General features: G+C 40.3%; 1 protein-coding gene and 2 long non-coding RNA genes across 3 annotated transcripts; all 3 read left to right on the top strand.

Moving 5' to 3' along the window:
• Positions 1 to 17,846: 17,846 nt before the first annotated feature.
• Positions 17,847 to 37,723, top strand: LOC103179190. Its single transcript, XR_487951.1, has 3 exons — positions 17,847 to 17,936; positions 31,125 to 31,190; positions 37,663 to 37,723. It is a non-coding gene; the product is annotated as an uncharacterized LOC103179190 (long non-coding RNA).
• Position 37,724: 1 nt separating this feature from the next.
• LOC121848589 lies at positions 37,725 to 44,884 on the top strand. The gene is made up of 3 exons (XR_006084974.1): positions 37,725 to 37,772; positions 42,818 to 42,875; positions 44,783 to 44,884. It is a non-coding gene; the product is annotated as an uncharacterized LOC121848589 (long non-coding RNA).
• A 10,409-nt stretch (positions 44,885 to 55,293) lies between these two features.
• tbxtb (T-box transcription factor Tb) lies at positions 55,294 to 63,437 on the top strand. The gene is made up of 8 exons (XM_007894322.1): positions 55,294 to 55,559; positions 55,990 to 56,254; positions 57,250 to 57,384; positions 57,740 to 57,801; positions 57,912 to 57,973; positions 58,081 to 58,257; positions 59,311 to 59,443; positions 62,423 to 63,437. The coding sequence occupies exons 1-8, from the start codon at positions 55,357 to 55,359 to the stop codon at positions 62,688 to 62,690; spliced, it is 1,305 nt and encodes a 434-aa protein (XP_007892513.1). The 5' UTR covers positions 55,294 to 55,356; the 3' UTR covers positions 62,691 to 63,437.
• The last annotated feature ends 8,652 nt before the right edge of the window (positions 63,438 to 72,089 follow it).

The raw sequence follows: 72,089 nt of genomic DNA, 5'->3' as shown, positions 1-72,089 counted from the left end.
AAGTCATGCTAACAGTAGATACAGGGACTTTAACCCTGCGTGGCTTCAACTCAGTGTCTGACCAACATTCTGCTGCCACTGGAGGGCAGCACGTCTCCTACTTCTCTACTTATTGTGATGCAGCTTTTTGCCAGGGAAGTTGATGTATCCTGTTATTGCCTAAATGCGCATTGAACGCAGACGTAGTCTGGATGTAATACACAACTTCAGAATCAAAGGGACAGCCTTAACACCTTCCACAAACTTAATGCTGATGTTTTGCTGAATGGAAGAGGGAATCAAAGGAATGAAAAGAAAAAGGGAATATTCTTTCATGAAAAGGTTCTGGCACATATCTTTTGTCATGTTCACCTTGCAACATGAGATAATTAGAGGATTTAAATGAAATTTGCTACATTATATGTTGTTTTTCAAAATGAGCCCCAGACAGTTAAAAAAACAAACTGCACCAGAAGTTGCAGGTATAGATCCCGGTCTATGCTGAGTTGGCTGATTTCAGTCGGGGCAGCATTTTATTGATCCAAACTTTACTTCAGCGCCCACGGATTAGGGAGGAGAACATCAGTCAGGGTGCCTGCTCCTAATCATGATCCAGAGACACCTCTACCCCAGAAGGTACACGTATGTATAGGTTGGGTGAGGACAGGATTAGATTTGGCTATGATTCTCTCTCTCTTCCCCCCACACCTCACAGTGGAATAGCCAATGGACACTCACTATTAAGACACATTCATGTAAATGACCACTATGGCTGAAATATAAGGAAGATGCCCATTGAACAATAATCTAACTGAAGGAAAAAGGAATCGAGTGTCGTTAGGAGATGAAGAGGTAAAACTAAGGTGTATACCTGCAGTTGTTTCAAAGTTATGTTCACAACTTTGGTTTCTGGCTGTCGACCTTTCCAGTATCTGGGCAAAGTCTGGGCAGGCAGGTGGTTGGAGAAGCACACAGTCCATTTGCACACAGTAAAGTGTAGTCTTCTGTGTATCCCAAAGGTTATTCAGATCATTGTCTCCAGCACTGAGATACCTCGCGTGTTCGGGTGGCTCTTCACCCTCTGGATCTCACCTCACAAGCAGCACGAGCACTGACACCCTAGCTACCATTGATGCTCTGAGCTAACAAGACATTCATATGAAAGTGAAGACTTTAGTGAACTGCCAACTATTCTTTGAATGAACCTCCGTCCTTCGGGTGAGACGTTATACCAAGTATCAAGGTGAAGATTAAATATTCCATGCACTATTTGAAAAGAGAAGGGAATTTCTTTGGGTTTCCTGGCCAACAATGCCCGAGATATAATTGTTCATTCACTTCATGGCTTCACTGCAAGTAGGGCCTTGCTGTGAGCAAATTGGCTGCCAATTGGCATTTGCCTACAAATACTTAGTCACTACACTTGACACCGAATGGCCCATTAAGTACTTTAAGGCGTTTTGACCTTAGAAGTGCTGTATAATAATAATCCTTGCATTTGATATAGTACCTTATCACATCCTTGAAATGTCTCAAAGCACTTCACAGGATATACTGTAAAGTGTATTTTGTGGAACAGCCAAGGAAGCAAATGCAAGGATTATTATTACATTGTTATACAGTATTATTGAAAGGTCAACACTCAATAAAGTAAACACAGAGAGCAAAAATAAAAGTTAAATTTAACATAATAACCATAAAAGTAGCACAATTCTCTCAGTTTCTTTGTCATCAAACTTCAGAAATTATCTTCGTCATAAAATGCTGCATAATACTATGAGGGGAGAAACGTATCCTTTTTTCTCTGAAAACAGAGGGGACTTGCGCTTTGCATAAATGACTTCAGTGAAGTTTCAGAACATCACAGAATCTTCATTTCCCTTTCCTTGTGAAAAAAAAGCAGAGTTGTTTTGCAACCAGTAATTGCTACTTATTATGGAACACAATGAGAAGAATGCCGAAAAGAAGTACAAACAGTTTTATTGTCCTGTCAGCAGGGATCTTTTGGTACAAATTGGTGGATAAATGAAATAGCCTGTTGCTTCCTTAGTTAAAGTGGCGAGTTATGTCAAAGAAGGGGAGGTGGGGCAGCATCAGTAGGCAGTGTTAAGGATACCTGCTGGGTCCTAATTGGTGGCCAGTGTTGTTAATGGCTTCCTGTGGCTGAGTGTTTACATGTCATTTGTTTGGTGCTTTGTATCTCAGCCACTAGTACTGCTGACAACGTCTTCTATCTGTCCTTTATTTGTAGACTACCGCACGGCGATCTAATGGTCAGCAATCAACATACTCCCAGCTCTGTCACGATATCAAGTATCTCAAGTCCATTCCAAAGTCACGCTATTACATGGTATTGTTCATGAATCTTACTTTGTTAACCTGCTCTTGTGGCCTTGTCCTTCAAAAACTTGAATTAAAGTATTAGTTGATGATTTGAATTCCAAATGTGAATATTGAGATTGAATGTCCAGGCCAAAAATCCCTTAGATAAAGCTGGTAACTAAAATGATTTACTCGTTCACTAAATGCATATTTAATAAAATTATTCACTTCATGGCTGTCTCTGGGATGTTATTTTGTGCAAATTGCCTACGGCGTTTGCCTACAAAATTACACAGTCACTATACCTGACAGCAGAACTCCGTGATTCGCTTTGAAACATTTTGACGATGGCTTAAGGATCATCATTATTATATTTCATGATATTCACAAAAGGGTTTGTAAATAGTGGACCCTACTGGTAACTTGATGTATCTCAGGCAGTCACTGAGTGTACCTTTGTACCTTTGGGGGCTGCCCGATCACCAATTAACACTGAACCCCTCCCGGCACCTTCTTTCAACACAATCTGGCTTCACGGAATGCAAACTGAGATCAGCATCCAAGTGGAGCTCCAGAGCTCATACACATCCAGGTAATTGCAAGATCTGCTATTTACAAAACCTTCTGGAAATATTGCAAATTAAGTTCCAATGTGCAGTTGAAGTGCCACAGAAAATACAGCATTTTATTTTACTTACTGTCAATAACAATTCCTTTCCTCATAGATTGCTTCCAAAATAATGTGAGAGTTTACTTCACAGCAAAGCTGTTGAAAATGTTCATTTATTTCAATGTTGGCCAGCCTTTTTGATCGGTCAACAAAATAAATGTTCCTGATTGAATATTTTTTGTTTGAAAATTTCTTGATTTATGCTATAAATCAAGAAATATTCAATCAAAAAAAAGTTGGAAACAAAACATTGATTTAAAATAGACTAGTGCGAATTTTCGGTGGGCCACTTCCTAATGGCACCACTGAAATTATTTCCTTAATAATTCAGAAGTATCTAAATCTCCTCAGCTTCCTCCTCCCTTCCCAATCCTGCTCAAGCCTATTTCCCCACCCAGTCCAGCAGGAATCCTGTTTTGCAGTTCTAAACTGTCATTGCTTAATGAAAGTGCAAACTACTCCTCTGTTATGTTATGTGAAAGTGAACATTGTCAAGGGAAAGGGGGCCTAGCTGTTAGTGCTGGTTTTATAAACATGGAGGAACAATAAACAGCACCTAAGGGTATTTGATGTAACTGAATGACTCAGGCCCTTCAATTTCCAGTGTTAATTGTCTGCCAAATATCACAAGAGAAGTCAATTTTATTTTAGAATACAACATAACCATTAATAATGGGTTAAGTTTAAAAGCCACTGATACATATAGATTTAGTTTGGATTTGACGTGGTGACAAAGCCTCAAATTCCACCTAGTCTTAGCCACATGGTCTTAAAAATTGAGGATGTGCAGAAAAATTGGTAAAAAAAATTAATTCAAACAATTCTTTAAAAATAGTTTTAATTTGGAAGCAGAGTTCCATAGTTCTTAAAAATGACAAGCTCCAAATTGAGACTGGACTGAAGGCTTTTCCTCACTCAGCTCTACCTCTATCCTCCTCCACCACCTCTCATCTCACCCCAACCTTCATGGTTCTGTCCTTGAATGATTCAGATCGTACCTCTCACACTGCCTCCACTTCATCTCCACAAACGGCTTCTCCACTATCCCCCGCACCATCTCGTGTGACATTCCTCAGGATCTGTTCTTGGTCCCCTTCTCTTCAATATCTATATGCTCCCTCTTGGTGACATCATCAGCAGACATTGGGTCAACTTCCACATGTATGCGGATGACACCCAACTCTACCTCTCTTCCTCCACCCTTGACTCCAGGACCATTGCTGTCCTGCCAGAATGTCTGTCAGACATCAAGTCCTGAATGAGAACCAACTTTCTTCAGTTGAACATCAACAAGACTGAGGCTCTCCTGTTTGGCTCCTGCCAGCGCCTCCACACCACAGGCGCTGACAGCATCACCATCCATGGTTGCACACTCCACCTTGCTAAGCCAGTCCGGAACCTTGGCATCTTGTTTGATCCTCAACTATCCTTTCTATCCCACATCCGTCCCATGACCCGCTCTGCCTTGCCCCACTTCCTCAACATCACCCGGCTCCGACACTGTCTCACACCACAGGCTGCCGAAACCTCATCCATGCATTCATAACATCGAGGCTTGACTATGCAAATTTCTTGCTTGTTGGCCTCCCTATCTGCTCCCTCCATAGGCTGCAGATCATCCAGGCCCTATCACCCCCATCTTTGCCCAACTCCACTGGCTTCCCATCATATAAAGGATACAGTTCAAGATCCTGGTCCTCACCTTCAAAGCCCTCCATGGCCTCACTACCCCTTACCTCTGTGACCTCCTAACCTCCTACCATCCTGCTCGCTCCCTCCACACAGCGGGCTCTGGCCTGCTTCACGTCCCCTGCCTTGTCCGCCTGACCATGAGCGGGTGGGCCTTCTGCCACTCTGCCCCCACCCTCTGGAACTCCATCCCACAGTCCCTCCGCCTCGCCCCCTCCCTTGCCTCCTTCAAGACCCATCTCAAAACCATCCTCTTCGACCTTGCTTTCGATTACTCTCCTTCCCCCCTGCCCTTCACCCTCCCTAATCCCAAACCCCAGCTCAGGTCCAAAACACTGACTGTCCAACATCTTGGGACGTCCTCCCGATGTGAAAGGTACTATACAAATGTAATTTTGTTGTTGTTCTAAAATTAAAATTTAAGACAAAATGGTCCTTACAGGCTAAGATGAGGTGGGATTTTTAGGCCTGTGTTTACTAACATTACCAAACATGTCAGTCCACATGTACAATGTTTTTTCCCCATGCCAGACTAAACCAAACATTCCCTCACCCACTGGGGATGCCTCAGTGATAATGTTAATGCTTTTGTTTTAGATTGTAGAGCTGCAAAACCAACTGGACAAGAATGGGATTCTGAAAACCCGGAGAGATTATGAAGACTTTTGGCACTTGATAAATCAACCGTCGTTTGCTTCTCAATTTAAAACAAAACTGGAGGATGTAAAGTTAAAAAGTTCAGTAATATACTTTTGTTTTAATGTAGGCGGCCACACAATGTTTTAAATTTAAGGTCAAAGCCAAATTGCAAATTAAATAATCTAGCATTTAGTGTCAGGAGGGCTCCAAAACAAGGGGCAATGGCTTTACACTCTTTACATAGAGGGTTTAAGCCATCCTGCCTCTGCTCTATGGAAATCTATGCTGGAGTCACTCTGATTCGTCCCCACCATCCCCACTTTCAAAGTCCAAGTTAAGATTTAACTTTTTGTTCATCTTCCCCCCATCCCCAGCCCCACATCCCCAACCCCAACTTTGAGATGCCCTCTAAAGGTGAAAGGCGCTGTGTAATGTAAAATGATTGTACAACACTTCAGCCAGGAAGATGTTGCGGATAGGAATTGATCAAGAGAGAACTGGATTGCTTTTTGTCGTCAAAAGGGATTGAAGAGAGGGGAGGTATGTGAGATAGTGAGTGGAAACATTTTTAAAAAATGGCTAATGGATTATCTGGACTTTTCTGGCCTTGCATGTTCTATGGGATCAAAATTCCAAAATTTAATTCCATTTGGCACGGAAATTGCAGTTAAAAATGTGTCCATTTTAAACCAGTCATATTGACAACACTCCCTGACTTTGGGAGAATTGTTTCTCCCTCAGGGGTCTCACAGCCAACTTGGCCACCATGTATTTTTTGTAATTGTAATTGTAATTTTTGTAAAAAGAGATTTTTTTGAGATGAGATGAACAACTCTCCCACAGATGTCACAAGGCTACAGACTGGCAGCAGGATTCTCCGAGCAGACTGGGGAGTTTTATAAAAGCTGTGAAAGATTAACTGAGGAGAGGATACTATATGTTGGATATATTCCCCCCCTCCTATCCCTTTCCACCAATTTGTCTCAAAGCATCTGTTTGCTGCGTGAATGAAGCCTTCAATCCCAGTGACAGGATACTTTATTCTGGTCACAAACTCATAATAATCCATGCATAATCATGTATTTGATATAGCTCCTTGTATCTCTGAAGGACATCTCAAAGCATTTCACATTATTCACTATAAAGTATAGTGACTGTATTTTGTAGGGAAACTATACAGTTATCGAATAATTCTTACTATAGTGGCAACCCAAATATACCCAATGATATAGTTATAAGCATCCGTTCTGCAGTTTGGCATTTAAATGATTGGAAAATGCATTTTTTTCTGGTTTTGTTTTGCGTTCCTGTATCCAGCTCTACGTCCTGTGGTACTAACATATCATGACTGAGCAATAATATTATAATACTATTATAATATTCCTTGCATTTGATACAGTGCTTTTCACGTCTTCTAAACATCTCAAAGCGCTTCACAGAATACACTGTAAAGTGAATTGACTGTATATTTGTGGGCAAAACTTGGCAGCCAATGGCGCACAGCAATGTCTCACAAACAGTCGTGGATTGAATGATCAATTTTATTACTGTTAATAATAATAATAATCCTTGCATTTGATATAGCGCTTTTCACATCTTCTGGACGTCTCAAAGGGCTTCACAGAATATGCTGTAAAGTGAATTGACTGTATATTTGTGGGCCAAACGCGGCAGCCAATTGCGCACAGCAGTGTCCCACAAACAGTCATGGATTGAGTGACCAAATTATTATTGTTTTTTTTCTTGAGGGATTATTATCAGGTGTGTGGAGTAAGGAAACTTGCCCAAGGTTTCATCCTGCTGGGAATCAAACCCAGGTGTCTCGCTTGCAAGGCGAGCGCTCCAACCACTGACTTCTATTAACCTATTATGAACCAATTACAATCATTACAATTATTATTGTTACATGTGGCTTTTAATTAATAATTGTGTTTAATTCTGTTCGCCTTGCAGTGACATCTTATAGGTCTTTACCTTCTTTCAACGTGCCTCTCATGCAAGATCCTGCAAAAACCCTTGTTTAACCAAGGCTGAAAACAGGCATCTTACAACCGTAAGTAACTGACCTCCAGTTTTCAAACAACTTTCTGTGAAATAAGCTTGTGATTATCAAATGACAAAAACAGCAGGATTTTCATGAAGAAGAGTAACTTATTTTGACTTCAGTTATCTTGTCAATAAAATTTTGAGCAGAAACATAGATACATATACACTTTCCAGCAGGGGTCAGTGGATAGCAGTCAGCTGGAGCTGGAATGCTGGCACTGTTTTCTACTCTCTTACTCAGGATCTGTGAGGTCAATTTGTAGGTCTCCTGTTGCCATTCGGCAAAGGTTGGCTAACTCAACAAACACCATTGAGGGATCAAACTAGTCTATATAGTAGATTCAGACAACAACAAAAAGTTACATTTGTATCGTGCATTTCACGTTAAGAGGACATCCCAAGGCGCTGGACAGTCAGGGATTTTGACCCGAGCTGGGAGTTGGGATCAGGAGGGGTGGAGGGCAGTGATGGTAGGGATAGGAGGGTGATCGAAGGCACAGTCGAAGAGGAGGGTCTTTCGACAGGCCTTGAAGTAGGCGAGGGAGGGAGCGAGGCGATGGAATTCCAAAGGGTGGTGGCAGAGAGGCTGAAGACTAGTCCATTCTTTATTATCTGAGCCATCAGGGAGAGCGAAACAGTCATTCTTTACATTGTCGTTGATTCACTGAAATCTGCTGTCTGAGATATTTTAAGTGGAATAATTTAAGGGAGTATGGGGGAGAGGAGGTGAAGGCAGATAACTGAACACATTGCTCTTTCAAAGAGCCAGCACAGACACAATGCCCAGAATGAACTTTTTCTATGCTCTACCTTTCTATGGTTCTGCGAGTGAGATATGCACTTAAATATTGACAATTTTTTATAACTGATATTCAAATGCTGTCAGTCATCACGGACTTTACAGTGTTATGGTCATGTGTCAGATTTATTTTACGTTCATGTGACAATTCGTTCCCCAGTAATGTGATGGGGAAAAGGGGCGGGGGAGGTGTGCTAAGAGGAGGAGGAATGATAGAAGTTAAGCTTGACTCCAGGTTTACCTTAGCCTTGCCGTTCTTGTGTACAGACTTGCAGCTGTGCCCTGGATGTTGAATTGAGAGGGTTGGGCACTTCACACAGCAGTGCAATTTGCACGTCAGCCTTCCAATCCGCGAGACGTGGCAATATTTCCTACCCAATTTGTCAAGGGATTGCTGAAGGCAGTAAAAGGTTTAATTTGCAGGGCACATTCTTTCTTTGGGTACTGCATGTTCTGGAAAAAAATCAGCAGGCATCTTGTGATATTAGACTCATCTCTAATGCATTTTCATACTTGTTTGCTCGCAAACGATTCTCAGACACAGGAATTTAATATCTTATTAAAACACTTTTTTAACTCTCGCCAACTATGAACATAATCTTATAAACCCTGATTATCAAATGGCCAAGACGGCAGGCTTATCATGAGGAACAGTCATTTATTTTGACTTCAGTCTATGTAGAAAACTAAATGATTTAAGGATTAATATTGAATTGAACTTAATTGATTTCCATAATAAATCTTAAACCATTTAACGGCCAATGGAATCTTCACTGGTGTTGGAGTTTCCAGTGGAGACCTGCAGCATAGAAGTTAGAGTACTCGCCTCGCAAACAAGAGCACCCAAGTTTGCTTCCCAGGCAGTGTGAAACCTTGTCCGCATGCCTCTTTTTATCTAGCAGTAAGTAGGAACCCGGTTGTTAGTCGATTGGCGGATTGCTTTCCAGCGGTAATAATCCCTTCAAAAAAATGTGGTCACTCAATCCACAACTGTTTGTGGGATACTGCTTTGCGTAATTGGTTGCCGTGTTTCACCCACAAAATACAGTCAATTCATTTTACAGTATATTCAGTGAAACTCTAATTATCCTGATTTTATTAATTGTACATTCCTACGTTTGTGATTTTTTTGCAAATGAGTCAACACAAATAACTTTTCAGTTGCTTTCACAAAGGCAAAAAACATTTAAGTCCAATTAGATTTGAAATGTCTGACTCTCATGCTCAAATAATTTAACCTGTTCTTTGGTTTATCTTTTGCATCTTTTCTGTATAAAATTCATCAGAGGGGATAACCTTTTCTCACACTAGGCTACTTTTGCTGCAAAAGATTGTCTTGAAGGAGCATTATCAATAGGGGTAGTCGTGTTCAATCTGTGTGGAGATTTACTTAGGATATGACAGAAAGGCATTGGGTTTTATCCAGCGCCTTGGGACATCCTCCTTACGTGAAAGGCGCTATACAAATGTAATTTGTTGTTGTTTTGGTAGACAGGTTATATTAATACAATAGTTAAAGCAAACATAACATTGGGATGTATAGGTGAGGGGGAGCTTATATATTGAGAGAGGTTATTTTGAAATTGTATGGTTAAGACCCTGCCTAGCATGGGCATTCAGAAACCAATGTATTTAATTTACTGGTTCAATTTACAAGGTGAATGATCAATATGAAATAACTGTTCTAAACACATAGTTTAACAGGTGAGCAGACATTTCACCTAGGTGTAGATTGACTTTGTTTTCTTGCCTCAATTTTCGAGCTGGTTCTTTTAAGTTCTACAAGTTCTTTTAAGAATGACAGAAAACTGACTTCAAAGGTAAGACTTTATGGAGCACTATAGCGTATTGTTAGCATATTGGTTTTGCCGTGTCCAGGAATCGAACCAGGTCCTCTCATAAGCGACAGGAGCTGGGTTTGATTCCTGGACAGGGCAAATCTTAGGCAAGTTTCCTTACTCCACATGCATCTGTTAACCTGTTAGTAAGCAGGAACCCAGTTGTTAGTCGATTGGCGGATTGCTTTTTCAGGGGTAATAATCCCTTCAAAAAAATATACAATAATTAAAAAAATAAAAAATAAAAATGTGGTCGCTCAATCCACGACTGTTATACCAAATCAACCAGAAAAATGACACACTAAAATAACCAGTAATCCATTAAGTAGCACATCAACTATCAAGAATATCACAGACCCTCAACTTGACAGTTAAGTTCTTTGACACATTCCAACATTCTAAGTTGTATATCAAATGCAAGGATTGTTGTTATTATTAACAATAATAAGAGTTTATTTAAAATCGATACCAAATTGCTCAATTAGCAATAGATCTAGATTTTACACAATAAAAGATGCTGTTGCGATTATAAACAACTACAACTTGCATTTATATAGCGCCCCTCACGCAGGGTAGCGTCCCAGAGTGCTTATGAATTTAGCAGCAAGAATACATTTTCCGAAAAGCTTCCCCTCATTCTGCGTAACCCACGTCAAAGTCATAACAAGCAGAGGGTGTAGCTGTTTATTTGATATGTATCATGAGCTTTGAGATCAGTCCATATATACATCCTGTCTTAAACCCTATGATCCAACGCATTCTTTAGAAGTTTAGTTCTACACAATTTGACCATTAAACTTTGTATGAGTACTTTCAGCTGACTCTTGTAATTGCTTCCAAATGCTGTAAGGATTACTGGGGATGTCACCAAACCGTGAGGAGGCAAGCAAGCCTTTCATCCTAATTCCTGCCTAAGGTGGGCCACATGGGCCGCTGTTTACCTTGCCTGGCCCAGGACAAACAGATCTCAACTCTTTCCTTGTCACCGTCAGACTGACTTCAGCAAAAGAGATTATTCACAGAAGCGTGATAGAAAAAAGAAAAAAGAGAGAATGACGGCTACTGTTTTAAGAGAAAGAGAGAAAGTACATCATATCCAAAATGCTTCAAAACCGATCTAGAAAAGGGTTATTTTTCTAACCAAAGTGGTCAGTATTTAGTAATATCTCACAATGATATTTTCATATTCAGTATACAGTACTACCCCATATATTGTGCTTTCATAGTCAGTATAATAATCCTTGCATTTGAATACTGTCCTTATCATATTGTCAAAGTATTTCAAAACATTTTTACAGAATTTACAGTAAAGTGTAGTCACTATGTATTTGTAATAAGACATGGCAGCCGATTTGCATCCACCAATGTCCAGAAACAGCCAAGAAGTGAATGACTGATTTTATCAGAGAGATTGTTGGCTAGGACATCAGGAGAAACTCTCTTCACTTTTCCAATAATGCAGTGGATCTGAATAGGCAGACAGGACTTTAGTTTAACATCTCACCTGAACGTCAGCACCTCCAACAATTCAGTGCTCCCCCAACATTGCATTGGGGTGTCAGCCTAGTCTGTGAGTTCAAAGTTCCGACGTGGGGCTTGAAACCAAACCTTCTGACTCAGAGATGATAATGCTATCAACTGAGCCAGGCTGCCACCTTAAAATACAGTACTAATTATACAATACTACCTTATATAGGGTGATAAAAGTCATGATAACTACAATATTATCTAAATATATGTATTTCATAATTTCTTTAAGACTTATTAGACATTGTAAGGGTATCACAATGTTTTGGTCACCCTGTATATGCAACCTTTATTGGCAACACATTGTATTGGGAATGATCATTTCAGACATTAAACAGACCTGTTTCTGGGATGTGCCTCTATAATGTATCTTGCAGCTCACTTCAGTTAAAAATCTGGTAAACTGATGGCTATTGGCAAGATTAACAATATTGGGTGAATGTTTCAATAGGTATGAAGACACACAAGCTGGTAGAGTGCATAAATGGGTCAACATTGAGTGGTTTGCAACAGGATTCAAAAAGGATTTGCAAATAATCCTAATAATCCTTGCATTTGTTAACTCAGTATTCACATTGGGAGGACATCTCAAAGCGCTACATAGGATTTATGGTAAAGTGTACTTTGTAGGCAAATCTCAAACCTTGCAGCCAACTGAAGGTGCATCAGGTTGATTCAGGGGAATCATGCTCCAATGTGCCTGGAAGGAGGTTCCAGGAGCCATGTCAACAACTCCAAAAACAATAACAACAGTAATTTACTTTTATACAGCGTCCTTCCCATAGGATAACTTCTTGGATTGCTCAGACCCTGTGAGCCATGAGCGCACAAGTTTGATCAGAATATAAGAACTACAAAACAAAACCTTTGTGTTGCAGGTAGCTGGTCCTAAAGTACAATATAATCCTACACTGTATCTCTTAGGTGCCTGAATTGATTTTGTTTTGCGGAATAGCTGCCTAATTCCCTCTTAGATTTGCTATAACAATCTGCCTCCACTTGCTCCCTGGGACAGTCTATATTCACCTCTCTCCATGTCAAATAGTTGAATCTAGATTGACTGTTAGTCTTCTGTCTTTTGATCTTGAATATATTGGCTAAAAGCCTTGCTACTTCATAATTTCCTTTTAAACTTTCCAAGAAATCTTTATACCAATAACGTATCCCAGTTTCTATAAAGTTATTGGGGTTTATTCAGTTCACCTTCCCTCTTCTCATCTTGCGTCCAACTCCTAAGCTTTCAAGCTTGTTCGCTGCCTTTTAAATGTTCCCAGAAATCTTTATATCAATAAAGTATGCCAGTTACTTTAAATTTCATGGAATTGTAATAATTGTGTACCTGTGGCAAACACCAATTTGCTCCATATTGTTGAGGTTTCATGCCATCACACTGAAAAATGTATATATCTGACACGATATCACTTACAAATGTGAGAAATAATTAGAGTAGTTCACAAGGAAATTCTGGAGCTAACTCCCAGCCACTGCAATGCTTGACACGAGGGTTGAGCAGCCCAACCAGTCTTGGTGCTTGTGGCTCTTGTCAATGAGTATCTAACTCTGTTTAGTAGGAGTATGTATGATGTTAGTAAGAGTGTGTAACTCCTGCAGGTATCTGTCCAGTTGAAATTAGGAAGAGGGTAAGAAGAGTAACAATGACTTGTGCTGACAAGTATTTTATCGGTGTGAACTCTCACTCCTTGAATGACAAACATGTCTGCGTGGCAACTAAACAGTCAGCTTCATCTCTGCCAAGGATTGCTCTTGTTGATTACTGGGGTAAAATAAAGGTGAAATGGGCATTAGGCTAGTTATCATTTTCTTGTGTTACTTAGATTTACATAGAAAGAGGCCAGTTAGCCCAATTAGTGTGTGCTGGCATTTCTCCTTTCCAAGCCTTCTAAAAGGCTTCTCTCAATTGACCTTCTCTTGTAGGCAGCAACTCCTGCTGTGATACAATTGTGATACAAGCGCAACATCAGCTCTCAGCCTGGCTCAGTTGGTAACAATCTGACCCCTAATTTAGAAGGTTGCAGAAGGATGTAGAACAAGGCCCATGTCAGGACTTTGAGCTCCAATGCCATACTGGGGGAGCCCTGCATTGCTGGCATCTTATCAAGTTATCTGAAAGCACCTACACAGGATTTTACTTTGAGGGATAGTGACTGGGCATTTGTAGGCAAGTGCAGGAGCCAATTTATGCCAGCCACATCTTCAAGATATCTCAAAGTGCTTCACAGAATATACTGTAAAGTGAAATGACTGTATGTTTTGTGGGCGAAAAGCGGCAGCCAATTGCCCACAGCACTGTCCCACAAACAGTCATGGATTGAGTGAACACATTCTTGAGTGACCAATTTTTTTTTATTATTACCCACAGAAAAGCGATGCGCCAATCAACTAACAAACAGGTTCCTACTTACTGCTAGGTAAATAGAGGCATATGGAGTAAGGAAACTTGCCCAACATTTCTCCCTGCCCGGGAATCAAACCCAGTTTCTTTCGCTTGTGAGGCGAGTGCTCTAACCACTGAGCTACAGGACTCCAAGATTTCTTTCATTTCAGCAAGTTAAGTCACATTCATGTAATACATGTGCATCCTAGTCTTACTTTCTATATGCAGCAATTCAACGATTCACAGCAGTCCAGCTCTTTATATCGTGTTCACAATCCAGCAACCTTTTGGAGTGAAGGTGATGCCAGAACATTAGTTGCTGCAAACAAGACTGAGAAGAGAAAAAGTGTATCCCTATTTTTTTTCCCATTTGCCTGTTTAAGACTACTGAGCCCCTTATCCAATTTAATCTGTTTTGAATTTGACCTAAGAACTGGACTTATAGTTCTGAGGAGCTTGCTAATGATGTGCTACTTTTCAGAGGAGCCTTTGAGCCATGCAGCTAACACCCGATAACACTGCTCACTCCAGTGCTGGCACACTTTGGCTGGTGGGTGCAAAAATGTCTGCTGAAAGGGATCCTAAGTATAAGGTAATAAGCAGTGTTTACTCACAGCTCCATGGTGCAGATAACACAAGAATACAAAGCTGGTTTGTACAGTATATGGGAAACCTAGAATAGAAACAGCAGTAGAAAAAAAGCATGAGCCAGATACAACTCTCAGTGGAGCTAAGTTTAATATTCAAAACATTTATAACATAAAGGTGCAGGAATGCATAATATATATTTTTTTTAAATCCCTCTTTTCTGTTTGCTTGTTGTCTGCTTTAGCATTCTCCCTGCCTGCTTTCTCCTTGTTCCTCTTATGAACTGAATAGGCTGAGTCACTTCCAACGCCACCCTTTACTGTGATGGGAGGATGGTAGGGTGGGTATTCTGGAAGGATGAGATCAGATTAGCCAAAGGGCCTTCTTCGTCCAACTGACTTTGTGATCTTGTGAGGAAGTCAGCTTGTTCCTCCTTGATCTCTCTGTGCTCTCTCCACCATATCTCTTTAAAACTCCTTTAACCCTACCAACCCAGCCTCACCCTTCGCTCAGCCTAGTTCATGTCCCCAGCCCCATTGTCAGGTGGTCTTTCAGTTATTCTGCCCCACTCACTGGAATTCTACCCCGAAGTCCCTCTGGCTCATTCCCTCCCTCCCCTCTTTCAAGGCACTTCTGAAGACCTACCTCTTTCACTGCTCTTTCAGTCACGCTCCCCTCCCACCTCTCCCAACCTCCTCAACTGCCACCTCTAGTTTGAGTGCCCATCCAGCACTATAAATGCTCTTTGGGACATGAAAAGCACTATACAAGAGCTCCGAGACGCTACCTGCCTGAATGGTGTTATATAAATGCAAGTTGTATATAAATATAAACTACTGTATCGTGTTGATATATTGAATCCATCAGTTACCTTTACTTTGTATCTTGTGTTAGTGCATCAGTGCCCTGCAGCTACCTGCAGACTCCTTCTTTGATATTTCATTCATTCATATTGTTTGAAGATGTACAATCTTAAATGACTGGAACCTATGCCTTCATCATTGATTAAAAGGGTTATAAGTGAGGGCCATTGAAATCATTTTCTGAACTGAGTTTCACCAAAATATCTGTTTTTCTCAGTGAAAGTCATTCGGTAATGGGTCTGTGCCAAGAGACAACTATTTAATCTTCGGATTGTGTAGTTGAGAGTAGTTGTATCTTGAAGAGCTCAATCCACTTTGCACAGGTGTCTGTTTGGCCCAGCTGGTAGGACTCTCATCTCTGAGTCAGAAGCTATTGTGTTCAAGCCCTCATCAGAACTTGAGGGCTTAGCCTAGGCTGAAATCAGTGGCTGTGTTTTTAGCCACTGCAGCCCTAATGCTCTGAAACTCCCTGCTGGTTCTCCTCTTTATGTATCTTTAAATCCCACCTTAAGACCTATCTCTTCGACCGCACCTATGGTCAACTTCACCTGACCCTTATCCCTTGCTTAGCATCCAATCTCACCATGCAGAGCTTCAAGACTTCTTGCATGAAGGACACTATATAAATGCAAGTTGTTGTTGTTGAAATTCTTCTGCAATATTGGAAGAGGGCTACATTGTCAGAGGTACATTTCTTTCAGATGAGACATTAAACCGACGTCACATCTGCCTGTTAACGGGAGTGTTAAAGATCCTGTGCCACCAATCTAAAAGAGAAGAGTTTCTTCCAGTGTCCTGGCCAACAATTCTCACTTCCCGACTGTTTCAAAACTGAAGAGTCCTAGCTTGTCTAATCATTGCTCGTAGCTCATTCCTCTTCATGACTGTATTTGTCTACAAAACACTGCCACTTCTAAAGAACTATGAGATTTCTGCAAGTGCAAAGGGACTATAACATGGTTGTTTCTTTCTAGAGCTCACATGGAATCAGATATGAAGCAAAACAAAGTTAGCAGAGGTGGGAGAACAGCATGCCTGAGAAGTGCCTGACTATCAGAAGCTGCTATCAGGCCTCTGCACCAAACAAAGGATTCCATGTGGGCTCCATGTGGGCTCAGTGCTCCAAGATGCTACCCCATGTAAACAGTGCAATATAAATGCAAGTTGTTGTTGTGGTTGATCATGAGGGTGTGCACGCAACATGTGTTTTCAGCACATTGTGTATGCGTTGATACTGCTACAAGCATGTCATTTACTGAATTACTATTTCCAATTGGCTTCTTTTTTCCGTATGCGGGTGAGTGTGAGGCCATTGTATCGCATGTGTTCCCTGTACTGGTGGCTAAAATGTGGTGTACACAGCAGGAATCAAGAAAGAATCTTAAATATCAAATGCATTCAGATAATTGGATATGCATTCACGCCAACCCACAGAATTTGACTGCAAGGGAGTTAAAACGTTACAGTGGTTAGATTTAGCCAAGTCCCATTATGTGCATTGGATATAAAACAGTGCCTACCATTAAATGTTATAATGCCTGTATGCAACTCAATATTTATAGATCCTTATCCAGTATTACGTTTTATACCAATCTCACCCATTAACACTGAAGGGATAATGTTTCACATTTTTGCCCACAAAATACACAGTCAGTCCAGTTTACAATATATTCTGTGAAGTGCTTTGAGATGACTCAATGACCAATTAAGGCTCTATATCAAATGCAAGTATTATTATTATTATTTGATCTCAGCTAGTGTGCACTGAATGTGACCCCTCCCCACTGAGTTAAGGAGAGGATTTGCTTTTCATTTACACCAAAACTGAACTAATCAAGTGGCTGCTAAATCTAGACTAAACTACTTTGTTTTAGGCAACTTTAATGAAGCTCTAACTATGATTAAATTTAGCTCTATGTAAAGTGAGCTTTAACATCAGTCACTATAAAGGTTCTAAAATGTGGTCGCAACTTGCTCTTTTACAATGGAATGTACAGACACCGCATTTATAATTTATCAGCTGTAAACTGTTATGTAACTCCTACTTGAGGTATTATTTTGCTGGACTTAGAATGTGGAGGGGAATATTACACCTGGGTTCCACAACATGCTGTAAGCATTACACTCTTAATGTTTATTTAACTATACTAATAACAATCTAATAATCTGTCTCTGATGCTTCCTGGAGATCACCAAACAGCAGGCCACAGTGTTAATGCTGTTTTTGTTGTATTCTCTTTCAATGTGCTTTCTGTTCAAGTGTATTAGTGATTGCATAAAAAGGGTCTCCATATCAATGATTACAATCTTGTTAAACCGTTGATTAGCAACCATTTGCAAAAACATTACTAAGGTGAATATTCTCAACGTCTGTGATTTTCTAAAAATAATGAATTCTTGAACCAAGCATCATGCTCAGAGTCTTTTCAATCAAATAACTGTTCACTCGAGTTTTTCCTCTCAACCCCATTTCTTAACCTTACAGGGTGGGCTCCCAGGATTACCAGCGTCCCAATGCATAAACCATCTCGAGAGCAAACAAAAGAAAGTGCAAGAAGGAATTGAGCAAATGTTTCCTAAGGTAGGTGCCAAACCTGCAGCCCCATTTAACTGTGTTTCTCAGTGGCAGCTACAATGGCCAGTGTTGGGATTAATACTTCTTTTCCTCTCCAGCTAATTAATTGTTGTCACCTAAAGTGAGTAGGTGCTGAAAATACCGCTTGGATCCATAGGGGGGGGATTCCCTCCTACAAATCCCAGGAGGGAAATTGAAGCTCTTGTGAATGAAGTGTCAGTGAGGGTGGGGGGAATCTAGCATTAGCCATTGCTTCTTGACACTTAGGAGATAAAGAGCAGTAACACATTGCATGTATTGTTGAAGAGATACATTTGCAAAACCTGAAGACAGATTAAAGAAATCTGTAAGAAAATGGGAGGGGAGGGGGCTGATGGGGAACGCCACCATCTCAACTTGTGTGTAGTGGTGCCGAAGTAGAAAGGCATACTGGGTCGGATTGTTATTTGAGAATATTTTTTCACATGTTACTGTCAAAGTCAACTCAGTGCTACAGAAGCAGGGTTACATTAGAGCCTGCTAAAAAGTGGGTAAACAAAAGCCAGCCTGGCGGTCAGAAGAATTGGCAGGGACATTACTCACTAACTGCCTATGCAGCCCTTTGCCCTGGCAGGTGGGATGCTATCCTCTGTGGGGAGAAAAATGGTGATGTGTGATGCAATAATTATCATTGATGATATTAGCACATTGTCAAAAATTCCACCCATGTCAATGCCTCAGTCGATGACTGGCTCCGAGTGACCTCTTGCTACTCCGCCCCCCCCCCCCCCCCCCCCCCCGAGTTTGTCACAATGTTTGGGTGAGAGGTTGACCATTGTAGGCCATCCCCCCACCTCATGCTCCCCATGAGAAGCTCAATCCAGCTTTAAAATACAAGGAACACAGTTAGTATTTTCCTGAAAAATCAAAGAAAACAGAGCTGGACATAATAATCCTTGCATTTGATATAGCACCTTATCATGTCTTCAAGACGTCTCAAAGCTCTTCACAGAATATACTGTAAAGTGAATTGACTGTATATTTTGGGGGTGACACGCGCCGGCCAATCACGCACAGCAGTGTCCCACAAACAGTCATGTTTGTGGTAGTCGTGTTTGTGGCATGTTTAGGCATTTTACTTAATTGAAGTACAGCAACTTGCATTTATATAGAACCTTTCACGTAGGGTAATGTCTAGGAGCATTTAAGACTACCCCCACCCCCACTCCGCCCCCCCAAAGGAAACACTGAAGGAGGCATCTCAAACGTCTTTTAGTGAGGGTAGATGAAATATGTAACCTGTGCAGTATTTGGCATTACAGGTTTATCTTTCGAGGTGTTTATTTGCCCACAAAACACACAGTCACTACACTATTTTGTGCAGGTCAGACTCCTTCGACTGTGTTTTTAATCAGTGTCTGATTAAAAGTCATCAGATGTTGTAACAATAGTTGCTGTTCAACATGGGCATATTCTCCGTGAAGTTTTACCAGAATATTAAGTGTTTAAAGAAATATTTAGAAAAATATGAAGTTTGCAGTCTGATTTCTCATAGGAAAGAGCAGATAGTAACATTGCAGCAACATTAGAAACACTGAGAATCTAACAAGCACTGGAAAATCTTTAACTCTACTGTGTGACAAACCCACAGTTTGTAAAGCCCACAACCATCAGCAGTTTTCTTAGCCACTGTAAAAGTTAACCTTACTGTAGCAAAAAGCTGAAAATGTAGGCAAGTGTAAGGATATAGAAAGGTGATGCATTCTAAACACTTGTGAATTTAGTCAAGCCCCAGATATCCCTTCAACCCCTGTGCTCCTTCGACTGTGTTGCAGGATTTAAATCAAATATCTTTCAGGGAATCCTGCTCAGTTCAACCCTGCAAATACTTTACATTCAAGCCTTCTGTTGAAAGATTCTAGTCAATACTTAAAGAATAAGAGTTCTAACTTCTCTCATGGTAAAAGAATGATTTGAGGTCCAAAATTTCACCTAGTTTAGATTTTGTCTCAAAATTCAAGATCATGCAGTACCATGGAAAGGAAATATTTAAATTCAGTCTTAATTAGAAAGCCAGTTCTTGTCAAGAACTGCAGAAAAACTGACATTTAAATAAGACTGAATTTAAGAATTTTCCACAAACTCTGCGCAATCTTAAATTTTAAGACAAAAAATCTTACAAGCCAAGACAAGGTGACTTTTGATGTTTTAGACAAGCATTAAGCTTTTACGAATAAAGTATTCAAGGTTAGCTGGAATAAAAAATAGGGTTTCCCATGTGCTCTTCACTAGCTCTCACACTTTTTACATCCATTGCTTGGAACAGGAGCATGTTAGATCCTCGTAGATTAAGTCGGGACCTTCATTGTCTGTTAATAATAATCCTTACATTTAAGATAGTGCCTTTCCCACCAGGAAGAAATCTGACAGTGCTTCACAGGATATACGGTAAAGTGTATTTTGTCGGCAAACAAGGCAACCAATTTGAGCACAGCAATCTCCCACAAACAGCCACAAAGTGAATGATCAATTTTATTTATTCACAGCTTTATCCTACTTATTTATCCTCCTTATGAAATTGACATTCTAATCATTTGGATCAGGTTGCTGAAATAAATTGTACGCTGCTATTTCTGAATATTGTACTGAGGTCATTTCAGACAGTGTTGACTGTGTGAGCAAATAATAATTATCCTTGCATTTGGCACAAAGCCTTTCACATCAGGAGGATGCGCCAAAGTACTTCACAGAATTTATTGTGAATTAGAGTAACCTTGTATTTTTTTGTAGGCGAACACAGCAGCCAATTGCACACATCAATATTCCACAAACAGCCATGAAATGAATGACCAATTTTATTTTGGGGGTTATTGGCCAGGGCACCGGGAGAAACTCTCTTCTCTTTTCGAATAGCACAATAGGATCGTTAAAGTCCATCTGAACAAGCAGACGGGACCTTGGTTTAACATCTCATACAAAGGACGGCACCTCAGACAATGCAACAACTCCCCAGCACTGCATTGGAGTGACAACTTAGACTATGTGAGTTCAATTCCTGACGTGGGATTTGTACCCACAACCTTCTGGCTCTGAGGCGAGAGTGCACCATTGAGCCAAACGGAATTTGAAAGGATTTAGACTTATTAGATGATGAGATGGATGTGTCTGAATGGAATTATTTAAGGAATTGGAACAGGTAGGTTAGATGGTTCAATCACCTCCTCCTGCCTGAAACTTTTACTTTTTACTTTTTTAACATATATCTAGGTGTCAGTTTCGCTCAGTTATTAATACTTTCACATCTCAGTCAGAACATTGTGGGTATAAGCCTAAAGTTTGGACTTGAGCTCATAGGCAAGAATTGTGAGTAGGAGTTTCATGTGAATTGACAATAATAATAATAATAACCCTTGCATTTGATATAGCGCTTTATCGCGTCTTGGAGACATCTCAAAATGCTTCAACGGATATACTGTAAAGTGGATTGACTATGCATTTTGTACTGTTTATACCCGTTAAGGCTTGATCTAGGCAGATTGCCACCAAACTGTTCCAGCTCATTACCATCACTTACCCCCAGACTATTTACAGGTCAGTCTCAAATGATTCTGCAAGTGCACAGCCTTCTTTCACGTTGGTGTTTTGTTAAACACTTACAATGGCAATAGTTTCAGTTGGGCTGTGCTCTTTTGTTGACTCTTCTGAATCTGCAGACCTGTTCTTTAATCCATTCATTTTTTAGGCCCTGGCAATAGTGAACAAGGTCATTAAACCAGCTTAAAGTGAAGGGTATGTGTGGTGTCAATGGTCCCTCTCTGAAAAATAAGTGTCTCACCTTCAGACAAGCTACTATTGTCAACATCTCAGTGGGGTGGGGTGGGGGGGGGGAGTGGGTAGGGTAGAGAGGCAGAACAGAAGACTTATATAAAAAAATGCTGACACCTGCCCATGATGATTCACTGTAAGTTTATGGGCTGTGAGGAGGCAAGTTTAACACTGTGATATACAAGTCGAGCTAACAGCTGCAGGATGGCAAGGGTGATGTGGGGGGAGGGAGACAGGAAAGGAATCTGGGGCAGAAGAAAAGGACGTGAAGATTCACTTTTACCTTTGATGTTTACAAGAGGCTGGGCTCACTTCTACTTCCTTTTTCTAATTAGTTGTCTCAGGTACTTTCCGGCGCTCGCTGTCTTATTAAATAAAATCCAAAACATTGACTTCCCAACTGATTCTCCTCACCCCTTCTCTTTTATTTTACAGGAAAATAGTTGAATTTGGATTAGAAGGCTAAAGAAGGCTAATGCTATGCTGAATGTTTTTATACACAGGGGCATAGAGTACAACGGTAGAGAAACTATGCTAAGTTTGTATAAATCATTGCACCTGGAGTTTTGCATCCAGTTCTGGGCACCTCACTTCAGGAAAGATGTTAAGGCCTTGGAGAGGGTGCAGAGGAGATTTAGAAGAATGATTCCAGAGATGAAGGACTAATGTTATTTCATTGGAGCAGACAAGGTTGAGGGCGATCTAATTGAGATCTATAAAATTATGAGGGTTTTTGTTAGAGAGAGCCTATTTCCATTGATGGGAAGTAAGTAACTAGGGGACATAATTGTAAGATAGCCACAAGAAGAACAAAAGAAGAACTTAGGAGGAATTTTTTCATCCAGAGAATAGTTGGGATGTAGAACGTTCTGCTGAGTAGGGTGGACGAGACCTAGTCTATTGTAGCTTTCAAGAGGGAAGTAGATAGGCACCTGAAAGGGAAGTATATAGGCATCTGAGAGTGAGGTGCTTGAATCGCTATGGGGATAAAATGGGACGGTAGGATTGAAGTGATGTCTTTGTTCTGTGAGCCGGTGCAGTCTCGATAGGCCTAATGGCCTCCTTTTGCACTGTAGATTTTTATGTTTCTATCTCTCTTATTTCAGCTTAATTGTTTACATTTCCTAAATTAATTCCAAGACCAAAATATTCTACTTCCATAATGGTATCATCGTCACCAGTATTATGGAAGGTGCTCACTGCAAGATCAACCTATGTCTAGTGCCCAACACTAGCTCATTCTCTCCCTCTTTGTCTCCTGAAAACACTGACTCTTGCTGGAGTAGAATTCTTCACACAATAGCCTACATGGTATTATTGCTATTCAAGCCTGGCCAATTTCTTCTTAACCTACATCTCCATCTAAATAAAATTAGTCACATTCCATGGATGTTTGTGGGGACATTGTTGTGTGCGAATTGCCTGCTGCATTTGACCACAAAATACACAGAATCACACCACATTATAGCATATCCTAATGCCTGACTGTTCAGTGCCTTGAGATGTCTTCCCAATCTGAAAGGTGCCTTACAAATGTAATTTTGTATGGTATTGGATCCTGCTTTCAGTTGTCTTGATGCTATAGGCGTTATATTAAATGCAAGGGTTATTATTTGTTATTATTACACATGGATACTTCCAGAAGTCACTTTGTGAGGATCAGGATTGGAGACCCTGCCTGATTTTCACTTTCTTAGCCCAGGGGTGCAATTTAACACCTCAGCTCCAATCCTGGTGGAGATCATAATGGACAATTTGATGGCCTGTTGACCATAATGGACAATTTTAACAGGAGGGATGGTGGCAAAATCTTAGCTTCCATCAGCTTTCCTCGAAAACCCAAAACACTCTACCCTCAAACAGCTAGTGGAGGGAATTTGCATTATTATAGCACATTATTATGCCTCAAATGCTTCACGGTCAATTTTGGTTAATTTCTGTGTGGACCTCAGAAAGAAAGAAACACATCTGTCAAGCGTCTTGTCAAGTGACTGCCAGGATGGTGGAAGGCGAAATGAATGGACCTTGGTCTTCTAACACTGAGCAAATTCTTATTTTCTTATATAAAAATAATATTCCTTACATTTGATATAGAGCCTTTCATGTGTGGAGGACGTCTCAAAGTGTTTCACAGGATTTACTGTAAAGTATAGTGACTGTATTTTACAATTATCATTGTCAAGTGGATTGACTGTTTTAGTAGATAAATATGCAGCTGTTTTTGCACCACCAAGCTTCCACAAGCAGCTAATGAGGGTCACCTGAAGCACAGGTAGATGGGAACTTGGTTTAACGTCTCATTCAAAGGTCGATACCTCTGCCAATGCAGTGCTCCTCCAGCACTGCATCAAAGTGTCCTGATGTGAGGTCTATGAATCTCTGACCTGGAGTCAAGAGTGCGCCAACTGAGCAAGTTGAGTTAAGCCAGTGTTCCTCACCAGCACTGAAATGTCAGCATCTGTGCAAGATCAAAAGCATCGCCAGCCAGCTCAATAGCCGCAGCCTGCAGCTTTGGGGTGAAAGCATCTTGATGAAGGTGGGGGAGGTGACGGATGTGGGGGAGAGCGCCATGTTTTTCCATGGCAGTTATCACTGGTACATCTCCAGAAGCGGAATGTACCATGTTGTCAATCACATCACACACTGCATCGTTCACACCTTTTTAAAAGATTGTGGAATTGTTATTTTAAATTGACACTGAAGTCTACCGTCCACTTTGTGCCTGATGCCTGCAGACACCTGCCCCTCAGGCTAGGTCTCCCAGATGTTACACCTAACCAATGTTTAAAGTGTAAATGTGTGTTGCTGGATCCAGGACTGATATGCGCCATAATTGGAGTGTTGTGCCTTTTGACACTCCTGGAGCTATCTGCTTCCAGCAATGATGTGATCCAGAGCAGAAATAAAAGGAAAATTGCTAATCCTGGAGATCTAAAGATTTGGAAGATCTGGAAACCAGAAACACTGTAAAGGTGTCAGCCTGGCTTAATGACATCACTCTTGTCTCTTGGTCTGACGGTTTTAGGTTCAAACCCTACGTCAGTACTTTGAGCTGACAGTCTAGACTGACATACCAGTAGAGTTGTTTTACTGGTATGGTTTCAGTATATTGTACAAATTACCGCTGTTTGACCCTTGACAATGAGTGTCAGCAGGCTATGTAGTCATCAAAGGTATCTCAGCTGTACTGTATCTGTCTGATTTGTAGCTTCCTGTTAGACTTTTTAGACAGAAATAAAAAGCAAAAACCTGACTGATACTTCCCATTTTCTAACCCTAGAAGCACGAAACTCCCAACTGCTGCTCCACCTGAGCTCAGATAACTAAGCACATTCCACGATTCAAATCCCCAAGTATTTGGGTTGTATGCAGTCTAATATTGTCTTTATCCAGTAGCTCATCGGAGGAGCTACAGAATTAGATGCCTAATTCTAATATACTTGGAAAGACCTGAAAGGCTAGACGGATATGCAGTGGGGTGGATTCATACCTCTGATGAGTCAGCATTGACTTGCCTGCAGCATTTGATTGAAAAAGATAACAAATGGATCCCACAGCTTTTTGAACAGGCCTAGACTAAGCTGGTTATATCCACTATCACTGTATCCCACTTCAGAGCTATTGGAGCCACAGAACATGGTAGATGGTGGGTGGGTGGGGGGAGTGGAGGGAGAGGCATTACATTACATTTTAGCTCATGGTATTACATTTCAACAACAACAGCAAATTGTCTTTATGTAGCGCATTTCACATCGGTAGGACAGCACCTCTGATAATGACACTATCCCCATCTTCACCCGACTCCACTGGCTTCCCATCACACAGAGGATACAGTTCAAGGTCCTGGTTCTCACCTTCAAACACCTCCATGGTCTTTCTCCCCCCTACCTCTGCAACCTCCTAACTACTTACCATCCTGCTCGCTCCCTCCACACAGTGGGCTCTGGCCTACTTCATGTTCCCTGCCTTGCTCGCCCCACTATTGGCGGGCAGGCTTTCTGCCACTCAGCCCCCACCCACTGGAACTCCATCCTGCAGTCCCCTTTCAAGATCCATCTCAAGAATTTCCTCTTCCGCTGTGCTTTTGATCACCCTGCTTCCCATCCTACCCTCCACCCTCCCTGATCCAATCTCCAGCTCAGGTCCGAAACTCTGACTATCCAGTGCCTTGGGATGTCTTCCCGACCTGAAAGGTGCTTTACGAATGTAATTTTGTTGTTGTACTAATTGTCCTGCCATGTACAGGAACCAGAGATTGGTGGATTAGTAAAAATTGTAAATTAGTAAAGATTGCTGGATTAGTAAAAATTGTTACAGTCAATCTGGCCGTCCCATCTTTTCAGTTGAAGGGCTTCTATTCTTTTAGAAAATAGGTTCTAATCTCTACAGAATTCCTTAAGAAGGGAAGCTAGAAGAATGTCACAGCAACCCAAGGAACTGCTCTGACAAAATTTGCTTTCAGGGCTGAGTTGCCAAGGGTGATTTAAATGGCATATTAGATACAATTACTAGATAAGATAATAAATTGTGGAGTGAGACTGGACCATTGAACCTGCTTTTTTCTACAACCATGCAAAACTTACTCTAGGACAGAGTCCAACCCATTCACTTTATGCCCCCTTGCACTAGTGACCTTTCATTAGTGCTTGACGTTACATTTATGATGACAGATTGAGGAAATAATTTTTTGATTAATTTACTATTGGCAGCACATTAAAATGTTATGCATTGTGATAAGCAATGTTCCTGGCTGAGCAGAAAACTAGAAGATGCAATGAATCATGAACAACAACAACAACTTGCACTCATATAGCGCCCTCCAATGTAGTGTCTCAGAGCGCTTCAAAGTGGAGGAGGGTGAATCCGAGCCAGGTGGGGGGTAGATGACTAAAGCATGGTCGAAAAGGAAGGCTTTCAGGCAGGACTTCAAAAAGGGGAGAGAGGCGACAAGGCAGAGGGATTGAGGAAAAGTGTTTCAGAGCTTCGGGGCGTAGTGGCTCAAAGCGCAACCTCCGATGGTAGAGTGGAGGGTGTAAGGGACAAGCATGAGGTGAGTGCCAGTCGAGCGAAGGCGCCGGGTGGTGGATTGGGGAGTGAGGATGTCGGAGAGCTAGGGAGGTACCATGGAGTGAAGAAGGGAGCAGAAAATTACAAAGCATCATAGATTGAATGGGTTGGTGGAACTATGGCAGTTTAATGTTACAAAGTTTGAGGTACAGTAGTACATTATAGTCAAAAGAATATCAGATTGGGATACTTTCTAAATGGGAAAGTGGTGGTGAGGGGGAAAAGTCCAAGTCATACAAAGTCATTGAATTAAATAATTTACATTTTTATAGCCCATTATTGTGTCCAAAGCTTTCAAAAAGGTTCATTCACATGGCTATTTGTGGGACATTGCTGTGCACAAATTAGTTGCTGAGTAAAATATACCTACACTTACAACAAATCCTGTGAAACGGTTTGAGACATTTTTCCAATGTGAAAGACATTATATCAATGTAAGGATTATTATTATTTCAAATATGTCAAACCTTGGAGGGGAGGTAAGCAATGCCTCCTTGGAGCTGAATTGGCTCCAAGGTGATATGATTGTCAAAATCAAGGCAACTATGACTGTCTCAGTGATCCAGTTCCTGAGCCAGGTGGATCCGCAGATACTCCAGCCTAGCTCATTGGCAGGACTTGAAAAGGCAGACCAGTCACTGGGCTCTTTCCACTCAGCTTCCATTAACCCTGCAAACCAACGCCCTGATGGGTAGTATGGTCCTAGCTGGATAAACAACAGGAAAGCTGGCCAGACAATACTTTCAATGGCAAGCTACGCAGTTTTAGCTGGTTAGACTCCAGCAGTTCCCCAGCACACACTCTGGGGTCCCCAGGTCTTGGCTCTTCTCCACCGGCGCCTGATACTCTCTAGAATTGGGTAAGCAGGATGTTTCCCTCCAGGAAGAGAGTGTACATTCCATTCCACTGAACATCTCTGGAATTCCCATGTATAGGCAGGATACATGGAACTCTCAGTTTGGTTTGGATATTCTTAAAAATGCTGATGGGTTTCCATACATGTCAGACACCTGCTGACTGATAAAAGTACTGTCAAGTGTAGTTTCTGTTTTCATGGGCAAACCCGGTGGCCAGTTGTGTTGAAAGGTACGAACAGTCATGAAGTAAAGCAAATGATCAATTTATCTAGAAGATACCAAGAGAAAGTACCTTCCCTCTTTAAAACAGTGTCATAGCATCTTTAATGTCCACATGAAGAACAGCAGACAAGATCTTGGGTTTATCAGCACCAATACCACTTTTGAATGCATCATAGACCATGAGCTCAAATTCCTACGTGGCTTGAACCAACAATCTGCTAAATCAGAGATGAGACTATTACTAATTGAGCTAAGCTGATACTTAATGTTGTACATGTATCAGCTTCTTTTCACTGCATTGGCCAACCACAATCAATCCACCAGCTTCCTTTCCATCCCCATGCCAAATGGTCAGTTTTCAGCAGGCAGAAATCTACGTAGATTTCAGCATTTTTGCTTCTATTGCAGTCCCAACTAGCTTGAGAAGAATGAATGTGACAATTAAAAATAGAAGAGCAACTTATATCACTAGATTGACAGAAACTCACAAGGACCATTGTTGGGAGTGTATTCTGCAGGTAGTCTACCAGTGAAATATAAAATACAAATTTAGCCTGTGTTCTGATGTCCTGTTCAGCAATTCTTAATATAAATTGGTCATTTAATTCATGGCTCTTTGTTTGAGTTCACTGTGGACAAGTTGACTGCCAACAACAACAACCACTGTGCTTGATGGCAATTAATTGTGAAGCACTTTGAAAAGTTTTGATAATAAACCTTGCATTTGATATTAAAGTTGCTGTGTAATTGCAATGAATATTACATCAGGCCAACATCATTATTTGCTCTATTTTACTGATACCTTCTGAATACAATTCAAGAAACAAGTGTTAATATTAATAATATTATTCCATGTAGTTCATATATCACCTTTCAAATAGGGAAGACATCTCAAAGGGCTTTACAGGATATTCTATAATGTGCAGTAGCTGTGTTTTTGTAGGTCAATCTCATCCACCTAGTGAGTGCTCAAACCCGCACTTGTCAAATGTCGAACGACCCACTAGTGACTATCCTGCTTGGAAGGCAGGTGGGGGGGGAGGTCAGCTGAATTGGCTCCAAGGTGACATGCCTGGGCCAGCCCTCTGCAGCAGTCTCGGTAGTCCAGTTCCTGAGCCAGGCAGGTCCGCAGTATTCCAGGGCACTGCTGGGCCTGGCTCATCAGCAAGACTTGGAAGATCAGACCACAACAACAACAACAACAACAACAACAAAATTACATTCATATAGCCCCTTTCACATTGGGAGGACATCCCAAGGCCAGTCACTGGGAGCAGGGAGTCATGCCACTCAGCTCCTGTTAACCCTGCAAGCCAAAGCCCTAACGATTAGGGACAAGCAGCGGGAAAGCTTGCCGGACAGCAATATCAATGACAAGCTATGCATTTTTAGATGGTTAGACTCCTGCAGTACTCCAACGCACACTCTCGGATCCCCAGGCCTTGGCTCTGGCCAACCTGCGACTAATACTTGCCGGAATTAGGTAAGCGGGATGTGTCCCTCCAGGGAGAGAGTGTGCATTCCTTTCCAACAGTCTATCTCTGGAATTTCCATGTGTTTGGACACTCCTAAGCATGTTGATGGGTTTCCGTATGTGTCAGACACTCGGCTGACCAAAACAAATTGTAGGTGAATGTTGATAAAGAGTGTTTACTTAACTGTGTACCAATGAAAATGTAATCCGTTGATGCATCAGCTTTGTTAAAGTACCATCGTCGCACATTGGGTATTTAAATGCACAATAAATTCCCGGAAAAACCAGGAAAGCATTTCTGCAGAAATTCACCTCAAATTCACTATGTTGTATATTAAAGTACATTAGTTCCGTGACAGAGCTTTATTTGTTGTACCAGAAACAAATGCATAACATTTATTTGCTCTTCCTCATATTTTTAAACTTAAGCTTCCCTTGTGTGTATTTCTCTTGTCCCTCTGTGTAAATCTCCCTATGTCATACACTTACTCCTGATTCAAAGTAGGTGACCTGCTCCTATGCTGCTGACAATTCTATTTCGTAACTAGCTACTATGAGAATCACAAGAGGCACGCACCAGATACACATCAACTCTTAAGCTGTCTGCGGAGAACTGACTCATACCTGCTTAATGCTTATCCCCACCCCACCCCACCACCACCAGAGATCAAGATCAGTATTTAGTATGTGAGGAGTTCTGGATGTGAAATGATGTTTCACCAACAGACCCGCTAATGCCAAGCATTACTCATTAGGTCAAAAGTGGCAGCCATCCTCTTTGTTTCAAAAATGTCCAAATTCCTGACTGTCCAGCGCCTTGGGACGTCTTCCCAATGTGAAAGGTGCTGTAAAAATGTAATTTGTTGTTTTTTTAATGTAAAAGAATTGCTGTGCACAAGTTGGCTGCCGTGTTCACCCATAAGACACACAGTCACTGGACTTTACAATATATCCTGTGACATGCTTTGGGATGGCCCCCATATGAGAGGCGCTATACTAAATGTAAGTATTATTAAAAATAAACACAGGTCCATTGAGATAAAATTCCACTAGCCAATAAAGTTATCAATTCGAACTCCCAATATAACGGGAGAGAAATTCCATCTGGGTCCAGATTTACTCCAGTTTCTCAGCAACTTAGAGCATCTAGAATTCGACAAGTTCTTGTTTATTGTCTTCATATTGAAGCCAGTTTTCTGTAAGTTCTTTTGAGAATCACAGAAAAGCAGTTTCAAAGAAAGACTGAATTCAATAATATGCTAAATTCTACATTCTCCGAATTGCTAAGACAATAAGAATAAATTTGGACCCAGCTGGAATTTCTCCCTTATAAATGACAAATTCCATTATAAGTTTATAGGGAAATCACACTTTTAGCGTACAATCGCAAGGCTGGTAATTTTACCAATTAATGGAATAGCACCCTTTGTATGTTTTAATCAGGTTTTCATATTTGTAATAACAATAATTCTTGCATTTGATATAGCACCTTATCACATCATTCAAACGTCGCAAAGCGCTTCATATGATGTACTATAAAGTGGATTGACTGTATTTTGTGGAGAAATGCAAAATTTTTCTCTGATGTTGTCAGCTCTACTGACCAATCCATATGTTATCATTGTAATATGCAACACCATCAGATTGCCCCATTGTGTTTTTTTAAATAGAAGTAACTATGTAATACTGTATCATTTTTGCACCTGAATATTTATACTACTTGTAAATCAATTATAATGTTGCTCTGCCTGGTGCATTTCTTCTTCACAGCTTGTGGCTCCCCAACCCTTTTCCTTCCAAGTGATTTTAAACAAGCAGATCAAGGCCCAGACTGTGGTAAGTTGCAGACAGAAGGTTAGGATGCCTTCACTCCAGAAGGCCTTGTGTTGTAATGTTTACTTGTGTCCTTTCATGATTCCGTCTGGCGGAGGACAAGGTGTGACTGTAACAATTGGCGAAAGCTTGCAGAAAACAGGCAGAAAAATGAATGAGAAAAAAAGAAAAGCAGACGAATTCTCCTCTTTATCATGGTAATAGCAATTAGTAAGTTGTGGAGAATGGGCCTAAACAATAGAATGGGTTGCATAGGCCACCACAGTATATACTGCTTCCTGCTTCACGGAGTCTCTATACACTTTTACTGAGGTAACACATACACAGAGCTGGAAACTACAAAGCTTTCTCACAGCATCAAAGAAACAGGGCTTCACTTCCTTCAGCTGTGTGAGGCACCTTTAACTCATCAATATGCATACCTTAATATACTGTAAATCCTAAATACTCCAAAATTTTTAAATCATTTACGGACTACAAATGCATACTGATCTGGTAGTCTTAGCACAGGGGTGCCACGAGGAGGGAATTATTTCCCATTTTTCTTTTTCGATGAAATAAATTTGACTATTTATCCGTAAGTAGGTTTAATATGCATATGTTATGCCGTTGATTCAAAAGAGGAAAAACAGCAATTTATAATAGGAGTTACAGTTACAAATTGTATAATGTATTACTTATTATCTGATCAACTTGACTTTGTCATTTGTGTGTTGGTATATATGTTCCTTCCACAGAGAGAGAGAGCGAGAAACAGAGGTAGGTGGGTAGGTAGATAAAGCACAATACTAATGTTGAACTGGTTTCACTTATCGTCCGGACCTCTAGTGATGCCTCTAATGAGTTTCCACATAGGCACTAAGATCTGAATGTCACCTCACAAGTATTGCAATGGTGTTAAAACCTTTGCACATTCGAGAGTTGCCACTTCTTTGGGTGTTCTTGTTACACTAGTGATGGTAGCAGAGACTAGGAGTTGTGCCAGAAAACCAGATGACTTTGCTGGTGTTTTTTCCGTTAGCCACCACTAGTGGGGCAGAGGGGGGTGGACGACATGCCTTGCAGAGTGAAGGAAGTGGCTGGAGATGATTGCAGAGGTAGCATGGGACAAGAGCGTGGAGGGATATGAAGGTCAGAACGAGGATCTTGAAATCAACCCTCTGGGAGCGGAGAACCAATGAGGATAAGATAATAAAAAATAAATAATAAGATTTACATTTGGTGTAGTGCCTTTGATGTTGGGAGGTGTGAAAAGATGTGAATGAGGATGGGGATAATGGTTACATGGAGTCTTGAGATACGGGCTTTATGGATCTGGATGAGCTGGAACCTCTGGGAGTGAAACTAGGGAGACCAGTGAGAAGTGTGCGTCTGGACAGTGAGGATCACAAGGTCACAGAAGTGATTTAGGTGGAGAAGCCGTTCAGTCAATTTCATCTCATCCTTTCAGAATACCCACCACTATACTCCCACTCCAGCATTATGCTGGTTCTTAAAGAGACCAGTGCTGGCCTCATCATCCCTCCTTGGTAACCCATTCCAGACATTAAAATTGCCTGTTGGTGTCTGTCCTGAAGTTGTCCTTTGAAACTTTGAACCTGAGTCCCCTTTCTCTGCTGTCTTAATGTATCCAAAAGATGTGTTCTGGGTTAAGTTTCTTAATCTCATTTAAAATCTTATAAACCTCTATCAGGTCCCTCTGGGACATCTTTTCAAGGCTGCTGTGTCACCACAGGGTGGGTGAATGGGGGAAATCAACTGAGCTCACCCAATCTTGCCCTCACCCAATCTCCACACAAGAACACTTTCCGACAGAAGTTGTTGTGTAGTGATGCAGAGTTGGGATGTGATATAGAGTTGGAGTCCTGCTTGATTTTTCCCTCACCAGCCCAGAGACAGTAAGGCTACCTTGAATGCTTCTACTAATTCTCTCTCCCTCCCGCCCACCCCACAAAATAACCTTAGAAGAGATCCAAAGAATTGATCTTGCCATATACATCATATAAGTTACAACATATTGATACAGCACAGACATGATGGGCTGAATGACCTCTTTCTGTACTGTATAATTCTATGATTCTATGGTACCTTATATTATATGCCCTCATTGCTCAGAAAGTCTGCTCAGTGAGGAGATGAGCCACTTAGGTCCCTGATTCAATCTCTGGGCTATGCTGAGTTAGATGATCTCTGCAGGAATATGGTTTGGGTGGTATAATTGACTCTCAGAACCGTGTATTGTGCAATGAAAATATCAGGCAGGATTCCCACTCCTCACTGTTATCTACTGTCACACACTGTCTACCAGAAACTGCTCATCATGTATGAAAGTCCAATGAGAACATATTTGGGTCATGGCTTCTATGCTCTCCACTGGGGTTAAAAATGCGGTGTCCACCACAGGATTTGAAGAGGATTTGTAAATATCAACTCCTGATGATAATTGGATGTGCATTACAATGACCCACTAAAAATCTGCTTTGACACGTCAGGAAGAGATTATGCTTTGGACTCCACTGGCAAAATCTTTTAATATGACAGTCATATCACAGCCATCTGTACTCATTTGACATCTGCACATGTCAAGAAAACAGAAAAGGTGTCTTGATCCTGTAGTTGGCTGATATTCCCCCCCCCCGAGCCCAGTATCACTAAGTCAAAGTGTAGTGTCCACACTAAGATCAACAAACACAGCAGAGCCTGGGATTTGAACCTGCGGCTTCCAATCTGTGTGGCCTTGCGTTGGAGAAAATGGTGCTTTTGCCAAAGGGATTATTGGGGCAGCAGGCTCAGCTCTAGTAATGTAAACAAATATTCTGCAGTGCTGCAGAATGAGAGGAGTTGGTTCATTTTAATTATTTGTGAAGTCCTGTAGCATATTTTTTAGAGCACTCATCTCTCAAGGGAGAGGACCCGGGTTCGATTCCCAGGCACAACGAAACCTTAGGCAAGTTTCTTTACACACTCACAAAATATACAGTCAATTCACTTTTCAGTATATTGTGAAGGGCTTTGAGACATCTCAAAGATGTGATAAGGCACTATATCAAATGCAAGTATTATTGTATTATTATATTACTGTTGCTCCACATGCCTCTGTACAACAACAACAAGCTATACAAATGTAATCTTGTTGTTGTTGTTGTTTACCTAGCAATAAGTAGAAGCCCGGTTATTTGTAATTGGCGGATCACTTTCCGGGGATAATAATCCCTCCCACCCTCCAAAAAATAATTTTGGTCACTCAATCCACGACTGTTAATGGGACACTGCAGTGCGTAATTGGCTGTTGTGTTTTGCCCACAAAATATACAATCAATCCACTTTACAGTATATTCTGTGAAGTGCTTTGACATGTTTCAACAACATGATAAGGCTCTATATCAAATGCAAGGATTATAATTATTTGTACATGTTGATGTACCCCAACTGCTTCACAGAGCTTCTCCATTAAGGTTTCCACCCATTCCGTCTTGGGCAGTCTTTAGAGACATTCCTTTCCATCTCCGTTATCCTGCTAGGCACCGATTGAGTGCTTCATGGAAAGCTTGAGTTTTTCATGTCCTCAGGGGAGCTGCTGGATGTCTGATGAGTGTCTGCAGAGAGTACCAGACCCCAGAGAAGGAATGTAAGTGTAGGCAGACCTGTGACCTTGGCGACACCCCTAATGTTAGTGAAGTTTCCCTGCAATTTACACCTGAGTGATGTGAATACCCTTGTAAGGCTGATGACCTGTCTGTGAGCAACGGCACCATGAACTTATTACTGCTTTCAGAATGCTACCTATAATGTTGTCTATGGTTCTTGATTAATTTGTTGCTATTTTCACCTACTCATATTTCCCCCATCTTTCTCCTTTTTGAACTCCCCACAGTTGACTGTGATTCTTTTTGCACAGTTGCGCAATTAGCTGCTGCGTTTCGCTCATAAAATATACAGTCACTATACTTTACAGTGTATTCTATGAAGCTCTTTGAGATGTCTCGAAGAAATGATAAGGTGCTATATCAAATGCAAAGATCATTATTATTATTGACTGTTTCTGTCCCATTCCCTTTTCACTGCTGTGCACTTTGCTGCTCAGGTAGGTTGTCACTGCTGCCATCCATTGGAGATTGCCGCTGCTCATCCCCATTTCCATGCAGCTTTTTCCCATGTTTTCTCTAGAGAGAGTTCAGATAAGGAACATTGTTATGTGTGGGCTAACTCTAGTTTGCCCAAGGCAGAGGCTAAGGAAAACACTCTCTTCTGAGTGCTCTTCTTGGTATCCACATCAAACTCTGTACTGCTATCACTCCAGTCCTAGCCAGGCTCCACTGGTTCCCTGGTACAGAATGGATTGACTTCAAGATCCTCATAATCATTTATAAATCGCTTCACGGCTTGGTAACTCTCTACCTCTCTAAGCTGCCTTCTCACCACTCAACTAGCTACTGGCTCCGCTCAGCTGGCTCCAGCATCCTGCTTGTCCCTCATCCCCTCTGCTCTATCATTGGTGGCCTTGCTTTCAACCACTATGGCCCCAAACTATGGAACTGTCTCCCTCAATTTCTTCACCTTGATTCCTCCTTGCCCATCATAGATCACACCTGAAGAATTCCTCTTTGGTTGTGCCTACAGTCACCTCCCCCCTCCTCCCGGCATGAAACTTCAGTATTTGTTAAGCACTCTGAGACGCTACCCCTCATGAAGGGCACCAGATAAATGCAAGTTGTTGTTGCTGAAATAATGATGGACATTCATGAGGTGCAAGAGTCACATCTGCTTAAGTATATGAAAACGAAAAATCCTATCCTATCTCCTCCCCCGGCCCCAATCCAGGAACTATTTGATTTAAACTCAGACACTGCAAGAGAATTGCCGATAACTCTCAAGTACTTCATTCTTCACAAAGGAGCTAGACAATATGTGCCAGCACGTTGAGCAACAACTTGCATTTATATAACGGCCCTCACACAGGGTAGCGTTACAGAATGCTTAAGGTGAGGGTTTCACAACAACAACAACAAAATTACATTTGTATAGCACCTTTCACATCGGGAGGACGTCCCAAGGTGCTGGACAGTCAGTGTTTTGGACCCGAGCTGGTGGTCGGGATTGGGGAGGATGGAGGGCAGGGGGGGAAGGAGAGTGATCGAAAGCATGGTCGAAGAGGAGGGTCTTGAGATGAGTCTTGAAGCAGGCAAGGGAGGGGATGAGGTGGAGGGACTGCGGGATGGAGTTACAGAGGGTGGGGTCAGACTGGCAGAAGGCCTGACCCCCAATGATGATGGGCGAAGCCAGGGATGTGAAGCAGGCCGGAGCCCGCTGAGCGGAGGGAACGGGTAGGTTGGTATGGGTTTAGGAGGTCACAGAGATAGGGAGGAGCATGGCCATGGATGGTTTGAAGGTCGTAATTGATTGAGGTGGAGCGCATCACAGTCAAGCTTCACTCAGCAGGCACTAAATAGAGGAGGTTACTAAATAGCAATCAGAAATTCTGTCAGATGCCCTTTCCTCTTCCTAGATCAGGGATGCTGAAGCCAATTTTCTCTGCATATACCTTCTGCCTCCCTTACATTGCCATTCCAGCTAATTCAGTGTGAATCATGGATACGACTTGAACCTTCCTGGTGTGTCAGACCACACGTGTTGCATTTCTTCACTATGTTTTTGAAATAGTCCTTCATATTTTTCATATTTGTATTAATTTCCCTGTCCTGAAGGCTGAAATATGGTTTGCAGTGGAGCTAAGCATCCTCTGGTACATCAGGGATAGGGCCTGTGCACATGCACATTTCTTTTTAATAGAACAGGGCACCTAAACCCACAATGACCTAAAATAAGTTTAATAAATAAAATAATCCTTGCATTTCAGTGCCTAAATATGACGTTGTCAAAGTGCAGTGCAGTGACTGTATTTTATGAGCAAACTCGGTAGTCAATTTGCATATTACAATGTCTGCAAGCAACCATTAAGTGAATAACCAAATTTACTCACAGGATTCATTGGCCAGGTCACTAGGAGAAACTCCCTTCTCTTTTTGAATAGTGCCATGGGAATTTTAACGTCCAACTGAATGTCTCATTGAAGGATGATACCTCCAATAATGCAACAGTCCCAGAATTGATTGCATTGGAGTATTAGCCTAGACTATGAGTTTAAAATCCTGGCTTAGGGCTTGAACTCACAACCTTCAAGTGCAAATGCAACCAACTAAACCAGGTTGGCACCTAATTTGAGGCAGTATTACAAACTCATTTGTTTTTATTTTTTACCATAGGCCAGAGATCAAACCTGGGATCTTCTATTCTTTATAGCTCAGGACCTCACTTTATAACAACATTCTCTTCATTTCTGTTTAATCTCATTTTGTAAAGAACTTCGAGAACTTCTTTTATGAGAAATGTACCATATAAAGGTAGATGTGATGCTTTTTCCTGTTTCTAGTTATTCTTATTGTCTTATATTTGCTTTGTACTTGTATGTTATCAGAAGAAATACCTTGAGAAGATGAAGCAGAAGATAAATTCTAGAGAGATACGTCGTAACCAACTTTACCAGATGTACAGTCTTTCCTTTACCAATAGGGTAACAGCCCAACGGTATGTTTATTGTCCATTTTTCTAAATAATTATTTTTCAGACGAAACACTTGAAATTCCACCTAGTTTACCCTTTAAAACCACTTTGTCTTAAAATTTAAGGTAAGAAATTATTGTGGAAAGTTTGGATACCAGTTTCTCACAATTCTTAAAAAGCGCAGCCTGCCAAATTAAGTTTGAATTTAAAATGTTTCCACTAATTATGCCTGATCTTAAATTTTAAGACAAAGTGGTCTTACAGGGTAACCAAGTTAGGCTGGGTGACTGGAGAGATGGAAACAGTTGATCATATTGGTCCTGAAGTAGAGAATCAGCTAACCATTCCATTCCCATCCATGAGCCCCTGCTGGAAAATGCACGTGTGTGAATGACCACTTAGGGTAGGTATCGGTTGATACTGATAGAACTGTAGTCAGTGTGATTCAGTCCTTTCAGGAGAGGGGAGAGAGAAGTTGGAGGTGGGAAACATGTTTTCTTTTTAAAAAAATCAAATATCATATCAGTGTGCATTGATCTATTGTATTATAAATGTACATGCATATCTCTAGAGAAGATGTAAAAAGCCCAAGAAAATGGACATCATATCCTGTCAGGTTAGTTGAGAATTGCTTTCTTCTCATCTGTCTTCCTTTTCTGAATGTTATTTGAATCCCTCCCCCTTGGCTATGCACAAGTCATTATGCGGGAGGCAGACTGCAGACTTGCTCCCTGGTCGCTGTCAAAGGCATTGCTAGGAGTTTCATAAGAATCTCCGGAGAGACTCACCCTGTATATTCCGTGTCTCCCTTCCTCCAGGGAGGCATTTGGCCTTCACTTGTCATTATTCCCTGCCAGCTTGGCTTGAAAGACAATGCGGAGAATGTTGGCTGTGAACTCAATCGCAACACTCCACACAAAGCATATCAGTGCTTAGCTCAGATATTGGAGCAAAAAGTGTTGATATTTGGCCCATTGTCTGCACATGTTCTACCATTTCAGTGTCATTAGGATACATCTATTGTTTTGTAACAAGTGAGGGGGAAATTCCATTGAAGGTAAATGAAGGGGGAAATGTGGGAAATAAGTAAAGCAAAGGGATTAGATAGGGACAGTCGGGAGTTAACACAAGCAACAACAACCGTAACAACAATTTCTGCAGTTCTGCAACCAATTTTTTGCAGTTAATGTGAAGAAATGGCTTCTAAATTAAGACTATTTTTTAAAAAAATTGCAGGATTCTTCATGATTTTTAATTTAATATAAGAAATTTTGTGACATTCTTCCGGTCTGGAAATAGATTGGGTAGGTGGATGTAAATATAATTTGAGGACTATACATTACACACTGGTCACATAACTAAAGGGATCACAGTATTTTCAGATCCTTTTATTTTTCAGAATTTTTCAATATGTTTTTTCAACAATCAATATGATTTACTAGGAAGGAGACCTGATGCAAAATCCAGGCCCCTCTCTTTACAGGCTTTTAAATTATTTTTTTCATAATTCTGTGCGATCTTAAAACATTTAAGACCAAACGGTTTTACAGATTTGGATGTTTTCATATTCACTGTATCCTGACTAGTTTTGACCATAACCAACCCCAAAATGATGATGTGTGTGAGTGTGTTTACATGTTCACTTTCCATTGTCAATTTCCAATGTTCATAGCATACAATAACTCTGACCCAAGGAAAGGCAGATAAGCAGCTAGGGGTATATCACACAATGTAACCTCAGTATCATATTTTTAGGACACAATGGTCTATTCACCAAAGTGGCCATTCTTTTTTGTGTGAGCGTAGAAAGTGAGTGGTGGCATGCCAACTATGCCTCCCTCAACCTGACCTCACACAATCAAAAAATAAATGATATTTTTATATCACCTTATCACATGAAATATATGTTTTCATGCGATAAGGTGTTTTACAGCATACCTGTCAAGTATAGTGACTGTTATATTGTAGGCAAATCCACCAACAATTTTGCAAACGACAAGGACCCACAGACAGTCATGAGGTGAATGACCAATCAATGTATATTCATTATGTATTACATTTAATGTGTCTGTATGTATCAGTGGCAGACCCTCCTACCTCCCTCTAGCATTCTCAATGGCGACAACCATTAGTGCATTAGAGTTCTGGCTGGTGGATCGTAGTTTTCAACTACTGGTTAGCATGATACTGGCTTGCCAACTGGAAGATGAATGCCATTATCTGAATGCAGTGAGCCTGTCTTTATTAGGTATCATCATTAAGATCAGAGTTGCAGGAAACTGACTCCAAATTACTCTGGTACATTTTGATTTGATTAATAGCTGAAATACCAATTGAACTTCTTGCCCATTTGATGTCAGGTAAACTCAGCACAGTCCAGTGATTAAACCTGTGACCATCCTGGTCTGCATGGTTCACACACACAACAGGTATCTACTGAATTTTTAAAATGTATTTATATATGTAAATATAACCAAAATATGTCAGCTTTGCTTGCAATATTATCTATTTCTTTCCTTACCTTTCTTTCTCCTCCTGAGATATATCCCTAAAAAGGGGTAGGGATCAGAAAGTTATTTGTGGTGAAAATTATTCAAAGTCTTACATCAGTAACAACTTTGATTCAAAATAAAAAGTGTTTTCTTTCCTTTCATTGACAATTCTATGTCATTGTGTCACTGGACTGCTATCTGTACTTGTCTGGAGATGTGCAGAAGATCCTGGAATGATTCCAAGTGAGTGTTACCACAATGTTGACTCCAGAGCCACATTGTAGTATTCACACTGGAATCAATCTGCAGCCCAGCCTGTAAATACTGAGGTTGCATGGACGAACGGGTTTAATATGGAAGGCCAGTAAAATTGAACCTGGTTGTCTGCGAGAGAAAGTCAGCCACCAAGTCATCGGCCAATTTAGTTCACTCTTTATTAGCATTTGAATCGGCCTGAGGTTGTTGTTTTGCTTTTAAAAAGAAATGTGTCCTTTGTTGTAACAATTAGTGCTGAGGTAATTTTCTAACTCCCTTTTATCAGTCAAAATGGACAGGGAAATGGCAATAAAGAAGAAAGTTTGTTCTCCTGACTGAAATGTAAATTTGGGCTTTGTTCACATGAATCAAGCTCAACATCGGGCCACTTGATGTGGGTTTATTCACTAAAGCTGCTTGTGTTTAGGGCACGCAAATCTTCTGGCCGCAGCTCAATTTGTTTACTTATCTGGGCTTGGCTGAGGTGTACTTGTAAACATCATTCGCGTTTGTTAAGTTACACTTTTTGTTACAAAAGAGGAATGTTGAGATGCAGGTTTGGCACAATGTTGACTGGTAAAGTATCACTGACCACATATAAATATTATCTCAGTATTGTATGTCTCATTCTTCAAATGAGGTACTAACCCAAGGTCCTGTCTGGCTAAATGAAAAGGGGGTTTCTCCTTGAGTCCTGGGCAAAAATCCCCCAACAAAGTTGAGGTACACTTCCACAAGCATCCACAGCTCATAGTTACTCGCCCAAAGTGACCATTCTTCACCGGAACCTGGATGTTGAATGTTACTAGGCAATTTGATTGTGGTGAGAAGGAAAAGAGGCACCAGAATAGATCCTGATTCTGTCCTCACCCATCATCTATAAATACAACTTATGGAAAGCAAACATGAATGGGAACACTGGTTTTTATTTCCTATTTTTAGCTCAAGGACATTGAACCCAAAATTAGGATCGTTCAAATGCTACCCCAACTGATACAGGTAATGGTCAATACATGACCCTTTCTGGTTTAACTACTGAGCTAATAAGAAGGAAGTACTCACTACTTAAACACAAGTATTTTGAAATAATGATCATGGTGGAAAACACAGTGTTTGCAATAGGATTCATAATATTGAATCCTGCCGATAATCAGTTGTGTGTCACGCTGACCTGTGGACATTCCTCTCCAATGCGATCTAATTATAATAATAAATAATAATAATAATCCTTGCATCTGATATAGTACCTTAGACATCTCAAAGGACTGTGTGCATTTTGTGGGGAAATACAGAAGACAATTTGTGCACAGCATTGTCCAGAATGATCATTTATTTTTATTTGGGAGATTGTAGGCTAGAACACCAGAATAAACTCACTTCTCTTTTCAAATAGTGCCATGGGCTTTTTAATGTCCACCTGGAGAGGCAGACACAACCTCAGTTTAATGTTTCATCCAAGGGACAGCACCTCTGACATGGAAGCACAACCACAGCATTGCTTGTGGAGTCCTGTAGCTCAGTGGTTAGAACACTCGCTTTGCAAGTGAGACTACCTGAGTTCAATTCCAGGCAGGGCGAAACCTTGGGTAAGTTTTCTTACTCCACATGCCTAATAATAATCCCTCCAAAAAAAACAAAACAATAATGAATTGGTCATTTTCAATCCATGACACTGCTGTGCGCAATTGGCTTACGCGTTCGCCCACAAATATATAGTCAATTCACTTTACAGTATATTCTGTGAAGCGCTTTGGGATGACTAGAAGACGTGAAAAGCGCTATATCAAATGCAAGGATTATTATTATTATTATTATAGAGTGTCAGCCTAAAGTATATAAGAGTGCTACCACTGAGCCATGGTGATACACACTTCCAGACACATTGTAGTGGGGATCTCATGGGTTGGTGTGATGCACATCTTGTTACCTGCGAGATTCATTGTTTATGAATCCTTCGCCGATCCTGTTGCGAATCTCACATTTTTGACAACAGTGAGATCCTTCACTTCCTGCTGTTAGTCTTAAGCATCACTGACTGTTACTGTCACCATGAAGTCAGGGTTCATTTACTGTAAAAACGCTCCCACTTGTGTAATGGGACCATAAAAAAATAAAGGAGATATTGTTGACCATCTAAGGGCACTGAACATTGGAGAGTTAATTCAAAAAAATGCACATACATGTATATCCTGGAGGCAAACATGAAAAAAGCCATTGTTTAGCTGATGATTTATATTAACACGTACTCTCTGTCCAGTTACTTATGACCATCTCGGTTTTATTCCAAGTTTGTTTTTCTCTCTTTGGTGCTACATTGAGCAGGCTGCTTGAGAGAAACGGCCAGTTCATGAAGTTTGAAGAGCCCAGTGTCCAAGATTTGGTAAGTAATCAAATCTCTTAAATTCCACTGTTTGCCTGATCTGGTCCCACACTCGCGAAGCCTAACTGTTGTTTGTTTTACATTAAATCATTTGTAACTGCTGATCCTGTAACAGTAACTGAAATAGGTCATAAATGATACAGGTCTGTTATGGTCAGTAGTACTGTCTATGCTAATTAAATCAACATCATTGTAACATGTATCTTCAAGTTATGTACAATATCCAGCTGGAAATTACCTTTTCCAGTTCATGCCATCATTAAAGATAATTTTGAAAATATCTTTTACTCATTTTAGTGGAGTAGTAAATCGTTTATATTGCCATCCGATCCAGAGAAATTAAGGACTTCTTAGCATAGCTGGCTTTATATATTTTCAGCTAACTGCAAGAAAGATTATCACAATAATAATAATAATCCTTGCATTTGATATAGCGTCTTAACAAGTTGACATATTGCAAAGCACTTCACACAGATTGTTTTGCAAAGTGTATTTGTGAACGAATGTTGCAGGCAATGTGCACATAGCAATGTCCCACAAACAGTCATGAAGTGAATGACTATATAATAATAATAATAATAATCCTTGCATTTGATATAGCGCTTTTCACGTCGGGAGGACGTCCCAAAGCGCTTCACAGAACACACTGTAAAGTGAATTGACTGTATATTTGTGGGCGAACGCGGCAGCCAATTGCGCACGGCAATGTCCCACAAACAGTCGTAGATTGAAAATGACCAATTTATTATTGTTTTTGGAGGGATTATTATTAGTAATATATATATTACTGGGGGGTGGAGGAACTCCCTGCTTTTTTCAAATTGTGCCATAGGATCTTTATTGTCTACCTGAATGGGACCTTAGTTTAATAATTCATTCAAAGGAGCATTCCACTAATCCTGCAATAGAGTGTCAGTCTAGACTAAGGGTTGCTGTCCTGGGAATTCCGATCCAGGAATCCCATATGGTAATGGTGCTCCTGAAATCCTGAGATTTATTGAAGAGAATCTCAGGATTTGGGGATTCTATAAAGGCTAAGCCCGGGGGGTGGGGGGGAGGAAGGGGAGGGCAGGCCTTTCCGCTCTTCCGGAAGCAACAACAACAAATTACATTTATAAAGCAGGTCGCATATTGTCGCGAGGCCAAGTGGGTGGGTGTTTAAACTTCCCAGGTACTCCCCCCGTGGAGGGATGCTCTCTCTGAGGTACCCCGCTAGTGTGGAGAACAACGGCAGGTGTCCTGAACGAGGTAAGATTCGGGATTCCAGGATTTGGGGTCATTAATATCCTGAAATCACAGGATTCCAAAAGAGCACTGCGATTGCAATCCCTAGTCCAGATAAGTAGCTCAAAGTCTCATTGGTCACCAAGGTGGAGTCCTATAGCTCAGTGGTTAGAGCACTCACTTTGCAAGTGAGAGACCCGAGTTCAATTCCTGGCAGGGCGAAACCTTGGGCAAGTTTCCTTACTCCACACGCCTAATAATAATCCCTCCAAAACCAAAAACAATAATAAATTGGTCATTTTCAATCTACGACTGTTCGTGGGACATTGCTGTGCACAATTGTCTGCCGTGTTCGACCACAAATATATACAGCCAATTCACTTTACAGTGTGTTCTGTGAAGCGCTTTGGGACGTCCTCCCGACGTGAAAAGCGCTATATCAAATGCAAGGATTATTATTAGTATAAGGTACTCAAATGTCAGTATATGTATTACTGTATTAATGGCATGAACGGCAATTCAGAAGAATGACTCATTCTTTTGTTTTTTGAATATTTGGGGTAAAGGAATATTATTTACTGGCAAGGACAATATGAGAAACTCCCTAATCTTTATTAAAATTGTGGCCTAGGATGTTTAACAGAGTTTTCTGAAAGTTCCTGACGCTAATTCGTTCTCTTCAGATTTCATGTTGGTTTCCTGAGAATGGCAAGATAAACCAGAGCCAAAAGGCAACGGAAGGCTCCTCTCCGGCTAACAGTGACATTCAGCAAAGCGAGCAGGCAAGGCCAATGAGTTTGGAGAGCACTGAAAAGACAGAAACACCTCCTGACAGAAAGATTACTGGGTGAGCTAGCGTGCAGAAGATTGCGACTTCCACTGGAGATTACAAACTAATTCACGGTTAACTAAACAGCTTTGTCTTTCCTGATTAATATACTGATTCTCCCGCTTGGATTACTCCAACGGACTCCACACTATTCTCCCCAGCTCCACCATTCAAAAGATCCAGCTCATTCAAAACTCCCGAAGGTCACTGGGCAGTGACGAAGAGTAGGAAGAGATCCAGGCTTGTTCTTACCCTTCACCCAGTGAGGCATTAAAGTCAGTTGTAGAGCTCCTACCACTGCCGCAACAGGAATCAGCACAGAGCAGCAATCGTAACTGAAACATTCATGGTGTTTGTAGATTAGTACAGCTCCAGATGGTGCATTTAACCACTGAGCTTGATACATGCTATTTATTTTAATAATAACAACTCTTGCAGAAGGGCACAGTGGCAGTATGAGCAGGGGACAGCTGGACAAAGATAAAGCTACATTAGTAGGAGGATTAGCTTTTCCAGTTTACGTTCTGTTTCCAGTTTATACAGGGAGATGTCTGAACTGAAACTGCTTAGAGACCCTATGTTAAGAGTTTTGCTTGTGCAATTTCAGAACTAAATTAATTTGAATAGTTTACAGTGCCAAATTGCGATCTGATAAAAGGCATCTGTTCCAACCTACAAACAGAAAGGTGTAACACACCCCAACATAGTTAAAGTAAACCCCTGACTTACCGGACTGTATATAACATTTCTAAAGACTTGTGATGCATTGTCAGTATAAATGTGTCAACTGTTTAAAAGGTGGCACACAATACAGACCACCACTGTACCACTTGATATGATTCATGAGTAAATATTTCCTTTTGCTAAATGTAGTTCACCTTTTATTTCAATGTTTTCTACTCTCTTCTGATAGATCTAGAAGCCAAGAATTCAGCCAACAGGGTCAGAATGGAATTGATTCCTGCCTGGAGAATCTTGGTGTACCTCTGACTATGGAAGATGTTCTTCTGAAGTGCCGCATTGTGGTTCGTATATGTCTGACTATAAGCAATACTAAATGGTGAAGAGAGTACTGCACCAGTAAGAAATGCCTGTTAAGTTACAAGTGGTATGCTCCATTCTGTACAGACATGTGACAATTTTAGTCAAACTAAATTAAAACTGGGCACCAGCGAATGTGAAACTGTGTGTCTATCTAACCTTTAGCCAGCATGAGGTAAAGCAGTAATAAAATATTGATGTCGTTAAAAACCCAAACATGTGCAAGTTCTCTTCAGCCAGGAGATTCTATTCTATCTCTTCACTAATTTGTATGTAAAATATTAATTGCTATTTTAGGGTAAAATAAATACATTTGTCAAAAGTCTTTATTTGAACTGAACAGAAACATTAAACTAAAATGACACCATAACAAGTCAAATCTTCACACAGGGGTGCATTGAAGACACAGTTAACATTTATTGGGAACTCTTCCACACCAGGCTGTTCACAAGTGATGCAGTTTTTAACTTGTGATACTTTTGTCTTTCAGGAAGCCAAGCAAGCTAGCAGCTTTTGGTTAAACTATGCAAACTTGAGAGAATGTTATCACAGCCAAGAGGACAGACCAGACTTGTATGAACACAATATGGCTTTAGGATAGTACAAGTTATTGTGGCTACCAACAAGTTCTATATTACGATATATCAGAGATGACCTCTGGAATTTTGTTTGGACACCAAACCTTGGAAAGGAAGGCAGGGAGGGACAAGATGACAAAAGATTAAAGAGCAATATCTTCAGCCGGATCTTATTTATCTTTTTTTGAATTGTGAGTTTTAGACTTCCATGTATTCTGTGTTGTGCAGATAGCAGAGGATTCAACTGAATTTCTTTCTTTCTAATAATATTAATAATAATCCTTGCCTTTGATATAGCGCCTTATCATGTCTATGAGGTGTCCCAAAGCGCTTCACAGAATATACTGTAAAATGAATTGACTGTATATTTTGTGAGCGAAATGCGGCAGCCAATTGCATAGAGCAGTGTCCCACAAACAGTTGTGGATTGAGTGACCAAATTATTTTTATTTATTTTGAAGGAATTATTACCCCCCGGAAAAGGGATTCGCCAATCGACTACCAACCCAATTCAACTAACAAAATGAGTTTTGTGTGATGTGTTAGCCAATTGATTAAATGTGTTAGCCAGTTGGCTAATAAAGCCAATCGACTAACGAAATGTGTTTTAATACACATTTTCACACAGGTTACGCTGCCTTTACTTTTATTTTCAATTCACACTGTTAGAAATGTTTTCATACTTAACAGATGATTGACTCATAAAATAATTACATTGCTTTGTCAATTATTACAAGTGGCTATCTTTATAATAATAATCCTTGTATTTCATATAGAGTCACTCACGTTGGGAGGATGTCTCAAAGTGCTTCACAGTCTTCACTGTAAAGTGCAGCGAGTGTGTATTTTGCAGCTGAATATAGATATATGCATCTTTAATAGGGGAAAGATTGAAAAGTAGTTTTCCAACCCAAAGAAAACAGGTAAACTTGATTTTAAAAATACAATGAACTAGTTTATGATTTACTTTATTTAATTCAAAATTATTATTCTGAAAATATTATGATGAAGAACATTAGTAGTGCTCTCAAGTATTATTTTGAGCATTAATGACAGTTCTCTTTTCAAGAAGAATTTTATATTTCTGAAAAATAATTACTTAACAGGGCATTCACACCTGCTTGAAATCCAATAGCTATATAATAGTTTGTCATCTGTTTCAATCTGCAGGAAGTTGCATAGCTCTTTACTGGTGCATTATTGTAACTATGCATCTTATTGGCTTTTAAATGGTTTAAAAATAACATGCACAGACTAAGTCTCCAGATTCAACTTCTGCAATGATAAATGAAATAGACACAGTAAGAAATAAAGGAATCTGAATTAATATTCCAGAATTCACTCTGCATTCTTGATCATTTCTGTACCCTGAAGAAAGTCTCACATCCTTTATTCAGCTCTACATGAAACAAACTAATAAATTACAAGTGTAAAATAAATGTGAACGTAGCTTTTATTCAATATCAATACACTTGTGCAACATAAATATATGTACTCAATTCAAATGACCATTGGTGGTGAAGGAGTGAATAAACATACTCATCCCATGCACTGTGACATAAGCCTTACATCTTCCCCCACCCACATAGGAGCATATTCAACACTGACTTCACCTAAAATCAATCGGTTGAGGGCTCACCATAGCAAGTCTCCCAGCGAAAAAAAACACCTATTCAGATAAATATCTGAGACCATCTTCAGCTGACTGCCACAGATCTAATCAAGGATCAGCATTCATTATGCTCTTGGTTTTTATCCTGGGTGATGACCCCAGCACATAAACATAAATATAACCTTCATCATAAAGAATATATGCAACAAGTGAGTCAATTTATTTGTACATCCGATATTAATCATCAGATAAGCCAGAAGCAGTAAATATCCCACTCTCCTCTCCCACACCACTCAGTCCTACTGACTGGCAGTCAAAAGTTGTGATCCACAAGATAAATGCATGATCCGGCTTCCAGACATCAGCACTGGGGAGTGTTGGGTGTGGTGGGGGGGATGGTGGTACAACTACGAGGCATCTAAACAATTCATATTCAAATACTAAGGAATCTTTTAATATAGACCTCAAGTTATACTCAATTACAACAAATAGTAGTCTCATCAAAACAATGGTTATTCTGCACTAAATTCATCTACCTCCTGAACTATATTTTCCACAGGGAACGGAGAACCCTGGTAAATGAACAAACAGTGGCAGAACATCGACATAGAGAATACTTGATTTTATCCAGATTAACTGGAGCAGAAGTTTCCTTAAGTGGAAGATAAAGGCTGAGTTCAACCTAATCTGTATTATTCTTAGAAACCTTACAGCAGCCAGGTAGCAGTAAATAGTAGACTAGGAGACTAGGAGCAGATTGCTTATTATCTGTGGTAAGAAACTGCAACGGAAGACCTAAGAATAATATTCAATCTATAGACAGACAAAAATATTACTGTCATAAGACTACAGAATGCCAATATCAAGTAGCAATTGATGCAGTCTGCACTCACCAGCAAGATGATTGATTACTGTTGTGGTTGGCTGCTTGAACAATCTGAAATAAAAACAAACAAATCTGGTTTAAAACACTGCAGTTCACAGCAATGAAAAATCTACCTATCAAAAATAATAATAATCCTTGCATTTGATTTACCACTTGCATTCCTTGGATTATCATGTCTTTGAGATGTCTCAAAGCGTTTCACAGAATACACTGTAAAGTGAATTGACTATATTTTGTGGGTGATACACGACAGACAATTGCACACAGCAGTGTCCCACAAACAGTTGTGGTTGAATGACCAACTTATTACTGTTTTTTAAGCGATTCACCATTGGACTAACAACTGGGTTATTATTTACTGCTAGGTAAGCAAGGTGTGTGTGTGTAGTAAGGAAACTTGCCCAACATTTCGCCCTACCCGTCCAAGAATCAAACCCAGGTCCTTTCTGTAAAACAAACTGTAAAATTTTGCCAGGGAGTCTACGGGGCATAGAGAGATGGTCGTTGCAAAACCCTTGCAGTCAAAACCTTTGGCTTGTCACACTGGGGCCAGGATTTAGACATTTCCTTAGCCACCATCAATTACCAGGTTTTACTATTAGTGCAACAGATCTTCCAGACAAAGTTTATGTAACATGTTGAAAAGGAATGAAGGAAATCTCAAGCATGGAGTATGACTTTTAGAAAGAAACCTCTGAGCTGAAATCCGAGACCTTTAAAATTTATGCTCACATTAATTATCAAAACTTATGACAGATTAGAATCATCTGCCCACCTCACTGGACATGCTACCAAGCTAATGCAGGAAGAAAGCATAAGGAATATCCACTAAACTTGGGCAAGGCACAACAATTGCAGAAAGTTGTGTTCTACTTGATACAGGTTCAATATATGTGTAATAAAATCAGTGATGGCTCACAGCTGTAGATTTCAAAGTTAAGTAGGTGTGAAAAACACTTTGACACACAACTTTCCATTCTTTCACAGAATCTCTTGTTTACCTTATTGAAGGAGACAACCATGTGAAGGACTGCTTTCAGCGATGTGTTCATCTGCTGCAAATTCAACAACTCGTGCTGTGTAGGGAAAGAAAGTTTACAATTAAAGCTCTCCCTTATTCTGCCTTTCATTTCCAGTATAATTTAAATCATGGGCAAAAAAATAATAATTTCACAATCTGTATCTCTACTGATGCCCACAGAGGTCCACCTCAGAGCTCCATGCTGTATAGTGGCTTTGAAGATTACAATATTCCACTTGGTAGCAAATGCCAACCCAGCAGAGCAATGCAGCTAAACAAGTCTAACTCTAATAAAGGAAAGTGGCTCTGCTGAAAAGGTTGGGGGCAGGGAGAGAAGAAAGAAAGAGAGAGAAACAGACAGTGCAATGGATTTTGCTTCAGCTTTGTCTCAGCAATCCTATTTTCACAGGCCTGCAAAAGTTGAATGAGTAGAGCCCGGAACATTAGTTTGAACAGGCTCACCTGGTAATAATAATAATAATAATAATAATAATAATAATAATAATTAGACAAGAGTGCTGCCAATATTATTATTAGTAGCACTCTTCTCTGAGTCACAATTATTATTGGAGTAGCAATAATTATTGGTACTCATACTCCCACATTGGATGGTTGAACACATAGCTTAGGCTGACACTCCAGAGCTTGTGCTGGGCAAGCACTGCATTCTTGAGGAGTTGTCCTATGACTGAGATGTTCACCAAGGCCCAGTCTGCCTGTTCGGGTGGATGTTAAAGACGCAATGGCATTACTTGAAAAGAGAAGGGAAGTTTCTCTCAGTGTCCTTGCCATCACAGTGTCCTGTGAAGGACATTGCTAAGTGCAATTTGTCTGTAATATCACCTACACTTTGCAGTAAATCCTATTAAACAAAATCCTTGATCAGTGAAGATGTTGCGCAATGTGAGACATTTTGAGGAAAATATTCTTATGTAAAATCATCTAAAATTATATTTAATCCCCTTGGATTCTTAGCTGCTAAACTCAGTGAAGAATATTGAACATATGTGAATGTATTTTAACAATGACAGAATGTGAGATTGTCAGCAGTTTGAGTAATAAACGTTTGCCTGTAAAATGTTGACTCTAAACTCATTCATGAAGAATCACCAATTGAATGAAATACTGGATGGCTACTGGAGCGGAACTATGTTCCAATATAAACCATTGCAATTGGCTGCGGTGTTTCGCCCACAAAATATACAGTCAATCCACTTTACAGTATATTTTGTGAAGCGATTTGAGATACCTCAAATGACGTGATAAGATGGTATTTCACATGCAAGGATGATGATTATTATTATTATCACTCAAGAGATAAGAGAAAGGGAGAAGTGGGGTGGGAGCTCCTTGTATCCATAATAAATAAATTATAGACATAAAAGCTTACTGAAACATGAGAAAATTATCACTTTACATCCCATACCAGTGGAATAAATATGTATAATTTTCTTTACTTGGTGAATGTTTTATTAAAAATAAACAAACAGTTTAGTTTACCATGATGATGATTAAAGGGATAACATGTATTCAATAACACCAGAAGGTTTAAAGTTTCTACCTCTATTTTATACTGAGCACCCCTCCAACTATTGCAATATTGCCTCACCTGAGCACAGATAAACTTTACTTCTCTATGGTATCTTGGGGATGTATCATATACCCTAAATAGCGTTGAAATAAATCTGCAGTCTGCTGTTCTCTAAAGCATTTGCTTGACTAGGATTTTGTCCCATCTCTCCACAACAAAACAAACAGTGGTGTTTTTTATTTTAGGTTTATATCATTGAATTTGGTGAACAAACCTCCTGAACAATTACCCAACATATATATATATATAAGGAAATGTATTTGAATACAAGACGTTATTTGTTGTGAGCAAGAGAACCGATGACACAAATATGGATTATATAAAACTTCTTCGCTGTTGAATTCTCCCTGTTAATAATCTGCAACATCCTGATTTATTTTAAAATATATCGAAGCCATTCCTATTAAGAAATCCAGATGCACCGCAAATTACACCCGGGAATATGTTTTACTTTTGGTCCCAATTTAACATAAAAATAGGAAGCGAACACCTCGGATTTCTCACCCTTGGGGAATAAATACTGTGGTGGTTTCCGAATGAGCAAGAATGAAAACGTGTCACTTTTTTTCCTTAATCCAATTAAAGAGAGAATTTATTCTACCATTTCAAAGGAGTCAGGCAGAGTCGTTTACACTCAAGAACTTTCCCCAAGAGTTCAAACACAAGATGCCAAATATGTCACAAAAAAAAGATGCAACAAAAAGGCCGCTTATTCGAGCATTCAAATATACTTTATATGGTCTCTTTGCTGCCTCGAATTTCAAAGCTGAACTTGCCACTAAAGCACGATAGCAGCAAAGCACATTTCCAAGTTTCTTCTTCAGATCAAAGATTTTCTATTTTGCAGGACCGCCTGTTGAAATGTCATTCTTTAAGGTGAAATATGTTCTCATATTGCACAGTGTGCTACTCGTGCATAAGAGTCGTGCAATTCTATGTTTCGACCGTCCAAGATTTCGTTTCCTTCGTGACTGATTATTGGGCCAACGTCGTTTTATGTTAAATGTTTAAACGTACGGTGTCTTGAATACAGTACCACATTGGCAATTGGTAACGTTATCTATTTGGCGATGAGCGTGTTGCTGGGGGGGTGGTCAGGTTATGCTGTAGGATGTTTAACTCTCTCTAAACCTGCCCCCTCCAGCTCTCACCAGTCACATTAAGAATCCTTCCAGCAAATGTCCCGCACACGAGTTGAAGAAATTGAAAGAGTTACTGAATGTAGGTAAAATTATATTTGTTCTGGATATCCGTTCCCAAATTTCAGTAATGTTATTTGCTGGGGGAGGGACGGATTATTGTGGGGGGGGGGGGGGTGCAACTAGAGTGAAATAGCAATTAAAGTGAAAACAGTGAAAACTGTCTTGGCAAAGCAGTTTGCAGTATTGCTCTCCAAAGTTATTGTGTCGTTCGCAACGCAACTCGCTATTGTGCGGCGATATTAAGATTGAATTAAAAAAAATATCATTTTCACAATAAACCGACTTGGTGTCTTTGTATTCTGTCCTCAGAAAATGTCATCTTATTTTCTGTTCAGTTATTTTCCATCCAGGTTCTCATTCTACGCACTGTCTTGGCACATTTCTTTTGTCACTTTGGTATGAATACCTCAGAGTTAAAATCCCTTTAAAATAATGACAAGGTTTCTTTTCAGACTAGTAAATGATTAATCTGGTGTGGTATTATGTACCCTCCGATTTCATGTAATGTGCGGTACAATTGTAGTGGAGTGTAAACCATTGGTATGTGAAATTTAACCTGACTATGATTTTTTTCAATCATTTAAAATCTGAAATCAAGAAACGATTCATCGTCGCTGGTTACATGTAAACGTTGAGGGGGGAAAATAAATATCAAATGCCTCCAGTGTACTTCATTAATGTGGGATGGGGAAAAAAAAACTCATTACAGTCCAATGCTGGAACTATTTTAATTCATTGTTAAAGGTCAGGTTGGGTGTGAGAATGAATTATAAAGTTCAGAGTTAAAGCGTGTTTCTTTTAGCTCTATATTGTGTCACTGTTTATAGCGGTGTACTCAGAGCCGAAGGAAGTTTTTGGCTGTAAACTGTCATGCACTGCGGCTCAAAGTGAAAAGGTCTATAGCTACTCTTGCGGTGCTCTATCATGAGAACCAGCCTGCAATTACCCTCAGACCCAGAAAACAAATTGCTTCCCCTTTTGCTGGTGAATAGAAAGAGACTCTGGGTTTTATACCCGAGGGGCATCCTCAGACACCTTCCACAATGAACAGCTTTCATTTGATGCCTTATATCTCTTCTAACTTTTTCTCTCTTTTCCCTTCATCGTTAATTTGTAAAGGAGCTGAGACTATTTTCCTCGCATTTTTCAGGGTTCTGTTAACTAAACCCGCTGTCCCATTGGTTTGCACTTAACTCAACAGTCGATTGACGCAAATTTGTGTTTCCTTTCGAACTCCACACTCTCATCTTCAAGTATCGTATCTTATGAGGGACATTAATAAAACATCTGATCGACGCATTTCCGAGATATGAACATGCACAGAGGTCCGAACTCTCTACCAAAGCAAAACCCGTAGAACTTTAAATACATAATTTAATACATTTCAAATCCAGCGGCGCTTCGTGCAATCAAAGTAAAAAAAATATATGGATAGATATTTATTTCAAAATTATTGTAGCCCAATGTTTCATGAGTGCTTTGCTGCCCTGTGTAGGTCATTTCACATAGTATTGTTCCAGGAGCAGGACGATTAACGGTCCTATTTAACTATTTCCTGCTCATTGTCAACCTCAGCTCCTGAATGTATCTTTCTCACAGAACAGTAATAAACTCTGGGCTCTGGCCAAGTGCTACTGTACTTTCAGACAAAAAGACTGGAGATTCTCTCACAGGCCATAAGAAAGCGTCCCTCAGCCTGATTACCTCTATCTGTCCAGTGTCCAGTTACAATTTTCCAGGTACATAGCAGGGTGGCAACTATCCATAGCCTGTATACCACTGGATAACATGGTTCTTTGGTTACAAAGGGAAAAGGGACACGGGTCAATTATATTTCTCAGTATAAAATGGAATATCCATCCACCATATCCCTCTTGTCGATTGAACAACCTGTTGGGGCTAATGTATGGTCAGTCACAATAGATGGTGCAAATAAGAATTCCCAAATAATCCCATAGGATCAATACGAGCATTTATTGCATCAATTAGTACACAAAGAAGCGGCGATCTGAAATTGTACTTGTCTTTGCCTACATTTTAAATATCCGGTGCTCGTTCGCATAGTGTATCTTGATAAGGGTGAAAAAATAGTACAGCAAAACAAATCATACATTTAAGAGGACTCTGGCTGGTAGATTCCCAAAAGCCATTTCCTCGTGGAGCCCTGTGCTTTGATGAAGGTGTAAACATGTGCAGATTTGCATAAAACAGCTCTCTTTAACTTCAAGCAATTACATTTGGATGAAACTTCAGAGGTTTTCACCAGCCTGACTGATATGGCCGCCCCTGACCAATGGCAACTGGAACTATTCAGATCAAAGCAGTCACCCATCCAATCCACACCCTCCCAAACCGACGTCAGGGCCCGGAATGAATTGTATTTATTGGGGTGGAGAGAGCGAGATGACATTCAGAGTGTAACTGGGATTATAGGGAGGGACCTCGTGTTGCAAAGGAATCAATTGGGAACAATCTTTGACTTCTCTGGATCAGGACAATGACTTCCACTGGGACCGAGAGTGGGAAGAGCGGCCAGTACCGGGTGGATCACCTTCTGAGTGCGGTGGAGAATGAGTTGCAGGCCGGGAGTGAGAAAGGGGACCCCACGGAGAGGGAGCTGAAAGTCAACCTGGAGGACGTGGACTTGTGGCTGAAGTTTAAGGAACTGACCAACGAGATGATAGTGACAAAGAATGGCAGGTAGGTGTGGGCAGGCGGACAGGACAGTGAGGTCAATCTGATTGCATCGGCACCTTTGAGAACAAGGAGATGAAACTTCTTAAACTCTTTGGATGAGTGAAACACCGTACTGATAGGACTTATTGGTGTGTGTGTATATAGAGAGAGAATTATATATTAATATATATATATAATGCAGGTTAAAACAAACGTGTGTAATGCAAATTAAATCGAGTCTCTTATAATCTTGGTCGTGTTATAAATAGGACTTTTTTTTTGCAACAATATATTTCATGTCAGTGACCACATGGACAATGCGGTACTATATAAAACACATATCCTTATCCTGACCTTTTTCTTTAAACAAAAATGCAGTTGTGTAGAGAGTTTCTGAACGGTTGGCAGTGTGCTGCCCTTGTTGATTTGAGTTGCGTGCTTTTGCTGTGTTCAGGAGGATGTTTCCCGTGCTGAAGGTGAACGTGTCGGGGCTGGATCCCAACGCCATGTACTCATTCGTTTTGGATTTTGTGGCTGCCGATAATCACCGCTGGAAATACGTGAACGGGGAGTGGGTTCCGGGGGGGAAACCCGAGCCCCAGGCTCCCAGCTGCGTCTACATCCATCCGGACTCACCCAACTTCGGAGCCCACTGGATGAAAGTGCCCGTCTCCTTCAGCAAAGTCAAACTCACCAACAAACTTAACGGAGGAGGACAGGTAACAGCTCTCACCTCCTCGCTCTTGGTAGCGTGTTAATTTGCGAGGCTCACCCCCCCCCCCCCCCCCCCCACCCCCTCGGTACATGCGATCGGGTGGAAACGGTTAACTCACACCGGGTTATTCATAGAGGTGTTATGTGGAGGATAGGAAATCGTCCAATGTTACCGCTATTTACAGTGTTTGTAAGCATTTGTTTTTTTTTCTTAAAGCGAAATAATTGGGAATTGATGCCAAAGGGCACCTCGTTGTCAGGATTTCACACGTCGAGGAAGTCGGATTGCCAAAGAATTTATACGTTAAGGTTTTAAAAACTGTAATCGCTCACTTCTGATTTAGAAACATTCTTCAATCTCTAGAGCCATATAATAAGCCGCTGGGTTTCTAATAAATGAATCGCTCGATGTAGAATTTGATGAAAGGTCACTTTAAAACGTATTTATTTTTCTAACGTGGTAAAACGGTGCAGGAAAAATAAAACTGTGTCACGTCGAAATTTTCTGGAAACAGGTTGCTTCATGAGTGAGAGGAACTCGCCAGTTTCCAAGTGATATAAAACTATTTGCTGAAGAAGAGAGCAGCTTCTTAGTGAGTAAAAAGCAAAGAAGTGTGTATGAAATCTCCTCCAGTAAATGGGAGGGAAATCCGCAGTTCAACCATCAACACAAGTTTTTTTTAAAAAAAGACAACATCTCGATAATACCCTTTCTCGGGTCATTTTAAGTGATTGATTTGTGCTGTTCATTTGAATATAGAAGTATTCGATAATGACGATGTTTTCAACATTTCACAGAGGCAGACAGTGCTCATTGCACTCCGTCTGATCTGTGTAACAAATTGTGCACAGTACGTTCATATGTTTATTGTGCTTTTTGGTTTTTTCCCGGACACTAACCAGGAATAGTGCGAGTTGTGAGAACGTGGATCTACCTTACAGTCGTGGATAACCTCAAATGCATAGGCTGACCTCATTTGTTTTAAATGTTAATTCGCAGATAATGTTGAATTCCCTGCATAAATACGAGCCCAGAATCCACATAGTGCGTGTTGGAGGGCCGCAGAGGATGATCAGCAGTCACTCGTTCCCGGAGACTCAGTTCATAGCAGTGACAGCTTACCAGAATGAAGAGGTGAGAGCGCAGGGTCTGTACTGTGAGACTGTACCGCTCAGGATACTGGAGAAACATGTTGTGACTTTTGACCATAATAGAAATTAGAAAATTCTCCGAGACGATCCTCGATATAAATGCAAGTTGTTGTTGTCGATAGCTACCGAGAGTACCACTGATCAAATGCCATATCAATCAAGGTTTGCGCATTCCAACACATTATATATTAAAATACTTGCAATTTTTATGATGAGCATAGTCAACTTTTTTTAAAAAAAATCTAATAATACCCTAAAATCAGTTAAAAGTGAATCGATTAATCTAAAGTAGCACTGGAACAGAAATTCGAGACTTAATGCTTGCCTTTGGTTTACAGATCACAGCCCTTAAAATTAAATACAACCCATTTGCGAAAGCCTTCCTTGATTCCAAAGAAAGGTGAGATTGTTGCCGTTTTTTAAATAATTGCATATGTGCTCCAGTTTGACACCAGACCTAGAAATGACTGTGTGCTTTGTATTCATAACCTTTTTTTTTCCCCCCTCCAGAAGCGATCACAAGGAAATGCTGGACGAAGTGGGTGACAATCAACAATCTGGATATTCGCAATGTAAGTTTTTCAGTAGACTTTGCATTGTACCACCGCACCTGATTGTATCGCACTGTGTTTCCTCTCCAATGACCAGGTGCTGTATATTGTGTTTATTTTTGCTTCAGTAGGTGGCTGGTTTCTCCCAGGCACTGGAGCCCTGTGTCCTCCTTCTAATCCGCATCCTCAATTTGGAGGGCCTCTCTCTCTCTCCACTCCCCACGGCTGTGAGCGTTACTCCACCCTCAGGAATCACCGACCTGCTCCTTACCCCAACCCCTACACACACAGAAACAACTCCCCAAGTAAGTTCATTAATGCTGCAAAAATACCTCGGTTCAACTAATATATTCTGGATGCAGTATTTCTCAGTGCAAACTTTAATGGGGAGGCAAGAGAGCACTCAGTTTGCTCACCAGCCTCAATGGAAATGTAAGAATGGTCTCGGATATCAAAGGAGGTAATATGCCTTTTTGTTGCAGCAATGTACACAGAAGACTTCATTACATCGTTTCTCAAGAAGTATGCAAATCTGAGCTCCGACATTTCCATTGACTAAGAGTGTTGCCTTCATTTTATTCCATCATATTAGGAATGAATTTAAGGATTTTCCAAAATGCTGCTAGATACTTAATTTTACAACAATGATTTTTAAGGCTAAAATAGTAAAAAAAAAGGTTTGTGAGATTAAAAATGGGCTCAGCATCCCTGTGATCTGATGACTTTGTATCAAAATTAATAAACAAATATAACTGTTCTGATTATTAATTGCAATTGATCGGATTACATTTGACCCACATCAATCCAACAATTCCAATATTGTTTTTCCTGAGACGGGCAGGTTTATTGTTAAACATATTAATTCAAACCAATGGTGATTTCTAACCTTCATGAAACGATGCAATCTGTCACATGACTCATTTCTTCATCACTATCAGGATCTATGGTATACAATGTCTGATTTTCTTACCAATAGATGAATTCTAAAGCTATTTTCTTCAGTTTGAAGTTCAGTTTTCCTTCAGATAAATGATTCATTTTGATTATCCATTGAAGCTGACTGATTTCCAACAGAAATACAATCTTAACGCGGGTTAATTTTCTTTTGTAGCAATCTGGAAAAGTTTAAAAAGCTGCAATTGTATTGAGTCTGCAAGTTAATATGCCAGATAGACGTTTTCAAACTTTAAAATTAAATGTAACCATACAGTTGTAATGGGAAATGGTTAGTTTTCACATTATGTCATAATTTGTGGAGTCACAATTGTAGAATAATGTTGTTTCCCTTCGTCTTACCCAACAGCATAATGTGCCCATTGTGTGATAGCTAATTTCTCTGTATGTGGTTTTCTTTGCAGCTGGTTATCCTGATAATTCCTCGCCCTGTCTCTCCATGCTTCCAAGTCATGACAATTGGTCCAGCCTTCAGGTCTCCACGCACACCAGTATGCTGCCTATGTCACACAGTACTGGCACTGCCACGAGCTCCAGGTATTGTACCTTTGCCGCAATAAGATTATAGATTTGAGGTAGATGAGAATACTTGCTAGGTCTGTTGAAGGATTTACCAGTCTTGAGTGTTAAAAAAAAACATATTACAGAAGATTTCTCATTCTTAAATTTGCAGATGTGAGAACATTCATCCCCTTATAACTTTAATTCTATTCAGAGAATTCATTGCCTTCAAACTCTCAACTGTTGTAGTTAGGCATACATTGAACCATATCAATTTCTTTAATATAACCAGACTATTTCAACTTTCATTTTCATTTAATCTGATCCAGGAGTAAATAATATTGTGCTGTTTCTATTAATTTGGGAGGAAGGAGTTTCTTCTGGCTTTACCAACAATCCTAGAACTTAATTAATCATCCCTTTCATGGCTGCTTGTGGGACCTTGTTGTGTCCAATTTCTGACCACCTTTACTGACTAATATACAGCCACTACACTTTACAGATATTACCTAAGGAGCTTTGAGCTATTTCCATATTGCTAATAATGGCTATAAGTAATTGAAATAACTTCTATTCAATGGTTAGAGCACTCGCTTCGCAAGCAAGTGGACCTGAGTTCAATTCCAGACAGGGCGAAACCTTGGGCAAGTTTCCTTACTCCACATGCCTAATAATAATCCCTCCATAACCAAAAACAATAATAAATTGGTCATTTTCAATCTACGACTGTTTGTGGGACATTGCTGTGCGCAATTGGCTGCTGCGTTCGCCCACAAATATACAGTCAATTGACTTTACAGTGTGTTTTGTGAAGTGCTTTGGGATGTCCTCCCAACGTGAAAAGCGTTATATCAAATGCAAGGATTATTATTATTATCTTCACGTTTAATAGAAGAATCTACCAACTATCTAGCAACTGAAGCTTTTACTGTTCATTCCATTAAGATTACATAGGGTCACTAGTAAGGAAAATACATATATACATAATAATGATTTAATCTGAATGGGTAGTAATATAATTCTTGCATTTGATATAGTTCTTTATCATGTCAAAAAGTGTCCCAAGGTTTAGTGAGACATGCATTTCTAGGCACAACAATGTCCCACAAACAGCCATAAATCAATGACAAATTTTATCGGGGTAACTGTTGGCCAGGACACCTGAAGAATTTCCATTCGTGTTTCAAATAGTGTCACGGGAACCTTTACAAAGTCCACTTAAGCAGAACCTTGGTTCAGCCTCTCATCCAAAAAGGTACACCCTGGACAATGCAACGCTCCCCACCCCATTGCTTGATTATGATTTCAAAAGTCCCTACTTGAGACTTGAAGACACAACCTTATAATAATAATAATAATAATAATCCTTGTATTTGATATAGTATCTTATCACATCTTTGAGATATCTCAAAGCGCTTCACAGTATATACTGTGACGTATAGTGACTTTATATTTTGTGGGCAAAACGTGGCAGCCAATTACGCACAGCAGTGTCCCACAAACAGTCATGGATGAATTAAGTGACCAAATTATTATTATTTATTTATTTTGAAGGAATTATTACCCCAGGAAGTGATCCACCAATCGACTAACACGGGGGTTCCTATTTACTGCTAGGTAAACCGAGACGTGTGTTTGTGTGGAGTAAGGAAACATGCCTAAGGTTTCGCTCTGCTAGGAATTGAACCCAGGTCCACTCGCTTACGAAGCGAGTGCTCTAACCATTACACTACAGGACTCCACTCACTCTCTATATAAGGGGAAGGGGTGCGGAAGGAAGGTAGAAACTCAAGTGTTGGCATTCTAGGTGCTTTCAGAAGTGGGTGAGGGTGAGAGTGAGGAGGAGGCAAAGAGAACAAGAAAAACGGGGAACAATTTGGCAGCCTTGCATTCAACACAATCCAGAGACTGAGATCAGAGGGAGAGACACACACACCCTGAGGGGTAGGGATGGGGTGGACAAGTTGCAACTGATCCAGGGCTGGTGATTGTGCTGGGAACTTGGCTGGAATGTGTGTGGGGGTGAGGAGATGTATTGGGGAGATAATAATAATAATAATAATAATAATAATAATAAACCTTGCATTTGATACAGTGCCCCACCACATTCTTGAGACATCTCAAAGCGCTTCACAGGATATAGTGCAAAGTAAATTGACTGTATATTTTGTGGGACAAATATACAGTCAATTCGACAGACAGATTAGGGGAGAGGTGGATGGGATGGATGAATGGATGGACGGATGGATGGATGGATGGATGGATGGATGGGAGAGGGAAGGAGAAATGGGGAGATGGATGGGTGGAGAGGAGAGAGGAGAACTAAGTCAGGTTAAAGAATTCTATGAAATGAGCTAGGTTTACTCCCAAGCTATAGTCGATGATTGCTGGTCTATATGCACCGATGGTTTAACTCCTGCCAGAAATTGGTTACGTATGTGATATGCTACCATTTTCCAAAATGTCATAGGAGCAAATCTACAGCAGCCATAAAATCTTACAGAACTGCCGTGTTTTCTGGGGTTGAAGGGACGACAGTAAGATATCTGTTGATATGGGCACAGAGAGGTGCACTGGCACAGAGAGGTGCACTGTCTTAATTCAAATCTATGTTTGCAACTTAATGAAATCCACTTACGCAGTAACCTCATCTGCTGGAACTTTCCCAGGTTAAAGATTAGATTCTCCTAATGCTGCTTAACTGTTTGTTGGGTTTCATTCTTTTTAATCACAATATATAAAGATTTCTTGCTATTTCAGTTTGGGTATTAAAAAGACGAGCGAAAGTTTTATGCAACACATCAACTTTTGGAACACATGGTCTGTTAATAAATCTCAATATCAATGAAATTCCGAACATGTCGAGGGCATTTATACTTGATTGTAAGACAGATGTAAAGTAATCATTGTAAATACTGTATAATGCGTCTGGTTTGGATTTTACCAGACACTAACACAAGTTTCTCCTTCAAGTATCTGAACCTCTCTCTTTTCTTTCCTCTCCCTCATTTGCAGCCAATACCCGAGTCTGTGGTCGGTCAGTAACAGCACCATCACCCCAGTGTCCCAATCTGGCGGTATGTCCAGTGGTCTGAGCTCACAGTTCCTGCGGGGTTCCCCAGCTCATTATACATCTCTGGCTCATTCCGTAAGCGTCTCCTCGTCGGGATCGCCTCTCTACGACGGAGTAACTGGAACTGAGCTAAGTGAGAATCAATATGATGCCTCTGCACACAGCAGGCTCGCCTCCTCTTGGACTCCTGTTACCCCACCATCCATGTGACAGCTCCCACGTTCACATCACCTTTCTCAAGCCAATATTTAATTGAAAGACTTCCTGGAAGGTTTCATTTGAACTCGGGACTTTGTTTTTTGGCTCCTTGGAAAATCGAAGAAAAAGCACAAAAGCAAACAATGTTGTTTTCATGAGTGCTTGGGAAAGTTTACTGTATAGATCGTCCAAGAGGGGTGTTGAACAGCTGCAAAGCCCCTCTATCTCGGGGATTGCAACAGTCTCTCTCTCGTCAGCAGTGGTGCAAAGATTTCAATTGTAGCCTGTTTTCACAAGATTCTCTCTCTAGAAACTATATTGTGCTCAAATCGATAAACTAATGGAATATAGTTACTGTATAAAGTAAATGCAATCTGTTGCCCGTCCTAGGTCTTGTGAAGTTACTGTAAATCCTTCAATGAATTAAATAGTTATTTATCAGTAGAACAGGATAGAGAGAGTCTCATAGTCTTGTGTGTGTGTGTATGTGTTATATTGTGCCTTAAATCAAACGTCATACAGATTTCTCGATTTCTTTATTGTACCCAGTACATTTTTCTAAAGATTTCAAAAACAGTAGTGGGCAATCAATATATTTGATCAGATATGGTGTAAATTGAATGTTATCGCATCGCCTTCCCCTGTATTCTTACTAAAACTTCAACAGTAATGATTGTAATCTGGCCCGGAACAAATCATCTTAAAAGTTACACCAACCACAACAGTAGGAAATGCTATGTGTAAGAAAAAAATGACTTGGCAATATCAAAAAATTGAGCTGCTTAAGAATAATTTATATTTTAATATTTTCTTCCTCCGTCAATTAAAAATAGAAATGGCTTTTATTACCTCAGCTCAAAGACAGTTTTTGAGTAATTTGAGTATGGCTGCATTTTACCAAGTGCCTTTGATCCTACGAAGTTCGGCTATTGGCGATGTAAATCGTGTGCCGCTGTTTGAATCCAAATGTGCACCTTGTGTGTTACCATTATATTTCCTGAGCATCCGCAAAGGGTTTTGTTACATAGAGACATTACAATGCTCCTCTGTCTTGGATCCTCTTGAGTTACGTAAAAGGCGAATCCGAAAAGTGGCTGGACTTCTCTCCCTCAACAGGAACAATTTCCTTTTAGTTCTCCAGTAAAGTTGCCTCCAGCTGACCCCCAACCCCTGGGCAGCGCTGACTGCCGCATGCACTGTACAGACGCATATCCATATTCCTTTATCAATATTGTACATAAGACTGGGGTTATTTGTAACCTAATTTGAGGTTGTTCACATGTATTGTGTAAATGACTGTGACACACTTCATAGCTTTACGCTTTTCTTTTCTGCAGAAGTGTCTGTAAGTGTTCAATTTTCTTTTCCTTCCCCAAGTTATCTTTAAAAATAAATTAAGGGAACTAACTCACCTGTTGGAAAGAAATGTTGTGTGTGTGTGTGTGAAAAGGCGCAGCGTGGGTTTGCTTTGACCGATACCCGTGGGTAATAAAATGAACGTTTTATGGTAAGGCACTTGATCAATAAAACATTTAAGGGCTGTAACCTACCAAAAGAGAGGCACACATTAACAGCTGGAGAATAGAGCATTCTGTTAACTGTATGCTGGGGGACTGAAAGTGTCAAGAGAGCCCCAATAACAGTGCAACAAGTGTTGACTGAACATTTAGGAAATCTTAACGGTTTGATACTAATCATCAAGTGTTATAATATGTCCAATGCCTTTACTGATCCGGCTTCATGCTTTCGAGGATTCGCAGGTTTTGTGTTGGGTGTTGGAGGGCGTGTTCCTGCGCCCTGTTCTGCTCTTAAGTGTACTGTAGGATTTGCAAAGTTAAAAGTTCTGATGGTCAGAGATGTAAACTTTGCATCCGAATGTGCAGATGTGAGGATACCAGATATTCTCACGTATGCACACTGGCTAGTTTTCATAGAGTTGGGGAGAAAATTGCATTCATCCCTCGTATCATTGTCAACGCTAAATATGTAGAACGTATAATACGCATAATGCATATATAAATATGCAATGCAGGAACCACACAGGGAGGAAATATGCAGAAAAATACTGATCTCCAGAAAGCAGCCGAGCTTAGTTATTGCATACCTATGGGAGATCTATCAATTCCTTTGACATAAGTACCTTCTTTACGGATGACAACACGGCGGAGACTCAGATTTACGGATTGGTTACGATGAGGCTCAAGTGAATCCCCTTCAGTAAACTCCTAATATGTTTTTTTTTGTTACCTGTTTCTCGGCGAGAACAGTCCTGTTCTCCACCTTCGGCTGGTGGGTGAAGTCGTTTATTTCTCTCCAAATGATACTCGGTATGCAGTAAAGTGCACAAAGGCAGCATTCATTAGGGGAATGCCATTGTGGAACACGCAAAGCAAATATTCGGTGAGATCTTCGCTGGTTTTCACTTCCCAACACACCAGGGGAACTGTCAGCCCCGACCTTTCAGACCACAGAGCAAACAGCCGGAGCAGCAAACCCCCCCCACCCCCATCACTTTTAACACAGTCCCCCCACACCCCCTCCCCCTCTACTCCTCGCCACCGAGACTGGACTTTTCCACCGTTTCAATACCACGATCGAAAAAAAAGTTTACTACATCTTAACCGTTTCCCCGAAGAACAAGGAACAGCTGGGAAAAGGCACATTGGGAAGAATGTTGCATTCAGTGGGGAGGGCTGGGAGAGGCAAGGATGAGGAATAACGATTGAAGTAACAATTAATCAGATTTAATTTTACAACTCAAACAGAAGTTACACCACCAGTACCAGCCACATTTATCCAAAAAACACCTGTTGGGGAAAAATATGCAGATAACATTATTCAATCTGATTTTCTCTTTGCCTTGAGAGCCTTTGAAGGGAACCCATTCTGCATGTTTCTTTTCCCCCAGTTGTTTATAGGCACAATTTCCGTTGTGTTTATGGCTGTGCAGGAACAATAAAAATAGCACAAATCTCGACGTGAGAAAGAGCAAGGTAGAGCTTAATGGTCATGACAGAGCCACTGCACCAGTTACAGAACAAAACTGCTAAAATCAGGCATTCCAGTCTTAGGAGATAAGAGGTTATTCTTAAATACCACACTATGAGACAAAAATATTCAATAGGAATGTGTCCTTGTAACTGTTTGCAGTATATATGTACTAAATACAATATATTTCACATGGAGCATGTAAACCACTAATCATAAAGGCTATGGACTTATTTTCAAACTTAACACAGTGTTAACCGGTCAATAGGAATTCAAATAAAAGCATTTTTTTTTTGCATCATCAATAATTACATAAAATTGAATGCAATAAAAATAACATCCAACCAATCAATACACTCAGCCTACTGCAAAAAAAATCATGATTGAATTCTGATAACATCTTATCAGATATTTGTACATAAAATGTGCCAAACTGTGCTGGCAAAGCAATGATTTTTCAAGACCTTTGGAGTCTTAAGACCATAAGAAAAAAGGAACAGGATAAAGCCATTCAGCGTGTTACACCATTTTATTAGGTCAAGACACACACACACAGTCACTTTACTTTGCAGAATATCCTGTGAAATGCATCTCCACAATGTGATTATGCACTATATCAAATGCAAGGATTATTATTATTATTATAATGTTCAATTTAATATAATTTCCTCAACCTTCCACCACATCCCTTGACACTCCTGCCTATCAAATATTCATCAAACTCCCTTTTAAATATTTCAATTTGTGATATTTCTTAATGGGATTCCTTAATAAAGACAATTTCTTTTAATTGTTAGAATTCTTGTTGACCCATTGGAATTCTTCTCCAGACATAGATCATGTTGGATTGAAGTTCTTGCTGATCAGAAAGACATACTTTAGAAGAAGAACTTTTCCTTTTTGTGCGAGTCAGATTCCTTGTTGAAAAAATCCTGCCAAAGAAATAACACATATTAAAGCCCTTTATTGTTACATGATATTCAAAACACTTCTAACAGAACACAATTTTACAAGTACTTACACAAGATAGAAACAATGCAAATATCTGCTGAGTGGTAATTGAATTAAGCCAGAGGAGGGATGTGAACTGATCAGAGGTCAGATCACTAATAAAGATTTCTACTGAGATATTACAGTTACTTGAAAGTTATTATTTTTTGCATGTTGATAGAAGTTAACACTCATTTCTCTGCTACCTAATCTTTGTGAAATTGGTCTTTCCAGTGCTTGGTCTTTCAGAGTGCTGGGGTCAAATGGGTTGAGTTTACTATTAGGGTGAATGACACGAAATGTACACTGATGTTATTTAACTCATCTGGAAGTAATGTTTTCAGAAACATCCAGCCTCCTAAAAGAATAGAAACTCATTACCACATACATCTTCCCTTCAAATTGACACACCACCAACAAGGCTCTGCATTTATCTATGCCAAATGACTGAAGAGGATACAGGAACCCAAACTAGTTACAAACTCAGGTCTATTACAATGAGAAGAACAGTACAAGCTAGCTAGAATCTAAATACACTACCAACTTTAGGTTTTGTTCTTTTCGTATCAGTGTGCACAAACTACTTTAGCAGTTAATTTGTTGTATATTAGGAAATGTAATCAACTTTCAGAGTAGAGTCCCTGAAGGGCGCTGGGGATTTTACTGGGATTGCTATTTAAGCAAAGTACTTTGGTTTTACATCTCATCTGAAAGACAGTTTGTCTTTCTTGTCATCTGCACAATCTGAAACTACATATCCAGAACTTCACAATGGTTGCTAACATTCTTAATAAGCCTAAACAAAAACATACAATATTAGTGGGGGGTTTTTACACAATATATTTATGCAAAATATAACCTATTAAAATAAAGCACCAACATTTCCTTAGAGATGACTTACACTGGAATATCAGTTCTGCTCTGTCTTCATCTGTGGGCTTTAAAACATTTTGTTTTTTGAAGTGAAATAAAGAATGTTTTTGCACACCAACTAGCAATCATCAGATCTCAATGATAATAGTCAATCGAACTGTCTGAACATTGTGTGTTGACTGAACCACTGTAGATTAAATGAATGATACACAGATCTGACTTGCAGTATTTCTTCAAGGAATTCCTTAACAGGAATCCTATTAGAATTCTTAGAAACCCACAGGAACTTCCCTCTGGAACTCGATCATGTCAGAGCGGAGATCCCATGGATTGACGTGGGTTCCATGGATAAAGCGTCCCAGACAGTGTTTCTTTATAAAGAATTCCTATTGAAAAAATCTGCAAATTAGATCCCTCTCTCTTCTTTCAAACAAAACACACAGAAGCAGAAATATTTCAGTTTATCATATAGTTTGTTAAGATTTCATGTTCTTTGATTATACTCTTCTGTCTTTACATTTTGCATGCCCCAGTCTATTCAATGCTCCTCACCCTAACTACCCTCAATAAATAGCAACTGTTTCACAATGAAATGTGCTGATCCTAAAAAGTCTTCATAAAAAAGAAGGTAAACGTGATAAGCAGATCTGATTTCTCCCTTCAGACTTTCCCCTCTCCTGATATCATCGACTTGTGCTGGGGTATGTTTTCACAGGTACTGGCCCAAGTACCTCACCCAAGTGGTCATCCTTTGTCAGTCAACCTACTGTGTCAATGTTTGCACGCAATGAGATAATGGAAGGTATTGCAATCAAACTCAATCCCTGACCATACACATGTATTTTTCAGCAGCAACTACTGGATAGTGATTCCTGGAAGATTTTCCCCTTCCCTAGCCCAGGAGAGCTGAGGCCAACTGCAGTACCCCAACCACCAATCAGTTTGAGATCATCCAAGCAGGCACAGATCGGAGATCAAACTTCCTTATATGTATGGTTGGGATTCACTCCTATCAGTTCCTTCTATAATAATAATAATAATAATTCTTGCATTTGATTTAGCGCTTTTCACGTCAGGAGGACATCCCAAAGCGCTTCACAGAACACACTGTAATGTGAATTGAATGTATATTTGTGGGTGAACGCGGCAGCCAATTGCGCACAGCAATGTCCCACAAACAGTCGTAGATTGAAAATGACCAATTTTTTGGGGGGGTTTTGGAGGGATTATTATTAGGCGTGTGGAGTAAGGAAACTTGCCCAAGGTTTCGCCCTGCCTGGAATTGAACTCAGGTCTCTCGCTTGCAAAGCGAGTGCTGTAACCACTGAGCTACAGGACTCCACTACAACTATGATTTCTGCAACTAAATCAACAGTGGAGGCATTATCACTGCATGATCTTAAAGAACCATTACTGTCATGAAAAATTGCTAGGAAAAACTTGATTCTATTTGTTTTTGACGCACAACAATTAATAATATAAATCACATTGAAGCACAGCTGCATTTACGTGCTTGTGACCTTATCACAATGAAAGTGCTGCAGTCTCTTTTTTTAAAAAAATGCAATTTTACTTTTTGGCCCACAAAAATAAACAGTCAATCCACTTTACAATATATTCTGTGAAAGGCTTGAAGACATTTCAAAGGCGTATATATTAAATTGTGTATATCAAATGCATCAAATGCAAGGATTATTATTATTATATAAGGATTATCCCCTAAAAGGCAAACATACAGGGTATGCATTTCCTGCAGAACACATCCCATCATAAGTCAGTGCCATCATGCAGCAGAAAATTGGAGGGGGAATACAGATCATATGATAATACTTCCCTACTTTTTTTCTTAGCTCTTTACCTCCTCACACACATTATTTAATGCAATCCAATAATTCTCCAAATTAAAAAAATGCATTTATTTGCTCCTACAGCTGAGTGTGAGAAGTCAATCGTTGTAAATCCTGACCATCTCTGGCGCTATACCACATTGCTGCTTCTCAGAGCAAATATTAACTCAGCTGGAACACTTTCAAATGACATTTCAATTCACAAGCAAATAAACAAGGCACTGATCTCATCTTTGCTACCTTTTACAGTGCTTTCAATCTGGATCAAGGTCCTTTAGACCTTCTGAAGTCTAGCAAAGAAGAAAATCACCAAAAGCACAACTGATCATGATGCACGCACCAGGTGGATACACATATAGGGTGTAAGATCCAGACATCTCAGATGAAGAAAACCTCTTTGATCTATTTGATGTAATTCCAGAATACCTGCCCTGCCATCTTCCCGCTATAATTTAACATGGTTCTCAAATGAATCCAATGTCCTGGGCTGTATCACCTCTCCTGGTAAACTGTTACAACTGTTAATTATGTTTTACATAAAGAAGTATTTCCTGATGCTTGTCCTAAATTTGCCTTTCACCTCTTTGAACATGTGGCCTCTTATCCTGCTGTCTATTTCAATGTAACAGAATTGTTATAGTGTTTATTTTGGTTGGAGATGTAAACAAGCACTGTGGTGTTAGCATTTTAACATACTGGATCCTGAATTTACCTGCAGGTTTCAAGATATGAATGCTTTTACTCCTATACTTCAAGATCCTCATCCTCACCTACAAGGCCATTCACGGCCTTGCTCCCTCCTACCTCTCCAACCTACTATCCCCCTACCTACCTGCCCGTACCCTCCGTTCCTCTGGCTCCGGTCTGCTCCACGTCCCCCGCCCCAACCGCCCTACTATCGGTGGTCGGGCCTTCAGCCTCTCAGCCCCGAGGCTCTGGAACTCCATCCCCCAGTGCCTTCGCCTTGCTTCCTCCCTTTCCTCCTTCAAGGCCGGTCTCAAAACCTTTCTCTTTGACCGTGCCTTCAGCTCCCCTCTCGACTCTCTTCCTCCTCCTCGCTCCCTCCCTTCCCTCCCCTCACCCTGACCATTTCCCCCTCCTCTCTCCCTCCCTTCCCTCCCCTCACCCTGACCATTTCCCCCCTGCTCGGGTCATGACCCAACTGTGCAGCGCCTTGGGACGTCCTCCTGACGTGAAAGGCGCTCTATAAATGGAATCTTGTTGTTGTTGTTGTTGTATAACATGGGGAAGTGGCAGTGTTCCTGGTTCAACAACAACAAGATTGCATTTATAGAGCACCTTTAACGTCGGGAGGACGTCCCAAGGCGCTGGACAGTTGGGTCGGGACCCGAGCAGGGGGGAACTGGTCAGGGTGAGGGGAGAGAAGGCAGGGAGCGAGGAGGGGGTAGAGAGTCGAGAGGGGAGTTGAAGGCACGGTTGAAGAGAAGCTGCTCTCAAACTCAATGTGAGTATCAGTGTATAATCTGATCAATCCCAACTCTGTACCAGAGTCACACATGCAATGCTAGTTATGGAAAAAAGAAATTGAAAAAAGTGAGCCTGTCACCCACCTTCAATTCCAAACTTCCACGAGCAAGATACATTCCAATGCACACAAGCACCATTTGTATGATAACTTGTATGACAGAAAAGTCATATTTTTAATGAATCAACCTGACAAAATATTAGCAAACTTATTACCTAATAAAAATTCATATGTTAAAGTCCCAATCACTCCAATCTGCTTCTAAGCCTTACTTTGTTTGCTCACAAAACAAACACTACACTCTACAGTAAATCATATGAAGTGCTTTGAGGCATCCTCCCAATGTGAGTGGTGCTATATCAAATGCAAGGAGTATTATGGTTATTATTAACATATACTTTTGGATTCGGGATGATAACGGAAGAATGGCAGCAACTGACTCACCTGTAATTGAATATTGCCTCCTGCTGGCTCATCAATGAATGACAACTCAGTGCTGTTGAAGGTTCACTGGGCTTGCAGAATCTATGAGGGAGAAAATATAAAGCAGAAACATATATATTTTACTTTTTTGTACACACGTACATATATTCCCTCAAATATTTACTAAAATTTTCTCTCTTTCCCCCAAAGTGGGATTGAGACTAAGACACAGTATTCACCAAATAGCCTTTTTTCTAAATGACCCAGGACTTAGTCTGATTGTGAGCATTTCAAAAAAGGGTGCACCTCTGCTGATCCCACTGTAATCCTCACCAGATTTCTTCCAGCAGAGGATTATTGGTTAGTGACCAGGAGTGGGACTGTGGCTGTGTATTCCCATTGTAGACCAAGACTGCTGAGGCCAATTGTAGCTCCTCACCACCATTGCACTGGTTTAAACCACACAGACTGTTGATCTAATTTGAGTTCCCACGGCTCAATGTCAAACTAAAGATTTTTTCCTTTACCGTATATGTTGTGAAGCACTTTGAGACGTCTAGAAAACGTGAAAAGCGCTATTTCAAATGCAAGGATTAATATTATTATTATTATTGTTTCTGTCTGCTGAGCCATTGAAGATATAGAATATGCTTTGGAACAAAGATTTATTTACTTTTAAAACTTCACCAAATTTTTGCAAACCAAAAGCTTAGCGCAGCCAATATCTCATTAACTGCGATAATTGCATACTTGACACTTAATCAAAAAATGAGTATTATTTCCCTTGAAAGACAAAATCCCTGA

The sequence above is a fragment of the Callorhinchus milii genome, unplaced genomic scaffold, assembly GCF_018977255.1.
Source record: "Callorhinchus milii isolate IMCB2004 unplaced genomic scaffold, IMCB_Cmil_1.0 Scaffold3, whole genome shotgun sequence".
Classification (NCBI taxonomy): domain Eukaryota; kingdom Metazoa; phylum Chordata; class Chondrichthyes; order Chimaeriformes; family Callorhinchidae; genus Callorhinchus; species Callorhinchus milii.
Note: the sequence above shows the minus strand (reverse complement) of the source record. Positions and strands in the feature narration are given on the sequence as shown.

Bases quoted from the DNA above. Each gene is read 5' to 3' on its own strand.
- tbxtb (XM_007894322.1), top strand. From the start codon at position 55,357: ATGACTTCCACTGGGACCGAGAGTGGGAAGAGCGGCCAGTACCGGGTG. The intron at 57,802-57,911 runs GTGAGATTGTTG...TCCCCCCTCCAG, and splicing joins TTCCTTGATTCCAAAGAAAG to AAGCGATCACAAGGAAATGC. The intron at 57,974-58,080 runs GTAAGTTTTTCA...TTTTTGCTTCAG, and splicing joins ACAATCTGGATATTCGCAAT to TAGGTGGCTGGTTTCTCCCA.